General features: G+C 39.0%; 2 protein-coding genes across 4 annotated transcripts; one reads left to right on the forward strand and one right to left on the reverse strand.

Annotated features, from left to right (window-relative positions):
* Positions 1-13639: 13639 nt before the first annotated feature.
* LOC109432638 (uncharacterized) lies at positions 13640-40626 on the reverse strand. 2 transcript variants are annotated; one of them, XM_062849937.1, is made up of 6 exons: positions 40431-40626; positions 40142-40357; positions 39392-40076; positions 37879-39255; positions 13782-15652; positions 13640-13701 (listed from the first exon to the last, which is right to left on the reverse strand). In XM_062849937.1, the coding sequence occupies exons 2-5, from the start codon at positions 40190-40192 to the stop codon at positions 13800-13802; spliced, it is 3966 nt and encodes a 1321-aa protein (XP_062705921.1). In that variant the 5' UTR covers positions 40193-40357; positions 40431-40626; the 3' UTR covers positions 13640-13701; positions 13782-13799. The 2 variants fall into 2 exon arrangements, with proteins under 2 accessions (XP_062705921.1, XP_062705922.1); XM_062849938.1 differs by having other exon boundaries at positions 40427-40626.
* A 9611-nt stretch (positions 40627-50237) lies between these two features.
* Positions 50238-53633, forward strand: LOC109432628 (cyclin-H). 2 transcript variants are annotated; one of them, XM_062854889.1, is made up of 7 exons: positions 50238-50314; positions 50405-50629; positions 50699-50895; positions 50961-51162; positions 52858-52962; positions 53022-53257; positions 53320-53633. In XM_062854889.1, the coding sequence occupies exons 2-7, from the start codon at positions 50513-50515 to the stop codon at positions 53462-53464; spliced, it is 1002 nt and encodes a 333-aa protein (XP_062710873.1). In that variant the 5' UTR covers positions 50238-50314; positions 50405-50512; the 3' UTR covers positions 53465-53633. The 2 variants fall into 2 exon arrangements, with proteins under 2 accessions (XP_062710873.1, XP_019564538.2); XM_019708993.3 differs by lacking the exon at positions 50238-50314 and having other exon boundaries at positions 50403-50629.
* Positions 53634-72089: the final 18456 nt, after the last annotated feature.

Here is a 72089-nt window from a genome sequence, read left to right on the forward strand (position 1 = left end):
TGGTTGCTGGAGAAAATTCATTAAAAAGTTTCTGACAAAACTATAGGCATTTTTGGCTATATTAGAGAAAACTCTTAAATTGTATAGGGAAATTCATATACAAAGATATTTTCAAGAATGTCTCATTGGAACTTTCCAGGCATTTCTTGAAGTAATCTTTTAAGAATTTCTCCAGAATATCCTCAAAATCACATTCATTTTAAAAACTCTTTCAAAATTTAATATCAAGTACTTCCTTTTAAAAATATTCAGGTATCTTTTAAAAATTCGTCTTATTCGGGTTCGTATTCAAGTTTTCATAAGGATTTTTCTTCAATATATCTGTAATCTGCATGGATTTTTCCAGTTCCCTTCAAAATTCTCCAGGATTTTTAGAATTTTTTTTTCTAAAATCCGCTAGCCTTTGGCATATTTCTTTTGGGATTTTGTCTGACAGGTTCGTATACAGATACATTTCCAAGAACGCCTTTTGCATTGCTACAGCGACTGCGTTAGAAATTCTTCAAAAAATATTTAAAGAATGAACCAAAGTTCTGATGAAACGTGTTAAAATTTACTGGCACTTAACTTACAATAATCAAGATGAGTCGCGTTGATTTATGAATTAAAAGATCTGTTTTGCCCAGCACTCAATTATACCTGGTTTATATTGTTCAACTGTGGGCCCATATAGCCAAGGCGGTAAACGCACGGGTATTCAGCATGACCATGCTGAGGGTGACGGGTTCGATTCCCGGTCGGTCCAGGATCTTTTCGTAAAGGAAATTTCCTTGACTTCCTTGGGCATAGAGTATCTTCGTGCCTGCCACACGATATACACATGCAAAATGGTCATTGGCAGAGGAAGCTCTCAGTTAATAACTGTGGAAGTGCTCATAGAACACTAAGCTGAGAAGCAGGCTTTGTCCCAGTGAGGACGTTACGCCAAGAAGAAGAAGAAGAATATTGTTCAACTGAAACGAGCATCTGACTTGAAAACTCTTCAAAGATATTCATCTTGATATTCATTCCAAATATTTGTGCTTAGACTTGGCAAACGACTTAAAACGCCCACTTGACTGCTCTTGAATGCATCTCAGTTGAAGCAAGTATTTACAATATTGTTCAATTTGTGCTATAGGGCTCTGCACGAAATTCTCCCCCTTTCTTTCGCTCTTATTGAGATTTTGTAAACAACAAGGCCAGGAAATGTCAAAATCCCATACTAAATCAAAACAGTGCATTGCCCTATACGCAAGCAAATTGAATTGAATTCATCTCATTTGACAGATAACTTGAATTCAACTCACATAAATCGCGGGTTTAGACGAGGCAAGTGAGATGATTTCGTTTGACATGAATGAAAAAGTTCAACATTAGGGTGGCCCACACTTGTATGAAAAACAAAAATTTCGAAAAATGCCAAGTCTTACCTCCTCAATCAGTTGGTTTTGGACTCCCAGAAGCTACGTTCAAAATTTGAGCAAAATCGGTTGAGCCTAAGGGGGCGCTCAAAACGCTTGAAGTTTGTATGGAAAAACTTGGCCAAATGTATGCAGAAATTTTAAGTTTTCGAATTTTGCCGCTAGGTGGCGCTGTAAGCGTTCAATAATCAAACCCTTTGGTATTATTGTAGGTGACTATATGCCAGAGAACTTTGTCGAAGACCGCGAAGTGATCCGACGGCTTTGAAAAAAGTTATACCCTAGGCAAAGTGAGGCAAAGTATTGAGATTTTATTATTGATATTATTCCTTTACATGTATTGGAAAAATAACAATAAAGTTTATCCTCACTTTTCCTAGGGTATAACTTTTTTCACAGACGTTGGATCACTTTGCGGTCTTCGACAAAGTTGTTTGGCATGTAGTCACCTACAATAATACCAAAGGGTTTGATTATTGAACGCTTACAGCGCCACCGAGCGGTAAAATTCGAAAACTTAAAATTTCTGCATACATTTGGCCAAGTTTTCCCATACAAACTTCAAGCGTTTTGAGCGCCCCCTTAGGCTCAACCGATTTTGCTCAAATTTTGAACGTAGCTTCTGGGAGTCCAAAACAACTGATTGAGGAGGTAAGACTTGGCATTTTTCGAAATTTTTGTTTTTCATATAAGTGTGGGCCACCTTATTCAACATGTTCAACTTTCGTTCAATTCAAGTGACTTGCTCAAGTGAGATGAATGGTGGTGTTTACACGTTCAATTCGCATTCAATTGGGCATTTTCCATTGGCTTGAATCAAGTCACTTGCACCGTCTAAACCAGGCATTAGTCCATAGTGGTTTCGCAGCTTGGTGTCACGAACACTAATGCAAATCTACTGGTTGAAAATATGTCCATTTGATTTTGCTGGGAACAGATGATCTTTGTTTATTATTTTCAACTCAGGTAGTGTTCGTGTAATGCAGCGTGTACGTACACGCAACACCACTAAAAGCAGAAACCACTATTCCAGTTGAGAGTGCCCTTTTACAAAAAAAAAATAGTGTAGAATTAGCTTTAAGTTAAAATACACATATATAAAAACAAAAAAAAAAAAAAACAAAAGAGTAGAATAAAAAACGTAAAATTACAACTGAAAATTTTTGGTTCTACATTCCATAGAATTTTGGGGTTCCTTCAGAATGAAGGCGGGGATTTTCCCCAGGATTTCCGGTTAAATTTCTTGGTCAGTTGCACAAGACAGACTAAATCAAATAGACCAAATGTTTGAGTAATTTTTAAGGCTCAATTGAAAATGGCAAATGTTCCAGAACTAAAAAAGCACTTTTTCCTAAAATGATCCACAAATGGAAGAAAATAAGAATGCCCGATTGTTAATTTAGTCAATTATGACAATCGGACACGCTGGTTTGGGTCGCTTTTTCGTCATTCTGGAGAAAAGTGCTTTTTCAGTTTGGATAATATGTGATTCTCATTTGAGCCTTAAATGTACTAGCTGTACCCGGCAAACTTTGTCTTGCCTACTGCGTTTTTTGACGTCTTAGGTCCCCATTCAAAATGAGTTGCGATGGGGATCTCGATCGCGTTGCATCGTTCGAAGGAGAAAGTGAAAAAAAAACGCATGTTTAAGGCAGTTGCGATGGGATCTCGATCGGGTGGCATTGTTCGTAGGAAAAGTGAAAAAAAGCCGCCTTTTTGGGGCAGTTGTGATGGGGATCTCGATCTCGTTGCGTTGTTCGAAGGAAAAAAAGTAAAAAAATGACGCGTGTTTGGGGCAGTTGCGAAGGGGATCTCGATCGGGTGGCATTGTTCGGCGGAAAAAACGAAAAGTGACGCGTATTAGGGGCAGGTGTAGGGTGGGGCGGGGCAAGATGGGTCAGTGTCATTTTCGATCGCATTACTAATGTTTTGATTATGTTAATAATTTTGTTAGATGACCAGCATTAATATACAAAAGTTTGGGGCATTGATGGAAGAATTATTCACTCTCATTGGAAATAAAAAATAAAATGGTTTTTAGCCATTTTTCTTATGCGATACATTCCATATAATCTCCATATAAAAGGCCGCGGGGCAAGATGGGTCACCTTCAATTTTGAACGTATTTTTGAATCATTCAGAAGTTATTTATTTTTTATTACAAGACTATCTCATAATTGACTTCAATCAAGCGGAATGAACGCTCAAAATTATACCATAAAATTATGATAATTTTTTAGTAAAAACATCGATTTTCAAGTCGCCTTAGGACCACTCAAATCGTGAAGTTTTTTATATTCCAAATAAATTTATAAAATGTTTACTAGTAGCTCTTGTTTACTCAGTATGGATATGGAGCATATATGAATGCGGAACAAATCTTATATTTTGAAGTTTTTCGTTGAGAAAATGTGAATTACTTAAAAGGTGACCCATCTTGCCCCGCACTTTTTTCACGGCGCAAAATCGATCACTTTTTAAAACTGCTTGTTTATTATATTATGTATATTTTGTATTTAATGAACTTTTTATCGACTTTTAGCATACCGTCAAACGGGGTGACTTGCAACGGCGGGGTGACTTGCAACACTTGATGTCTTCTGTCTATGTTTATCAACAAAACATAAAAATCGGACGTTTACATACCAAAACTCAGTTGAACTATGAAGTGCACATACTATCTGAGTAGTAGCCACGATTTTTACTTTTATGAAAATAGTTCCAACAAAATATTAATAAATTTAACATTAGTCTGAAAAAGTAACGAAAATATGAGCCTCGAATCGTTACCTGCAAAAGAATGAAAACAATATTTCCCAAAAATAATATTCTATATGCGGATTCTATACATAATGAGCTATATGAATTTCCATTTTACTTTATAAAAATATTACAAAATCTTTGTTATATTCATATGTTTTGAAATATTGTACCTAGACGGGGTGACTTGCAACACTCATTTTCTTAACAATTCAAAGTCCAGAAAAACGAAATATTGTTGTTTAACTAACAATTCATCAGCAAAAGTCTGAAGGATCATCATATGAACTGAAAAATACATTAAAACTTATGTTAAATTAACAATTAGTAACTTGGTGTTTTTGAGCCCAATATTTCCATATAAAAATTCACAATTCAATTTCCTATGTAAAAACAAATGTAAAAATAAGTATGTCAGCCCAAACAAACCCACAAAAGTAGCAAGAATACTTATCAAATATGCTTGAAACTAAAAATTAATATCTGCGTGTTTGAAAAGGGATTTACATTGAGTGTTGCAAGTCACCCCGCACGACGTCTTGTATCAAAAACGACCTTTTTTGGCTTTTTCAAGATGAAAAAATAAATCAATCTATAACTTGTTCACTCTATTTTATAGAGGGGTCGGCTATTGAAACTATTACAAATAGTTTGAATTTTAAAATTAGGTTTAATCAACATTTTTTGTTAGTTGAAGCTGAAAAGTGTTGCAAGTCACCCCGTTTGACGGTAGCCTAACTAGTGTATTACAGAATAGCGGACGAAAAAAAACAATACGATTTGTATTTACAAAGTTATGGTGATCCATCCTTAGGTGACCCATCTTGCCCCGCCCCACCCTACATTGTCCTTCCTCGTAGTCAACCTTTAGGCGTTATTCGCGGCGTGAAGAATTTTAATCCCAAAATAATCACAAAAGTACATAACTTGTTAGAATTTGGATGACATATTTGAAATCAGAGACCCCAAATTTAAGTAAGGGTATTTTCAACACAAACGAACATTGAACACTGATATGATCAATGTTACCCCAAATCAACAAAATGAAAAATTAGATTGAAAAGTCTATTTAAACGTGATTTAAAGTTTCACAATACTTTTTTCAAATAGCTTAACACATACTCAGAGGGTCAGTACTTGTTTCAAAAATATAAAACATGTAACGTTTGCTTTAACAAGAGAATTATTCAAGATTGATCGAAAATTTTGATCAATGTTACCCCGGATTACGGTACCTTAAGTATACTTGCATGAATTCAAGAATACTGTACGAATTATAACTAAAAAGTTGCCACGAATTTTGCAAAAATTTGAATTATTCAATCTTACGATTTTTCATTATGGATTTCTGTCAGAATTCCTAGCCAGGAATAGAAGTTGTAGAAAATTTCCTATAAATGTTGCCGACTTCCGCTATCAATGCAATACAATAACTATTCTAGTCTAAGTGTCGAAGAATTCAGTCTGAACCTTTTCCAAGCATTTATAGGTTGTCTACTAGGTACCTCGAAAAACTTGGAAAACCTCAAATATTTACCAATTTTCCGGTTTATTCGGTTTTAATGGAAGCATCCTCGAAAAGTTAACAATACTTGCAGTTAACGAGGACATAGTAAACTGTTCTGACTGTAATTCTAGCACATGGTAGAGGTCCTTTTTAAAGGTGGGTGTTGTCCAAATCATCATTTTCGTCTTGTAAACCTTGTGGCTGGCAGGGTCGGTTATGTCCTTTTAAATATGTGTGTTGTCCTTAGAAAATTCGTGTCAGAGTCCTGTTCGAGCGTTGGTTTCATTGAAAAGTCCAGCTTCTTTGAGGAAGTTTAGTGAAGTCCTTTCGTAAATTGCGTCGTTTTGTAGAACTGTTGAAGAAATCAGTCACCTTCATTCCTGTTTACGAAAGAAGATTTGATCGTGTTTCCTAATCATTTATGCTAGTTACTGGAAATTGAAACATGTGATATGTGATGTCAATCGGAAGTCCAACCCTCACAGTCTCCCTCTTGAAAGGCATGAACGCCTCTTCCACGTCTCGACGGTCGATCCCGATGATGTCGATATCGCCTGTGAAGCCCAGGAGCCTATGTAACCGCATGACAATGATTCCGCTCCTTTGTACCCCAGCTTTCCTTATCGTTCCAGTGCTATGTTGAACAATATGTTTGAAAGAGCACCGTCCTACTTCAGTCCGTATTAGGTTACGAACGATGAAATTTCATCCGCAACTCGTACACTTGGTTCGATCCGTCCAGCGTCGCTCGCACGAATCAGTCCAATCAGCTATGCCGGAAAACCATGTTCGATCATAATCTGCAATAACTCTTTTCTTTTCACTTAATCACACGTGGAGCGGACCTGGTGTGATGGTTAGAATACTTGACTATCACGCCGAGGACCTGGGATCGAATCCCACTCTCTACAAACTCACAAAATGTGAGTTCTTCCTTCGGAAGGGAAGTAAGGCGTGGGTCCCGAGATGAACTAGCCAAGGGCTAAAAATCTCGTTAATACAGATTAAAAAAAAACTTAATCACACGCCGCCTTGAAATCAATACACAACAGATGATGTCTGTTACATACACTTTGAACCATTCAACGCAAAACCACTGATCCAAAATCCATTTCTTCAGCAAGGTATAAAGGCTTCTTCAAACTTAAAACAACGAAACGCTCAATGTTTTGACTGCATTGATATCTGCATTTTATTGTGATTCAACTTCGATTCTCTTGTTTCCTAGTTTTTTTTACGCTTCACTAGATTCAACAACATCCATATTGTTTTGTGTTTTAGAGATAACCTAGCTTAGAGCTTGCCGAGTGTTGACTGATCAACTCTTTTGATGTTTTTTTCCGCATGCAACTTGCTCAATAGTGCTGCCTTCTAGTTTTCGTTTCCACTTTTTTCGGGTTGGAAAAACTTAGGATAAAATTATTAATGACCATTTTGATGAATACCAGAGATTGAAAAGTTTGAATAAGTAATAGCCTAAAAATGTTCTTTGACTCTTGGAGTGTGGTTCCGCTCCTAGCAAATATAGTGGAATGACGATATCACCAGTGTTTTTATCAATTTCTCCTTCACAATTTGAATTTTGTTTTGATTTGTTTCATTAAAGAATGTTCTGTATTGCTTCGTATAAATAACACACACCGATGTCAAGTTTAAGAAAAGGTAGATGACGCAAATAGGGAAGCGTGAATGGTGTCTGTGAAATCTTCGGATTCCTACCTATATTATATTTTTGCGGTGTTTGCAAAGCGAAGCAAAAGGTTGAAAATGTACTTGTTCCAAATGTGTATTACTGCTTTTATTATATGACTTTGAGTGCATTTGATGTTCTCTTTTCAATGTATGGTTCATATGTTTATTATTCCATACTGGAGCTCTGCAATAACTTGTAATACTCCTCACATCCTATTTGTGCTGATTACTGTCATTTATTGTGTTCGGTTAGCTGACTGTCGCTTAGCTCTACGATAGTGCTCTATGATGGCATAGTGAATTCATGAGACAGGCATAATTTAGTTCTTCCTTCTATCATGGAAGAAAGATTTGGAAGTTTTGATGATCCCGGAAAACTTCCAAAGTTAGCATTTTTCTTGGCGTAACTGAAAAACTATGGTTTTGAAATTAATAATCAAAAAAGCCCTACCTTTCGTGTTCAAATCAGTATTTTAAAGCTGAGGGGTAAATATTTTTCTCAAGGAAACACGCTCACATTTGCGCTCTCATGCTACTTTGGTTTCTATATAGGCTACTGGTGCTGGGAACACAGACATCAATTGCCAACTGGAAAATAATCGGAAACGCATTCTTTGACTTATTGGTTCAGTGTCTATCTATTTCCTATAAAATTGGGGAGTGCTAAATGTAAATATATATATTTGGTATAGTAGTTAGCATCGCGTATCCTAAAATAGGCAATCGTAATGTTGACTTTAACTGTTATCCTGTTTATATTCATGTATTGGAAACTACTTATTGACTTTGCAGCTTGGTATTAAGTTTGACCGTTTACTTATTAGTTTTTCGTGTTTGGAATGCGTTCTATGTTTTCATTTGCATGTCTCAAGCCGATGTTAAACGCTAATAGAAAAGTCTGAAATAGAGTTAACTGTTTGTTCATTTTAACTAAAAATAAAACGTTTGGCAATTTGTTTATTCTAAAAGTAGCTTGTTTCAAATCAGTCTGTTGAACGATATCACAACTCAAATGAGGTAAAAGTATCTTTGGAAAAGTATACAGGGGATGGCCAAAATGTTTGGGATAGGCAACTTTTTTTTCTCTCACAGAAAAGTTCAACATGGTATAACTTTTCATAGAGCGCATCAAAAAATCTCAAATTTTGACTGTTTGTCAACCTATTATATGTGCATCATTGGTACAAATTTAAGCTTGATTGATTAATATTTCGCAAAGTTAGAACCGTTCTGGTAAAACACCTTTTTTTAGACAACTCATTTTTGAGCTGTCATATCTCGGAAATCAGTAAACCGAATTGAATGAAATTTTGAACGTACACTAACAATATGTAAATGCTTCACAAACTATTAAAACATAGGTACTTTTTAAACGTTGAAAAAAGTTATCATGGATTGACACTTTTTAAACTTTTCTCGAAAAAATGTATTTTTTTTACATCAGTGTCAATAAATTTTAGTGTTGATATCCAAAGATTTTCCACTTCTCCCTCCCCCTGGATATTCAATCTTGACGCGATGGGAGGGCTTAACCCATTAGCATTTTAGCGCCAGTTTATTCTCCACTGCTTGGACTTTGAGCTAGATATATCTGGTTTACGAGTTGATCGCAAGTGAAGGAATCGGCCGTAAGTGCTAATGGGAACCAAAGGAGTATCCGTAGTACATTTATCACAAGTTATAATTCAGCTTTCATAGACCTAATCTTCGCATTCTTTAAATTTTCTCAAATTTAACTATAATTGTTGAATTTAACGTAACGCAAGAGTGGGTAGGGGAGGTCTCTGCGTTACACTCATCATTCATCACTTGAATTCGAAAGTACACAGGACAGGGGACGCTAGGATAAGTTTACATACAGCCTTACAGATTAGGTAACGTTAACAATTAAATCTATTACCTTTAGAATTTTTTTTGAAAGGTTCCTAGCGGCACGTCGAAGCACGTAGAAACCTCTCCCATCACTGTGCGCACAATCGTCTCGCATTTGTGCGGACAACGACAGTTCACTAGGCCTTTGGATAGGATAGAGAACGTAATCCTTCAGAAGCAGTTCACCAGCCGTGCACGGAGCATGTCGTCCAGTAAGACACTGTTGCGTACTGACTCAGAAGGTTACGGTAGAAGGTGTGAAAGTTTCGGTTTTGTCATATGGTCGATTTTGATCTGTTAGATGGTCGATGTGTTTGTTATGTCCATTTTGGTTGATCCTCATTTTAGTACTGTTTTTATTATCTTTGAATTCGTCCACATCCCTAGCACTATCAGCATCGGTACAAATAAGTCCAAATTAAAGGAAACCTTCCATACACTCAGTCGAAAAATGTAAAAATATCTAATTTGTCATAAATAGTCTACGTTAGTCAAAGTCGAAGTAGTCAGCAAGGATGGGAAAAAATCAATAATTTATTGCGTATCCCTCACTCACATCCACGCACAATCTGATGCGAGTGTGCTTCTCCCCCAGCCAAGCAAAATCTTTCCACTTTCATTGCCCATTCTTTCTAATCGCCGAGCACCGAGCGACGCAAGCAACGACGGCCGAATGAATCGCTACCGAATCTGAGTGCCGAAGGCGAACGAACCAAGATTGAACGAGTGTTTGCGTACTGAGCAAGGTACTGAGTCGGGTGCGAGAGCATTCATATTGAAACGTTCACTTAGTGTTCAGTGGAAGCATTCAGTACAGGGAATTGAATCAGTGAGTGCGTTTTGATTCAATGAGCTGAATGCCACTCGGTAGTTGAGAGAGCGAACGTTCTTGTCGTATACACCGATGCTAGCTGATTCATTTCGCCCTCTATTTCCCTGATAAAAAAAGATCATAGAGATATAACAGAATGTATAGTTACAACACGCTGAAATGAATGGTAGTTACCATGATTTCAATTGTTTAAAACGATAGAGTAACAACAGACCCTATGGTTTTCCACCATAGCATGTATTGTAAATGTCACTTTTACAATAGAAAATGGGGGTTGTTATGTATCTTTACCATAAAAAAATCCAAATTTTCTGGAGCAAATTCAAGTCAACTACCATTCAATTTATGGTGTTTTTATTATTGAAATCTCTAGTGCCATTCATTTTATTGTGCACATATTGTAGTTCCAATACATAATTTTCAGCAGGAAAATACGTACACAATATGATTTGTTGTTGAACAATCAACTTTATCATTATTCAATGGAAGTTTATGGCGATTTTATTGTATATTTTTATCAGGGTTGTTTCTCTCCTGATTCGCTTCGGTGGCGTCGGTGAGGAGCCGTTCCTGTTGCGTTCGTTCCTACACGCTAACGCCGCTCAGCACTAAAGTGCATAATTTCCAGACTACACCAAAAGTGTGTAAACCTTGCACATTTACAAAATCAGCTCCAGTGTCCGCAAAATCGTTAAATTCGCAAAAAAAATTGTACGCAAATCTAGCTAGGTTTACTAGTGACCTTGGAAAACAAAAAAAAATCAACATTTCGCAACTAGACGAGTGTACGAGCTGTTTTTTGAGAATGTGTAACTGTCACACATTTTTGTGTGGTCTGGAAATTATGCACTTATGAGTAGGGCTTACACATTTTAGTGCTGAGCAGTTTTAGCGTGTAGTGCGCCGTGCTCTCACTCAGCATTGGGTTGTTGGCGTTCTTTTTGCTATTTTGCATCGCCGGCATTCGGGTGAGCGAATGAGTTTTCCCATGCTTGGTAGTCAGTTTTTGTCGATTTCGTCTTGATCACACGTTAGCTTCGAATCTATAAGCAAGCACTATTAAGGCGAAACTGGATCCATTTCCTCACTTTTTGGTTTTTGATTTTTTATAAAATAGCGAAGCAATATTTTCAAATTCGGTTTTCGTGCACATGTAGAGTATGGATCAAGGTATCTCCTGAATTTTTTCCTGGTGGAAAATGTTTTTCGTTTTTGCAGAAACCATTTTTAAACAAAATAACACAAAAAAATGGTTTCTGCAAAAATGGAAAACAATTTCCACCACAAAAAAATTCAGAAGATACCTTGATCCATACTCTACATGTGCACGAAAACCGATTTTGAAAACATTGCTTCGTTATTTTATAAAAAATCAAAAACCAAAAAAATGAGGAAATGCTTCCAGTTTCGCCTTAAATGCTGCACGTCCCACTATTAGTTTCTTAGTTATTTTAAATTGATATAGCAAGAAAACATTATTAAGCATTGGGCATTCGAAACATATTAGGGTTTACTCACAAAACTATCAGATATAAAAATAATTATAGAGAAAATTAAATCACGAAAGCACATCAAATGTTGAGAACTATGTATTAACAAATTGAATACACGAGTTACTACTAATTATTGCATATTTGAACTAAATTTGTATTTGTATAGTGTATTTGTTAAAATTAACCGAATAGTGGGAAGCCCAGGAAACAGTTCAAGATCTGCTGACTCAAAAAGGATTCCAAGACTCGTCACAAAACACAAAAAAAAATCATTATGGTTCACAACGCCTCTCGAAACCTTCCCAGACTCAATCGACCGGAACTGATTTCTGGGTATAGAAACTACTAGGCCCCAGCAGGTCCCTCCTGTATAGCGAGCATTTCTGATAAATCAGCCATACTCCATCTGTAGCAGCCGGTTCGCAATGAACCGTTGGAGGCGCATTAAAGTGTTAAAGGTGATATTTTCATTACAAGAATTAAAATCGACATCCTTCACTTTAATACCGTCGAACCCTGTGATCGTGACCAGGGATTACCTTTAGAAAATTCTGGACTCTAATCAGTCAAAACTGCTGAAGCAGGAATTTTGTTACATGTTTCTTTAGGACTTAGGACGGTTGACAATCTAAAGGGTTACGGTGGATGTAATAATACTCCGGACTTAGATGATCACAGATATGCAGAAGACGACTAGACGAAATTAAGAACACAATTTGACACATTATAGACTATATTTCGACGTATAGGGTTTGACTGATTTCATTACAACATTGAATGGAAGCTCAAAAAGTGTTACCTAACACTAATATGAGAGTTATTTGGGGATGATGCTGGTGCTGTCAATGACCAACATCGGTTATTGACACTATTGGTAATCAGCTTGAAATAATTTTCAGAATGTATCGTAAAAAACTTAGGTTATTATTTGATTTATTGTTTAGAGATGCTGTCAGAAAACTAGTTGCCCATATCGGCTAAAAACGCTAGCTCTGGCAGCTGTCTCCGAATAATTTTCAAAAATATCAAACCTGTAAACATTAGCTATGACAAATTTTTTGCTCTTCTTTGTAATATTTCTCAGGAATAGTACCTTGAAGGCGTTAACATTTACAGCTTTTTTTCTCTCTGAATGTTGTCCAGTGATCTCGGATATTTTCGATTATTGAAATATTATTCAATTATCATATCACCTTTGGAGCTTCCATTCGGTCAAAACACTAGTGCGATGTGAATAGTTAAAACACAGTAATTTTAAAAACTACTACGACCCAATACTAATTACTACACACTTTGCTCAAGTTGACGACATCGTCTAGTCCATCATGGGTATTGGTACTAGTAGGGGGAATGTTGGGAAAGGGTCCAGGCTTTGCTATCAGCTGTCATGCAGCTCCACCTGGTCACTCTACAAAAAAAAAAAAAAAAAGATATCCAAAGATTTTCCACTTCTGTTCTCAAATTATCTCTAATCAGATATATTAGAGCCTATTTAGATTGAAGGAAGAACACATTTAATAATTTTTGTGTGGTATTGTAAATTTTACTTATTTTCCTCAATATGGGTAAAAATTGCAACCCGATATAACTTAATTCGCCGTGAGAAAATATTACATTTTAAAACGTCGTATTAAGTATCAATATATTGTTGATAAACGTTAAAAAATTCATTCAATTCGGTTCACTGGTTTCCGAGATATGAAAGTTCAAAAAATAGTTGTCTAGAAAAATAGTGTTTACGCGAACGGTTCTAACTTCGCGAAAAATTAATCAATCGAGCCCAAATTTGTACCAATGATGCACACATAATAGGTTGACAAACAGTCAAAATTTGAGATTTTTTGATGCGCTCTATGAAAAGTTACAGCATGTTGAATTTTTTTGTGGGAGAAAAAAAGTTGCCTATCCCAAACATTTTGGCCATCCCCTGTAGTTAAAAAAAAACAAAATAAATTAGTGATTATTGACTTAGAATGAGCTAAGTGAAAATAAAAGTCGGCTTTATGGTGGACACATTTGCATGTCCTTGAATAGAGTACGGTTCGGAGTGTTGTCTTCATTAGACTGCTTTTCTCTAGCGTTTCATCACAGTGGTATCCTAGCCTTGCTTTTCTGGTGGTTTCAACGCAGACGTGAGCTAATCTAAAAACAAATATTAAGTTAAAGTGGGATTCAGTAATGTTTTTAGCAGATTTCTATCTAACTACTCTTATTGCACCTACCTGTATCTTCACCGTGGTCTACGTTATGAAGGTCAACCCACTCGTGGTATTCCTCCTGGGCTGTACAGTTCCGCTGATTACGCTCCTCGTGGCGCCACCCTCCAAATTTCCATACATACTACTGCTCATACTCGCACTTCCGCCGTTGATCCGTTGCTGTTGTTGCTGCATGTACAACCTTCGATACTCGGCATACATCTGGCGCGCCTGATTCAACACCCGAACGACGTTGTGCTTGCGGACCATTTTGTCGAAATGCATTGCCATCTCGTTGTAGTCCATGCCGGTTTTCATGATGTAGTCCCGATGCTGCAGCAGTATCGTCAGACAGAGGAACATCAGGAACGGATTCCCACCTCCGAACTCATGCGGTGGCGGAAGCACTCCGGCTACTTTGATTGAATCGGTTATTTCCGGTGCGGCCATGTTAGTTGGAATGTCAGCCGTTGGCTGCTGGATAGCTAGGTCCACCTTGGAAGCTTCTGATGCTTCCTCAAAGGAATGGCACGAGCCAGTGATGTTCGTTGTTGGCGGAATGTCAAGAGTTCCCTCGAAAGGGGAGGCCGCTGCGATTTGAGTAGGGATTCTTACCGGCTCAGGGCAATTCGCTTCGTAGAAAGGATTGTTCGGGTGAAATCGGAACCCAATTGTAGGGGGTTTATCCGGCGAATCGTCCGAATCGGAGTCCGGTAGTACCATCGAATTTCTGTTTGAGTTATTATTGGATCGATCACCTGTCCTCCGGATTAGGCGGATCGGAGTGACTGATTTTTTACCGGCTGCCGTTTCGACAATAATTTCACCGTCGTATTCCAGTTCCGGATGTTCATCCGGCGTGGTAGCACTTCGCTCTACCATGGTCGTTAAAGGCTGCCGGCACAGGGATAAATCTCCCCCACCGACAGAGGACAACGGACTGTCGACCTGATGCAGCGGATTCTCCCACACAAATATGTCCGCATTGGCACTGGAGGTACTGACTCGCTTGCTATCGATATCAACGTCACTTGTAACATGTCGTTTTTTCTCACGATACCGAACGACGTCTGTGCTAGGGATTTCTTTCAGGTCGCATATTTCGTCAACGGACTGAATCTCCAAAGCGGCGTCACCGGAACCATTGTGATTCAGTTTCCGGTAACTGATAGGCTCTGTTTGCGCGAATGCTTTGATCGAATCGACACTCTCCGGCGGGGTTTCCAGATCGATGCAACCGCCCAGAGTGTAGAATCTCTGCTGACTGTGGAAATCCGTCCCGAATACGTGTCGGTCCAGATTCTCCAGTTCCAGTCTCAACTCTCGGGTCATTGACGTCGTCATCGGAAAATATTCTTGCGAATCATCCGGACTGCTTCCATCTTGAGGTTGTCCTTGTTGGAAGTGCAACTGATCATTCTCTTCCTCCTCATCTTCTCCTTTGCTGATATCGTTCTCCTGCAGTGGCTGATGCACCGGCGACACCGAAACGGAACTGTCATCCACAATGAAACTGCTGTTGTCACTGGACCGGGACACTGCCGTGAAAGAATCCGCCACCCCGATGCTCGAGGAATCAGAATCATCAAACGAAGACTTGGTCAGCTTGATCAGCGGTTTGGGCTTCAGTTCGTCGTACTCGATTGTCTCCGTAGAATCGTCATCCGCGATTATCGACGAGCCGGTCGTCATTGTGATCGTACTCCCGGTGGAATCCAGCGACGATGTAATACGTTTATTGTTCAGTCTGTCGCTGATGCGGCTACGGTTCATAGTTGCGAAACTGAGGAACTCATTGAAGTTTTTCACAAGCTTGGGCTTGCGATCGTCGCCGGGTTGGCCCGTGCTGTTGGCGGACATCTCGGCGTCAGATTTGTCAAGCGAAGCGAATATTCCTGCGAAAGAAGAGCATCGTGAGGAAGGATCAGATCTACAAGTTTGAGCAAGACACATTTGGCATATGTCAAAGTTTCGTATGATACTGTATGCCCATTTAAGTGGCCTTTACCCTGAACGCCGTTTTAAAAGTTTGAACCCTGATATTCAATGTAGCGATCTCATCAAACTTCATGGCAGATAGGTATGTATAAGATAAATGTCATGACTGAGACGTTGAACACTATGAAACAAAATGATATGCGGAAACTTTTCTAAACTGACAAATGACCATGATGATGATAAAAGTGTACCCACCATCAGCGCAAGGGTTAACTATGACTGCGGAATCATTCCGGAAGCGAATTATCTACCAGGAGAGTTAAAATCTCTGAATACCTTCGGACGTCAACAAAAAGATGCTATCCCATGACAAAAGTTTGGCTACTCCACGAACTTAAGTCCGGTCATCAGTTCAGTAACCTCATATAGGCTACACGCACACCATTCTGACTTAACTACAGCTGGCCATCCACTATGTATTCCAGTTACAACTTTAGTGATGCCCTGATACATCCTCCCAGTACCATATAGTTATGTTATATTTATCAGTTGTATAACTGTTGGTATAACATACAATGATGCAATACAATTTAAAACCACTCTGTTTTCCAATTGTGATTTCATTGATGTCCTGATGTACCATTCCTACCAAGTTGTGCTCTGTATGATGTAAAAATGGAATATCAATATTTATATGACAAAATATATCTTTAAAGTTTTGGGGGGGGGCATGGTACGTTGGTTCTACCTCCGGTCTGGTCACGATCTTTAAGATTATCGTGATAGTCAGCGTTTGTTGAATAATAAAGTGGGATTAAGCGCGAAGTATAATTTGAAAGAACAAACATACAGATCAGGTCCCTCCCGGATGACTCTAAATGTCCCAACCTAATGTGGGGTAATTCGGGCCGTCGCTGGCCCGAAGGAGATTTTTGGACGAGGCTGGACCCATCTCCAAATCTGGGTTTGATTCTTCTTCTTCTTTATGGCTCTACGTCCCCACTGGGACTTGGCCTGCCTCGCTTCAACTTAGTGTTCTTTGAGCACTTCCACAGTTATTAATTGAAGGGCTTCCTTTGCCTGCCATTGCATGAATTTGTATATTGTGAGGCAAGTACAATGATACACTATGCACAGGGAGTCGAGAAAGTTTTCCCGACCGGAACAGGAATCGAACCCGCCGTCTCCGGATTGGCGATCCATAGCCTTAACCACTATGCTAACAGGAGACCTGGATCTGGGTTTGATAATTTCATTTAATTTAATATAAAGCGCATTGGTTTTTGGGAATGTTTTTGTGTTCCGTGATGCTAGTGAGGAATGTCAACATATTGTGACAAATTCAGTGAGTACAAAATCATGCAGATTGGAAAAGTATTGTTTTTCAAACTATATTTTTATTTTACCAGTGATTGTTATAAATATAATACTAAACTACGCGGCCGCCTATTTATGGAGTTAGGTGGGCTTTTATCTCTTCTACCATTTTAGAACTGAGTTAGTTATGAAGAAATAGCTAACTGCAGACGTCACACATTGGGCAAAATCAAGCCCAAAGGTGGAAAAAATTAATAACTTTCTTAATACGAAACACTATGTGACCATCAATGGCTTATTCGAAAGCAAATTTTCTCAAGAATTGGTTGGTGGATGATTCATGTACGGGCAACTTCTCTTAAGCGAGTTATAGAGCCCGTTTTACCCCAGTTCCCCCTAAAATTTGTGAATTTCTGTTATTTTACGGCACTTGTTATGATTTTAATGATTATTTCGCTGGGATACCATCGCCCCACTCCCATTGAGTAACGTTACATACAAAAAATTATTAAAATGTTGGAATTTTAGGGTGTTGTGGGGTCAATTAGGCAATGGTATATTTTCAAGGTAGAAACTCATTTTTTATTTTTATTTATGATTTTTTACGTGACAATAACTAAATAAATGATCGAATACACATGGTTTATTTCTGAAGAAACCATTTTTGGCGAGTTTGATCTTGAATTATTGGTTATATTTAAGTTTTCCCGCATACAAATATGAGTAGTTCCCATCCTTATACCACCGATTCCAAACATTTCCAAACGATGAGCCATTGCTTATATACTCCAAAAATATCCTAAATGTTGTTTGCGCATAGCCCCATAGACGGGAGGTGACGGCAGCATATAGTTTTAGAGCTTAGTTTACCCAAACTCCCCTATAAACATATTTTTTATTGTTTTTAAATTAAAACAACTTTAACTTGAAACTTCTATGCATGATATGAGTTAATATTGATGAAGAGCTAACCAGTAATATCTCTGCATCCTATGAAATTTGGAAATTAAGGGTACAATGGGGTTAAATGAAAAAAAAAAACATTCAAAAAGCTTGAATGACCATATAAGTTGACAAATAGCTGGTTTGGCAGATAATTTCTATACGAATGATTCGTGTACTTACGACATTGCTTCAGCGGGGTGTGAAGCCTGTTTCACCCCAATTTCCCTGAAAGTATAATCAAATTGTTCCATTGCAGTTAATATAATATATCATTCATATTATAACATTCTGATTCCAATGAGTATACATGAAAGATATAATAAATATGACGTTTGAGGGATAATAGGGCAAAATATGCTGCTGCTTATTTCTCGGAATTTTGGTATTGAAGATGAAGAAATTTATAATCAATACGTCAAATAATATTTAAAATCCATGTCGCACACTTCCATTATTCACCATTCCAAGCATTTCATGATGAAGGGCTATAGCGTGAATTTGAGAATATCCAAACTGCTGCTTGCCAATAGACTTTATGGGGCTTGTAGTAACACATTGTAGTAAAAAGTCTCCTAAATGTATTAGTTGTACGTACTGTGCAAAATCGGACACCCTGTCCAAAAAGTCTTGCATCCTACATTACATACACTCAATTCTTTCTTTGCACGGGTTGTTTTTCGACATAACTCAATCAATTTTTAATCAATCCACATTAAAATTGACGGTCAGTACCATCCGTATACGAAAAATTAAGTCAATTTGTTGATACACACATCAATTCTGAGGAAATGATGTCGTTCATTTGACAGTGATTATGTCAAGGGAATTTCAATAATATCAAACCCCGGACCGACAAAAAATCGAACCCAACACTCTCAGCATGGTTTTGCTGAATACTCGCGCGTTTAGTTTTTCGGCTATATGGGTTCTACCTGTGCATCAATCAGTCATTAATAAACTCGTATGGATATTATCTTTCAAACAAGTTATTTGTCAACTTATATGGTCATTCAAGCTTTTTGATTGTTTTTTTTATTTAACCCCATTGTACCCTAAATTTCCAAATTTCATAGGATGCAGAGATATTACTGGTTAGCTCTTCATCATTATTACCTCATGTCATGCATAGAAGTTTCAAGTTAAAGTTGTTTTAATTTAAAAACAATAAAAATAAGTTTATAGGGGAGTTTGCGTAAACTAAGCTCTAAAATTATATGCTGCCGTCATCTCCCGTCTATGGGGCTATGCGCAAACAACATTTAGGATATTTCTGGAGTATATAAGCAATGGCTCATCGTTTGGAAATGTTTGGAATCGGTGGTTTAAGGATGGGAACTACTCATATTTGTATGCGGGAAAACCTAAATATAACCAATAATTTATCGTTCATTTATTTAGTTAGGGCACTTTTAAGGAAAAAAAGTTTTTCTAACAAAAACTTTTTCATGTCCAAATTATTATTTTTTCAGTGTCTTTTTTTAAAAACAAACTAAACCAGTGAAGGTTATCTAGTAATCTCAAAATGCAATGAAACTTATTGTGTCATATGCGACAATGCAATGCACCCATATTCACGCAGCAGCACTCTAGAAGTACGAAACAATATACAATTAGAACACGCATTTCATACGTGCTGCTGTAATTTCTACCCAAACGTTTCTACCCCATGTTCTTACCTAATATTAGGTAAGGCTATTTATTAGATTCGAACTACCTAATCGAAAAAAAAAAAAAAACAAATCAAGAGTTGTACCTAAAGCAAATATGAACAAAACAAGAAAATGAATCGGTATCATTCAACGTGTTACTTCTCTTTGGTTATTAAAGGCAGTTCTGAAAAGTAATGGATCAATCGTATAAATCAAAATTCAACAAATTCAAGTGCAGTGCAAAAATAAACAATCCAAAGTGCAACCGTCATAATCTACGGGGCATGTCATTAAGATTGATAGATAAAATTCATTCCATGGGATATACACATGAAATCGACGAATCGATGAGTATTTGTGAGTCATGTCGTGGATTGATAAGTCACAACAGAAGCCCGAATACGAAAAAACGCCGATCGGATGGAAACGACGAAACTATGCAACCATCATTTAGTGGGCAGCAACATCATGATGTTCCAGAACCAGAACCGTCAACGAGTGGTCAACAAATCGAACATGAGCTGGGTAAGTAAGCCTTCAACGTGTTAGCTTCTTTTATATAACTCATTTTGCAGCTCGTTGCAAAACTACATTTTTCAGTATTCTTCGTATTTATCCAACCCGGCAAGCCTCGTTGGATAAATGTACTACTTGTGCGAAAAAAAATCATTTTTGCAACTCGTTGCATAAATAACTATCATTAACTTTCCACTGCATTCATTATTATATTGTTAACCTTAACTTTTATCTTACAGATATGGTACCATCTATTCCATCATTGGAGTCAATTCCGTCAACTACAGGGTCCCCATAATATTGAGAAGTTTAATACCATTGCTGAAACATTGAGTTTATCGCCAATCTCATCTAGAAACATGAGAAGTATGGAATATCGCATAAACAAATCATTGCAGATTACGAAAGCAGTTCGAAAAAATATCTTCGGAATAGATTCAACGGATGTTGGCAAAGTGGAGGCGTATGACGAGATAATTATGCAGTTAAAGGATAAGTTCAATCACCCTACAACTGACAGAAGCGAACAGATTAAAATAGTATCTGTACTTCCTAAGTCTTGGTCGGTAAATAAAATCACAAGAGAGTTTAACGCACCAATGTATATGGCGAGGCAGGTGAAGGATCTTGTTTATGAACAGGGTATTCTTTGTACAGTCGGAACCCGCTCGTTGAGCCACAACCTCCACCCAACCAACGAATTCGATTCGCTAGTTGGGTGAAGTGACAGCAGCACAAGGGGCGTGCGCATTGTTTTTTCAAATCATGTTTAGGTTGGAAGTAAAAAATAAAATTTTTCAATTTGTTTTACATTTAGAGCAAAACTGATACGTTTTGCAAGATACATATATGGCCAATGCGAAAAATAATTATTTTCACCCATTTTTAGTCGGTGAAGTGAAAATATAGATGTTTTTGAAACCACCCGGACCAAAGTACAAGCACAAAACGCTTTCATTGATCGACAAAATAAAGATTGCCAATGTTTTGCATTTGTTCGAAGTAATTGTACATATTGTTTTTTTGTTAAGAAATATAAAATAGAAATTCTTTTCGATTATCAGTAAAGTTTAAGGACAAGGTATTTGGAGTACATTGCTCAAAATTTCTAGAGCACCGTTTTTTAGAACCGTTAGACGGATTTGGATTAAAATGCATCACGCTGTTGACAATCACTGAACAATTAGCGTGATGCATTTTCATCCAAATCCGTTCAACGGTTCTAAAAAACGGTGCTCTAGAAATTTTGAGCTATGTACTCCAAATACCTTGTCCTTAAGAAACCAAAAACTCATTAGCTCGCCCCTCGAAATTACAGATTGGTTGTCATTTTCATTTTGACATTGAATTATGACATCCAGGTACTTTTTAGTTGGCTGACAGCTCAACTAACGGAGCCCCAACTAAAAAGTCACCCAACTATTAAACCCCCAACCATCGGGTCATGACTGTACCACCGAAAAAAGAAGGGGGCATGGTATTGATGACGATACAAAACAAATAGTAAGAGAATTTTTTGATGATAATGATATCAGCAGGCCAATGCCAGGAACAAATGATTTTGTTTCTGAGGTTCGAAATGGAAAAAAACAACAAGTTCAAAAACGACTTTTGATGATGTCGCTCAAAGAGGCTTATATGATTTTTGTAGATATGTACAAAACTGTGAATATTGGTTTCACAGTATTTACACAGTTGCGACCAAAGCATTGTATTTTACTTGATTCTACTGGTATACATAATGTATGCATATGTACTATTCATGAAAATGTAAATTTAATGTTCAACAGTATAAGAATTGTGTCACAAGATGAAATAATACAAAAAATGCTTTGCGATATTTCCACCAGAACAGATAATTGCTTTTTCCGTGCTTGTGAAAAGTGTGCTTGTAATGAACACATTGAAGAGGAACTTACATTGATATTAGAATCAAATGACAAAGAAGAGATTATATTTCAGCAGTGGTTGAATACTGATCGCTGTAATTTAGAAACGATTATTAAACCTGTTGATGAATTTGTTCCGTATCTTGTTGATAAAATTGATAAACTTATTATTGGCGGGGAGAGGAACAGGGAATTCTGTCAGACACCGGGTTGTGAGCAGCACATCCAAGACGCAGCCAGGTTTGCGTTTTGTGCAGCTTTAAACTGCAAATAGTTATTTATTAATGTAAATATAAACCAAAAAAATCATTTTCTTACACATTCAGTGTTTCTACACAATATCGCGGTTTTCTCCTCTCGCACAACAAGTTCAAGAACGTTACATATTATTTGTATGCTCTGAAATACTAAATAGTTCACATATGAATTATTAGGAGATTCAATAGTATTTTATAATCGCATAACTCACTATCATCTTATTCTAAGTAGAATATCAAATTCAATACATTTAAGTAGAGTAACAAATTTAATAGGCTTTAAGACACAATAGAGAATTAAGTTGCCATAGCTACTTCATACTCCCACTACATTTCGTCTACAATTAACCGCTGACAATCGTATGCAGGTGACAGCTCCCGTCATTGCTCAATCTTCTCTACCGCACGCCGTGCAGGCAGTGCTGCCAGCGGCAACATACTCCCCCCGTAACACTGGCCACCAGTTTCAATACTGGAGGTTCCAGTTTTACTAAACGGTTTTGTCGCTGCAGTTAACGATTTGCTGCTGTTCCTCTGAATGAAGTTCAGAAGGATTGTGACTATCTTGTCTATCACTAACGCCGTAACTACTTACAAATTGATTACGCTGGTTGCCTGGCCAACATGCCGTACGATCCAGTATGACATTATTCACCAAGTTTCTAACAACACGTCTAGTTCAAACCCAAATTCGCTATGTTCGTGCAACTCCGTTCACTTGTACTGCGGCGATAGCAAGTTTTACCACAATTAAATCTGTCATGATCGAGAAAATCACTTTGAACAACCTAGATTCCTTTTTCGTCGAGAGTGTAGGTTGTTCGGTCACGGCTTCCTTGAGTGCTTCGCTGATTGCCGTTACCTTTGCCGCGGGCGGCTGTAGTTGACGCGCCTCAATGGTGTAAATCCAAACTGTTACACTAGCAAAATCGCCGTCGTTAATCGCGGAGTCTCTCGATTCATCCACAACAATTTTCTTCTCCGAGTTCTTCTGGCTGATATTCCTCTCCAGCTGTCGCCACAGGATGTTACAGCCAACACTTTCGTTCCGATTTGCACAATCGCGTTTGAGGTCACGAGACACTGCTGTTTGCCCTTCCATGATCACATCTTTGCTTGATACTGGATTCTCCTCGTCAGAACAATTGGCCACCGGGGTTCCTAACTCCGGCCGGATACGTTTCGGACTATTAACGTTTTCCTTCGCATAAGGCACATCAGACTGAGTCGTAGCGCTCTGTTTGCACGATAGACACGGTGCGAGCCTTTGATGATCGTCATTGTGTGTGAACTGAAGGGTCATGATGTGACGCTTTTCACGTCGATCGAGGACTATTCGAAGTTGACGGATACTTGATGCGCACAATGATCGTAATGAGAAGGTACAAGCTCTAGTAGATTGGACTCCGAAACGATTCAGCTGCTGGCTAGGTGCTAGCATTGCAAAACCTTCATACACGAATGGTTTGACGACTAGCGATTCTATCTCGTCTTCTTTGTTGGTTGTCTTCTCGAAGGCCTGCAATGTTTCGTTAGATTCTCCAAGCGCCGTTACCATCCATGTCCCATCATCCTTGTTCTTCTTGTCGGCTTCTTCCGGGTTCTTGACCTGCTTCGTTGCCACCTTAACTTTTCTCATCATCATTTTTCCCATCTGTTGTATTTTGTTCTTCGTCGGGGTTCTATCAGTGCACTGGAGGTAGTGTACACCATCAACTGCTGCACGGTGTGCTTTGCAATCACGTAGCCTGCTCAGGGTATTTTCTCTTATCCTCGTTCGTACCAACTGTGTTTGCTTCCAGTGGTGCGTAGGAAACCACTCAAAGCCCATCGACAACTCTAACAAAGTGTACTGTAGCATTGCCGGAGCAGTTAACGTCCCATATCGTAACGGCAACATTCTTTCGCTGTAGATGGTGCCATTCATAATTACGTATAGCTGCCCGAATGAATAGAGGTCGCTGTACTGATTTTTCGGACACCGTTGTAGTTTGTTGTGTTCCATAATTGAATAGCAAGATGCAGCTGTTGTGCTGACGAACGCGCATATGAATATGAGCCAAACCGTGGGTTCCTCAGGCACTATTAAAAAAGTTGCAGCAGAACACAAATATTGCCGAATCACATATTCACCTCCACTTCTCATGGGTGCCCTTGGAGCGTGCCGTGATCCATTCTCACCAAATAGAGAGTGAGACAAAACGTTGCTGTATAGTTCGTTTTGCCTACCGAGTCCATTTCCATATCTATTCACTGGTCTCTCAGTGGAGGCGCCGACCATCGAAATAGGTATTGTTGTAGATAGGATGGGATATACGTAGGAGATGGAGTCACCAATAATATCGTTCATAGGATCTTCCGAGTCTTTGCACAAGCTTGGGCTTGTTTTGGAAATCGCGCTAGTTGGCAGCTGCTGAGTTCCTTTATTAGACTGCAAATGATGAGGCGAAGGTTCTATCCAAGCGAGAATCATTTCGGACATAATTGAGCTATCGTTGGATTCGTGCTTCGTGTGAGAGCCATCGTTTTGCTCGTTTTCCTTGGATACGTTTTGGCCGATGCATTGGTTGTGGTCTTGGTTTCCAACCGATGCATTCTTGAAGGTAGCTTCATTATCATTAGTATCATCCTTCGGGGTGTGCTCAAAACTTATATTCGAGCGTTCCTGCTTTGAGCGCCGGCTCACATGGTAGTGGTGCTTTTCGCGCTTCGTAGATAGTAGTTGCTCAAGCAGTTTATATTTTTCTTCCAGCGCTTTTCGCTGTGAAGCAAGAGCTCGCCTTTCCGTCTCTATTTCGCGCCGCTGTATCGCGCGCTCTTCTTCTGCGCGCTGCAGACGTAGGGCAATGCGAGCGGTCTTACGGCATGGCTTTAAAGCCGGACTCTTCAGCAAACTATTACCATCAATCCGCTGCCGCTCTAAAGCTGTATTGTGGACCATCGTACACGGATTACGTGGTACGTGGTCGTCGTATTTCTCGGGGCGCGTGTAATCCTCGCAGTCTCCCGTTCTTTTAGTATACTGTACGTTGTCATCGTATTGTTCGGGGCGCGTGTAGTTTTCGCCGTCTCCCGTTCTGGAATCGTACGATGTTGACATGGCATTTTTATTGGCACTATCCATCAAATGAATGTTTTAAAGATTGTTGGCGGGGAGAGGAACAGGGAATTCTGTCAGACACCGGGTTGTGAGCAGCACATCCAAGACGCAGCCAGGTTTGCGTTTTGTGCAGCTTTAAACTGCAAATAGTTATTTATTAATGTAAATATAAACCAAAAAAATCATTTTCTTACACATTCAGTGTTTCTACACAATATCGCGGTTTTCTCCTCTCGCACAACAAGTTCAAGAACGTTACATATTATTTGTATGCTCTGAAATACTAAATAGTTCACATATGAATTATTAGGAGATTCAATAGTATTTTATAATCGCATAACTCACTATCATCTTATTCTAAGTAGAATATCAAATTCAATACATTTAAGTAGAGTAACAAATTTAATAGGCTTTAAGACACAATAGAGAATTAAGTTGCCATAGCTACTTCATACTCTCACTACATTTCGTCTACAATTAACCGCTGACAATCGTATGCAGGTGACAGCTCCCGTCATTGCTCAATCTTCTCTACCGCACGCCGTGCAGGCAGTGCTGCCAGCGGCAACACTTATAACACACGACTTTATTCATAAACAACAATCATCATTTCTCAGAAATAAAAAAGATACATTAAATAAAGGATGATGAAATTCTTGCGATTTGTGATTTCTCTGAAAACTATTCATTCATAATTCAAAACGCTGCTCAAGGATATCATTGGAACAACTCGCAAGCAACAATACACCCATTTGAAATTTACTATATGAAAGATATAAACTAAAGATAATAAACTTGTAAATGTTAGCTTCATTATCATATCGGAAGTAATGGCTCACGATACAGTTGCGGTCCAGTTGTTCATCTCAAAAATGATAGATTTTATGAAACAATTAACGAACTTTTCTAAAATTTATTTTATGTCTGATGGGGCAGCATCACAATACAAAAATAAGAAGAACTTTGCTAGTCTATGTAGATTCCAGTCAAAGCATGCATTAAGAGCAGAATGGCATTTTTTTTGCAACGTCCCACGGTAAAGGTCCATGTGATGCTATTGGTGGCACTCTCAAGCGAATGGCAAAGAGAGCAAATCTTGCTCGAGATTATGGAAATACCATAACAACTCCACGAGAGTTATATAACTGGGCAGTTGTACAGACAGATAAAAATATAACTAAATTAAATTTCTGTTACGTATCCACTGAACAGTACATTAAAATGTCAGAAGATCTCGAAAAAATATATATTAAAAACGCCAAAACAATACCAGGCACTCAGAAATTCCATAGTTTTTTGCCTATTCCTGGCGACAAAGTAAAGGAAAACAGGTATTCTAATTCAGAAGATGAACCAAAAATATTTAGTATGATCGGAAAAAAATAGAAAAGAACATGTTTGAAATTGGCTCTAAGACACATATATATATATTTGAAAAATTCATAATTATAAAAAATTGTATATTTAAAAGTGCACTTCTATACATATTGCGATCAAACATTACATTTCCTAAGAAAATACATTTGTAATATTTTGAAGTTTTTTATGTATAGGAAAACCCTTCCAAATGATTGAATAAATAACACAAAATCTCCTAGAAAATTGAGTTTCATTGGATTCTGGGATTGTTATGGCCTTCACTGGTTTTATTGTTGATAACAAAATTGTAATTGTAATTGTAATTGCTCAGTCCACACCCAGGCCGACAACTGTCAGCCCATCTGCTTGTAGGCAGATGTGGACCTACTAAGCCTCCCCCGTTAACATGTCCTACACCGAATTAGCACACCGGGATCTTCCACAGGCAGGCGCTGGCGTTACCAGTCCCAACAAGTGTCAGATACATTAAATAGATGGGGTAGAGGATATAGGAAGATGTGGGAATAGGATGGGAAGAGGTAGAAAATGAAGAGATAGTAGAGATTTCGATTTTGTTGCTGAAACGAGAAAAAGAAAGAATGATAAACATTAGCGATAAGTTCATAGATTATGATTTGATCGATAATTTCTCATCTATTTTGTTTCCATATCGTTGCATCGGTGACCATTTTCATCGCCTTTCTAGTTTTTGTTAGGGCCATCTCGCGTTTTTTCGTCATGTCCTCTTTGCCGGTTGGCAACGTTCGGGATGTAAGTAGAAAAACATGCATTTAATATGATTAGTACGACAGTAATTGTGATTGCTCAGTACTTCCAGCCCATTTGTCCGCAGTACATATCAGGCATCCCGTTTTAACAAGTCCTACACAGAATTAGAAACCTGGATCTCCCACAGACAGTCCTAACTAGTGTCAGATAAGTTCAATTGAGGATAGGAAGCGGCGAAATGAGAAGACAGTAGAGAAGGTTTGGTACATTGGTAGCTGTGTTCATGTGATGTTTGTCTGAAATTGAAAAACTATTTTCCGTAGGTGTTTAACTCTCTACCCCTAATTTAATACCGGAAAAATATCTGATCAGATGCATAGTTTGGCAACTCTATATCCATACATCTTTTATCAAGAAGGAATAATGTTGTTTACTGTTATAAAATAATTCAGTTAAAAGACAGCTAATGTATTCTAATCCAGAATAAACCTACAGAAAATGTCTCAATAAAAAGTTAACTCTAGTTCAACTAACTACACAAACTAAAAAGTGTTATTATATTTTGCCAATGATTTCATCCTAATCTTGACCCTGACATAGTTATGCGCTTAGTGTAAGTGGACGCCGCTTATGATTTTGGTTGGACAATGACCAAAAATAGTGCTGTTTCGACAATAGTCACATACTATGCCCTACGACATTGACGATTCTATTGTCTATGGCTCACCTATTTAGCGCCACCCAGCAGGGACTTGGTCAGGTACCCAATTCAGTATATCCGCTCCACGTAATGTACCGCGCCTCTTTTGATTTGTGATATATTACGCGGAACATTACTCTCTTCATTCGGATAGCGGCTATGTAACCCATTGGATTAAAAACCTCCATCAAACATGAAGCGATTAATCGGAGACTGAAGACTCTATACCAAATTTGGCTCAGAGACAGGTAATCAGTGAAGTCAGTTTTTCTCGTTTGTCAGAGACGATTGATACGTATTAAGACAAACTTTCCACTGCATCTGCCAGCAATAATCGGTGATCGATCAACATTTCGAGTACCTACCCCAATTTACACAAGAATGCCAAGGATCACCGCTCATGCTTTACAATACAGTTGGAAAAACTAGTGCAACACCTGGCCACAATGATGCATAAAGCACTAAAGCGGACCGGAAGTGTCGGTGAGCCAGCCCCACCGGTTTTATTGTTGATAACAAAATACACTGAAAAAAAAAATCATTCGAACAAGAAAAAGTTTTTGTTAGAAAAACTTTTTTTCCTTAAAAGTGCCTATCTTGTGATGTATGGACGGTTGGTAGGGAACATAATTACCTGTCTTGAGACAAAATTTCATCAAAATCAAAAATGGTGTTTTTTTTAAATCAACTTTGAATTTTTAGAAATTATTTTTTTCAGTGTAGGGCTCATTTTGGATTTTTTCAGTATTTTTTTCTTAAAATTTGACTTATTTTGTGATAATCACCCATACAACACTTTTTTGTAGGAGTAGTCATTTTTTGATTAAAAACATTTTTAAAAAATCCATAAAAAAAAGTTTAGCCCTTTTCAAAAGTCAGTCGAGAAAAAAAATTAGAAAAATGAGTATGCAAAGTGGCTTATCTGGGCAAGGTCTACACACCAAGAAAGTTTCGTTGTAATCTGAGAGGGTGCTGCCAACATTTGTTCGAGTTGGCGCGAAATCCGTCATTGATGATCACATATGGTCTTGTATTAAGAAAGTTATTAATTTTTTCCACCTTTGGGCTTGATTTTGCCCAATGTGCGTCATTTCGAAGCAGGAACTTCATCTGTTGGATTCAAGTAACCTACGCCGACCTGCCGTACTTCGAGCAGTCCAGTCTTGGCCAAAAGAATAATCTACATCAAGACAAAATGGTACTACCATCTAGCACACAAGGAAAAATGGAGTCTTAAAATGACACGGACACCGGCAATACAGACTGAGCAAAACTTAACACTATTGTCGAATTCGTTTTTGAACCTGGGTTGGAACTGGATCGGCGGAAAATGTGTAAACAAACAACGTCAAACAAACTTTAGTACAAGCGAAACCGAAGTCGGGTTGGGGTTGAAACTGTGATCTGATCCAGTTCCAACCCAGGTTGGAACTGAATCAAAAACGAAAACGACATATGACGAACACACGGAGCACGCATCAGGGGTTGCAAGAGAGAGAAACCAATCAAACCCTCGCTCCATAACATTGTGCGTGTAAAAGCTTAGCGATCGTAACCACAAACGTTAAACCGAGATTTGTACGGAATATTAAGCTCCATCGTCGATGTCAACAAAAGCCAATAGGGTCATTTGAGAGCAAAAGTGGAGGTGGATCGGTCACACTGGTCACACTCCACGCAAAGGCGACAGCGACAACTGCAAGCGAATGTGAGACTGAAACCCATACCAGGGAGGGAGGACATCGCAGCAGAGGCAAATCCAGAGGTTGCGAAATTTCGATAAGGTCATGACGATGGCAAGCAATCGCCCCCAAACAACGGTTATCCTGTATCTTTCTGGTATGTATTAGTAATCATTTTAATGGACCTCTTTTTCCCACGGCAGCTTCATAGTTACATTGTTTCTCTAATACAAGACAATTTATTAGCATTAAATAAAAGGTGGAGATGATTAAATGAAACGTATTAATAGTAATATTCAAATTCAAATGTTCAAATTGTTAAGAAAGGTAATCTTAGTGCAAATCTATTGATGAACAATTCAACTAATTTAGATATCAATTAATCTGCTTTAAAACCAATTGAATTTAAATTTAGACCAAGAGTAGTAACGTGTGCTCAGACAATCGGAAATCATACAAGTCGAGGGAAGGAAAGGGTCAACCTAAATCAGCCTTCTTTTACAGCCGCAAGAGATCATCCACGATCGAACTAGTTCCCTTAACTCTCATTTCCTCCCTCCATCGGTAGTAATATTAATAATTGCAAGAATTCAAATATCGTGTCCGCCTCATAGTTTCACTTAATTGATTAGTGGATGACCTGTTGTCGAACCGCATCTGCTGTTTCTACACTGAACGGCGGCCTGCGGTGAAAATTACTATTCTGAGGGTCAATTTAAATGCACAACGCCACTAAATTTGTGCAGACTGAGTTTCGTTTTAATTCAACAGAATTATGTTTTCAATTTTACCATGGACTCGATTTTCAATTAAAAAAAGTTTCTGTTGGCAACCGGATTCGAACCAAGAATCTTGACATCACCAGGCTCGCACGCTACCATTCAGCTATCGAACCGGTTGATGTGAGAAGAAACAAAACGCGCACAAGAAGCGTTGGTGAGTCGATGATCATGTTTTGCCATGGTAAATTTAAAAACATTTTTGTGCTTGTCATTACTGCAACGCTCCTTTCAGTGTAGTCTGGCAATTATTAACTACGTCACATTTCACTTTTATAATTAAATTCGTTTTTGACAATAACAAGTTCGCAAACGTTCGGTTTAGCAGAATTAGATGATAAGTACTAGTAAACTGATCTTAAAGCTTACAAAAGCTTCAAACTAATAAAACGAGCTTATGCCGTGACCGGGGCAAGTTGAAACGGGTGGGGTAAGGTGAAACAGCGGGTGTAATTTATGGAAAGCATTACAACCCCCTGAAGACATTTTAATAGGTATTCCAGCAGGCGTTTCTAGAGGAAAAATTCTGGGAAGAATCCATGGAGAAATGCCTTGTGAAGTCCCAAGCAGAATTTCTAGACGAATTTCAGAAGATGTTTCTGGAGCAGTTTTTGGACAACTCCCAGGAGGAATCGCAGCAAGAATCTCTGAAAAAGTCTCAGGATACATTTCTGAAGGAATTCATAAAAAAATCATGGAAACAAATTCCTGGATGATTTATTTGAGAGGTTTTTGCAGGAACCCCAACAAGCCTGGAGGAAGTTTTAAAATGATTTCCTGGAGGAACAGAAATCCTGGAGGGATTCAAGGAGAAATATCTGGAGTCATTGTGGCAAACATTCTCGGAGCGATTTCAAGAGAAATTCTTGCTGAAATCTTCGAAGAAATCCTCTTGGAATTTCTCAAAGAATTCCTCCAGAAATTTATCCTGGAATTCACCCAGTAAATTTGATGTGATTTCTTCTTAGATTTCTCCGATGATTTCTATAGAAACTTCCACAAATTTCTACGTGAACTCCTTCAGGAATTCCAACTAAGATTTCTCCGCGTATTATTGATAGGATGTTTAATCATTTCTGGCTAGAATTCATGCAGTATTTGCTTTTCTACGTTCGTCAACAGGAACTCCTCAGATCTAATCTCCTCAGCTAATCCTCAAATCCTGGGGAATTTCGCCAGAAATTTCTAAAAGAATCCCAGTAGTATTTTGGATGAAATTCTGAAAAATCACTGGACGAATCACAGGAGGAATTTTAGGAGATTTTGGAGTAATCCCTGCAGGCATGTCTGAAGGATTGCCTTGCGAAACTTCTTGAGGAGTCACAAGAAAAAAATCTTAAAGAACTTCAGCAAGCATTCTTAAAGAAACTCCTGAAGGAATCATTGGAGAAATCCCTGAAAGAACTACATCGAGAATTTTTGGAGGAAATCCTTCAGGAAGCACAGCCCTTGAGGCATTTCTGAAGAAATTCATTTAGAAATCCTTTTTGAATTTCTCAGGAATACCTACTGGGATTACTCTAAAAATTTCTGTTTGGATTCCTCCTGAGATTTTTCCAAGGATTTATCCAGGAATTCCTTTTGGGATTCTTCCTGAGATTCCTTAAAAATCCTCTTGTGATTCTTTTACGAATTTTTCTAGCAATCACAAAAAAATCTCTTGAGATATTTCTGGAGGAATTTTGGAAGATATTACTGGAGACCTTCTAGTAGAATATTTAGAAAAAAAAAAACCCAAATGAATGGCAAGAGAATCTCCGGAAGAACCAGAGGAGCAATTTTCGGATGAATCTCTGCAGCAGAAACTTCTACAGAAGTCCTAGAAGTATTTCATGGATACATTCTAGAAGCCGTTCCAACAAGCATTCTGGGAGCAATCTCTGCAGAATTTACTGGAGGAAGACTTCATGATATTTGAAAGTAACCTTTGTGTGGTGTATACCACCCATAATGTGTATGTGTAAGGCAGATACCTAATTGTTTAATAAACATAGCGAGCTGGGCTCGCGCTTTTTCAAGTCGACTACCGACCAAACAACACCTATCTTGTCATCTCCCATCCGAAAGACATAGATTAGAAAACGTTAAAAGAACATATTTCTTAAAATATAAAAGTGGCGACAAGGAAAACTAATTTATTTATCGCGTGTGAAAGTGCTAATTATTTTATAATCGAACCGCATTGGCTTTGCACATTTCTACGCCTGCTGCATATCATTGCGAAACAAAAGGGAGAGAACATGCTACAGATTCATCGTGCTACACAATTGCCGCAGGAGTTGTTGCGAAAGGTTTAAGTGTAAATAACATCAGTGCCCGTCGTTATCGGCATAATTGGAATAAAACGAATGTGATTAGTGGTCACATGATTTTTTGAGATCTGGAATAGATGTTTACTGTTTAATGTGTGAAGATAATTAATTGATGATATTATAAATTCGCAAAATTATTCATGGGTGTTTCGTAGCACAAAGAAGAGGGCGAAGAATGTGAGTAAAGGCTCCGAACAAATACCTAATATGACGCTTCTTTCCAATGGAATGAAACAGAGATGAGGCAACATTTTTAATTTGGTGAACAAATAAAATCGACGACTGTCGACTTTATCAGGAGTTGGTTGGCCTATAGTTGTTGTTGGGTTGGGGACATCTCTTTGCCATGGAAAAAACACCTACTGATAGCAGCTTCGTTGAGCAGCTTCAATGCTGTAAACACACATTTATTTATAATCACAATTTCAAATATTTACATTTAATAACTTACATTTTAGTGCTCAAATTCACAGGCTTACGAGGATTACACTTCCAACCAACTTTTCCTTCTATTTCAATTTCTCACCTTGTCTTGCTCTGTTCAGTGTTGCCAGTTTCACCGAACATTTCATCCACAACATTCTCCCACCCGTGAAACTGGTAATGCACTTAAACACTAAACAAACGCATATGATTGACAAGCAAATGTTCTCCTAATCCTCGCCCTGCATTATGATACAGAACGATCGTATTCTAGTACCCGTCTAATAATCTCATGTGCATAAATATACATAAAGGTCCCACCGGGATCGTGAATGAAAACCAATACCGCAGTCATCGATTTCTTACTCTCGCTGAATTCACAGTGCTCCAATCCGATAAACGTTTCATATCTGTCGCTGCCTAAATGTGGTTTCCTACCTCGTTGTGCGGCACTGCTAATTACATTTTGCCAGTAAGTGGAACAATGCATCAACCCGTACCCGTCCTTTTCATCGTTTTCATCTCCTTTGTCACAAGCTGTTACGACTTTGCGCAAATTGTACACGGCATCAGTCGCATGCTTTGAAATAAATTTCAATTGTGTCGTCGAGATCGGCATATGAGTGGACTTTGCATTTGGCGGAGAAGTAGTGCAGTATGAGAAGGGCAGGCTAGAACCAGTAACCGATTTTGGTTTAATGATTATTTTTTCATTAGCATCGTCACCACTAAACATTCTTTTCACTTCTTCCTTCCGTGCAGCAAACTCCAGCTTGATTGCTTCGGCGGCTTTTCGGAATCTCTCTCTCATTTCCGTTAAACTCCGCTGATAATCCTCTTCTATACGCCGCTTTTCATTTTCACAATGCTCTCGCCATAGCGCATCTTCCTCTTGCAGCAATTCCAATCTACGCGCTACAGACTCCATTGCAACAAACTGTTCAATAGGCGGTTAAAATCATTGAAGTTTGTTGGGTTGGGGACATCTCTTTGCCATGGAAAAAACACCTACTGATAGCAGCTTCGTTGAGCAGCTTCAATGCTGTAAACACACATTTATTTATAATCATTTCAAATAATTTCAAATATTTACATTTAATAACTTACATTTTAGTGCTCAAATTCACAGGCTTACGAGGATTACACTTCCAACCAACTTTTCCTTCTATTTCAATTTCTCACCTTGTCTTGCTCTGTTCAGTGTTGCCAGTTTCACCGAACATTTCATCCACAACATTGAATATTGTGGATGAAATGTTCTGTAAAACTGGCAACACGGATTGACGTTTAAAGAGAACAATTGCAGAGTAGAAAATAGTAATACTGTTGGTAGGAGGTAGCATCTACGAAAAGCGTGAATTCAATACCAAAATGTACGTATTTAATCATTAGAATTTAAGAAATATTTACTTCAATAAATGAAATTCACAGCATTGAAGCTGCTAACATGAAAGCTGCTTTCAATAATTGGTTTGGCGCGCCGAGACTGCATCACCTCCCCAATAATCTTCAATGATTATGGTGCCCGCTGAAGCAAGTGAAGCTAACCATGGATCCAAAGCACAGGCTGGAGCAAATGGGAAAAGAGAGCAAGCAATGGCAGCAGTATTACGAGGATAAGACTCGTCGTATCGATGAAGAATACGAACGCCGGAAAGCTGAGATCGATGCGGAATACAAGGAGACTGCTAGGAAAATTAAGTTGGATTTCCTCGAAAGAATAGAGGCAGTAAAACGGCAATTTAGTCGCGGTGATTCGACGTTTAACAAACCCCCGACACCATCTGCCCGCACTACTGACCAACTAAGCAAAGTAGTTTCCATCCATCGACAAACAGCGTTTCAATCAATCGAGGTATCAGCAGAACTGCACACCGAAAAAAGGCCATCACATCAGAGAATACAATCATCCGTGTCAAAACATGCGTCATCGATCTCAGGTAGTCAAATTGGATTTCATCATTCCGGTTCCCGACTAAATGTATCCAAATTACAAACGACTACGGCAGGCGCACTCGAAAATGAGACAATCGACAACATTTTATTATGCAAGATGGTCAATGAATGCCGACTCCGCCGAACAAAGATAGCTACAGAAAATAGAGCGCATGTGATCTTCGATCCTGGTGGGAGCTGTATCAGCAGAGGCGATTGTTCTTTCTCTCACTTTGTAATCGGCAGTGTAGTAGCGCGTGCGGCGACGGTTGTTTTGCCGTTTCGAGTCAGACTAGTGAGAATCGTGTTTTCATTCCATGCGAAAGCGGCAACAAAACAATCAGCCCTGTTACCAGTTTTACAGGTGGGAGAATATTGTGGATGAAATGTTCTGTAAAACTGGCAACACGGATTGACGTTTAAAGAGAACAATTGCAGAGTAGAAAATAGTAATACTGTTGGTAGGAGGTAGCATCTACGAAAAGCGTGAATTCAATACCAAAATGTACGTATTTAATCATTAGAATTTAAGAAATATTTACTTCAATAAATGAAATTCACAGCATTGAAGCTGCTGCAATGGAAGCTGCTTCCGATAATTGTGTATTCGTGCTAGTGGAAATATCACCCCCCAACAATCTCCAATGATTTTGGATCGGCCGTCAACGACACAGGAAGGCGGCATGGAGGATATAACGCGAAGGCTTGAACAGCTCGAGGAGCGAAGCAAGTTATGGCGGAGACACTGGGACGAGGAAGAGAAACGTATCGAAGAAGAATACGTCCACGGCCTGGCTGAAATTGAAAGGGAATTCAAAGAAGGTATGTTAAAAATACAGCAGCAATTCCACAGCAAAAGGGAAGCATTAAAAAGGCAGTATTGTGATGAAAAAGGATGCAAAAATATTAGGCCTTTGTCGCAATCTGTTTCGAAGCAACATGACAAAACAGACAAATGCCAACAATCACCAATTATACCGACATCAAGGCCAAAAGTTTCTGTAGTACGAAACAAATTTAATACGAGAGCAGTTAAACGCACGCCATCAAGTACCAGCAATCTAACAAAATTCAACTTTCATGGATGTAAGCGCACATACTACCAGAAGATACAAAAATCTGACGGAAGAAAATGGGAACCAATCGTTCGAATAGTGTGTGAGACTCGTGAGAAGTATGGAATCAGTGATATCGAAAGGTTAACAATAGAAGTAGTGTTTGTTGTTTTCGATCCCGGTGGTAGCTGTTTTGTTCACTCTCTTTCATTCACTAGCTTGCCGACTACATGCAGCCGCTACTGGTGCTCATGTATTCGACGAGTAATTCCACGTGAATACGGCAACTGCTTAGTCCGACCCGCTACCAGTTTCACGGGTGGGGGTATGTTGTGGTAGAAATAAAGTCTTTAGTGAAACTGGCAGCACTGGTATATTATAACAGCGCACAGCTGATCAAGCAGCTGATTGTTGTTTGGAGAGGTGAAAGCAGCGCGAGTAGGAATACCAAAATGTAAGATTATTTTATAATAGGTTTAAGAAAATATGAATAATAAATTGAATTTCAGCATTGGAGCTGCTGCAATGGAAGCTGCTTCCGATAATTGTGTATTCGTGCTAGTGGAAATATCACCCCCCAACAGTTGTTGTTTGGCGATATATGGTGCAAAGGCCGTTTGTGGACGCGAGTTACCAGTCTTTGACTTGGTGAGCGTCGAATGCATGATGTCAAGTCAGTGGGATCATCACAGCATCGTAGCAGGTTATATGATTAGCCGGAAACATATATTCAGCAAAGGTCCGGGACTAAGACTCTATTGTTCTTGCGGAGGCAACAAAGCCGGAATTAAATACGAAATGTATTCGAAAACGCCAACTGGCGATCTGAAATTGAAATGTATTGTGAAAGTGTATTGTTTAAGCTTATATTCTGAGTTATGTCGAATGATTTTCGAAATTGTAGTAACTGTGATAAGATTTATGTGGATTAATTATATTATTCAATGTGTTCCGTGTTTTAAAATATTCAATGTGATACTAGTTAAAGTTAAATGTCTACAGAGTTCAATTGAACAGTTCATATTTGTATTGTAAATCAAAAACGTTCTGAAAGGGGAAGAACTGTGGTGTATACCACCCATAATGTGTATGTGTAAGGCAGATACCTAATTGTTTAATAAACATAGCGAGCTGGGCTCGCGCTTTTTCAAGTCGACTACCGACCAAACAACACCTATCTTGTCATCTCCCATCCGAAAGACATAGATTAGAAAACGTTAAAAGAACATATTTCTTAAAATATAAAACTTTGGAAGCGTCACATGGGAAATTTATGATGGAATCTCTCCGGTGAACTCCTCCTGTGTTTCCTAAAAGAGTTTTTCCGAACATTTCAGATTTTTTTTTAAAGTTTGTCTTCAGTTGAGAATACAAATCCACCACCACCTTGAATTCTTTTTAAATTTCGCTTTCTCTCTCTTTTTCCACAAACTAAACGTCATAGACAACCTTACACATATAAAAATCTTGACCCAGACTGACATGCTAAACATGAACCACGCCTAGCATGGTGAACCTAACGTAACCCCATCTTACCTTTCTTACTGGCAGCCAGCTTTTCCTTGAGATCTTTGAAGTGTCCACCACCCGTTGCGCTGAAGTTCTTCCGCTGGCTGTTCAACTGCCGTGCGATCAAATTTCCCGTACCAGCCGAGAATAGGCTTTTGCTTCGGCTGCTAAGTGGCGAACCGTTTCTTGAACTGTTCTCTCCACCAGCGGTGGTCGCTGGTGGTTGCTGTGATTGCACCGGTGGCTGCGATTGTTGATGAGTAGGCTTGGTGTCCTGTTCGGTCTTGTGATTTTGGGGCAGCTTCTGAAGCTCCTTCCGACTGATGTGGGAATCGGCATCGGTTAGTACCTCGGTGTCTGGGGGACTGTCTAGGAACGGATTAGTTCCTAATGGCGCAGAATTTACCGTTGGAAGTACAGGCGGTTGGAATACATTATCATCTTCGTCAACTACTTCGTCATTTCCGCTCTGACTCGGAATGTTGCATTCCAGTAAGTCATCGTCTCCGACGCTTCGGACTACCTTCCGCTGTTTCACCAAGGCAATTTTGGCCTCATCCAAGCTCTGATGCACCTTGTTGATGTTCTTGCTGTTGTACAAAGTCTCGCGAGTGATGTTTTCATCCAGGCTGAGATTCAACCGTTTGGTTGCGTCCAGTTTTCCTGGACCATTCACGATGTTGACCGGATTGGTACAGGAGGAACTTAGCGAAAGGGCCGAACTCTGTCGCCGGAGAGCACATATTTTGGTGTACGGGTTTTCCCTGGGAGTCCTCAATACGACCTGCGTGGGGCTCTTGGGTTGAGGAATGTCCACCGGAGGCGGTTCGTATTCCTTCTCGAACAGAGCTAGTTCCGTTTTTGGAGCCATAGGTGGAAGCGAACTCCACAAGACCTCCAACATTCGCAACGAATCTTCGAAGGCAAACTCCCGTTTCATCTCTAAAAGAAGCCATCGGTAGCAGAACAGCAAATCGTCTGCTTGGTGCATTTTAAGATAGGCGAAGAATTCCGGATCGTAGTACTGAAGCGACTCGGACAGATGGGTAAACTTCAGCGTCATTGCAATCCCATCGAGCATGAAGTTACAGCTCAACCGCGTCATGATGGCACAGAAGCAAATATAGGCCTGCGCTTCGTCGGCCATCGTCACCAGCAACGGGGAAGCAATATCGGACATTCCCTGGCAATAGCTGACAGCCGGATGGTTCAAGGCATACGTCGTCAGTACGTTGAACAGTGAAGCAATGTTCTGGTTGTCGTCGCTTCCGGCGTAGAACGGATGTAACCGATCGGTTCGTAGGACATCTTTGCGGACCATGCTCGTTACGTAAGCTAGTTCGCCGACAATGTTTCCTTGTTGTACCGCCGTGCGCCAAACGTCTCGAAGTCTGTAGTATTCACCTAGAATACAAAGTAATATAGAAATAGTTATGAAGAGTTTTTATACTGTCCATTCGCCCTAATAGTAAATAGCTCCTAGGCTTCACGCAACCCAAAGTCTTTGTCTCCCAAAACCTCATCTTGTCGCATTACTCACCGGACTTTTTCTTCATGTAATCCATCCTTTCCCTTCCGGTCATTCCCTCCGGATACACATTCAGTATGTGCTTCCAGATCACCCTCCGCAGGCTGGGATCGATTCCACCCAGATAAATAACCTTTCGCAGCTGGGCGGGTTCCACAATCTGCCCAACCGAGTCGCAAAACGTTCGAAACTCGGCATCGGCCAATGGAGGCCGTATAGCCTGGGTCATCATCGGATCTTCCGACAAATTCAGCGCCCGTTGCACCAGCGAAAACGTCTTCTCCATCTGGTTCATGATCAACCCCGGAAGCTTGGTCTGCACATACTTGTGCCCGGCTCCAATCGATTGCTGCAACGAGGCCAGCTCCCGCGTAATTCCTCCGGAATTACCTGCCGTTCCATCCCATTCGGAAGTCACCGAGAAGGGCTTGATGTCCACCCTCAGATACAGACACGGTTCGCTCTTGGTGGCTATCGATTGGTTATGTGCCCTCAGGAAGGCCGCTTCCAGGTCCCAGTCCGACAGAACCACCAGATAGTTTTCCTGTCCGGTGGCATCCGGTGCTTTGTAGCTAATTCCAAAATCCGTCCTCAGATCGAACGCTTTGGCCAAAATCGAACACAATACCTCCAGGCTGGTAATCTGTGGGTCCACACTGAACTTCCGGGTGTCCGTTTCCGCATTGTTTTCATATTTCTGAACCGGGAACAAATAAATTAACATCAAGTCAACAGCCCACATCCTACTTTGCATATCCTTACCTTGACTTTCACCCGCACTGCCTCTCGGTTGTAGCTATACATGCCAGACATTCCGAAACCTTCCAAAAAGCTCCGTTTGCTCTAGAAATCGTCGTCCAACGGACTGACCTTGCCAAGCGACCGTTTCAGTCAGTAGTTTTAGTTTTCAATTCTCATACAGCACACATCAGAGAACTTGTTTTTCGTCGCTGTAGAAGCCATAATTTTCCGCATTCACTAGAAGACGGACGACGGCGGACATCGTCTTCTTTATTGATATAAATGGGAAACGTAAACATCAATTACCTACCAGTCCGAACGAATTTTCCACCACTTCTCACGGGTTACAGTTTCTTGCGAATCATTTTCGTTTCGTCTACCACTTGAGCTTCCGGTAATCCAGATCTGGGGGCGAATTTTGGTTGATTTTCACAATTTTTCAGGAGCTTGTCTGCGGCGGAGGAACAAGGAATGTCCTACAAAATTTACAACACTCGCGTTTTTTTTATTCTTATTGGATTCATTTGACAGCTGGCGTAAAGATCAATCAACATAAATGTTTTGAGATGCCAGAGACTAGCGCACTCAGGCTGCCCAGCGAGTTTGATAGCGGGGGGCGACACTATAGAGGCTTGCAGCAAAAACCTAACCTCATCGAATTCTCATACGATTTGTAAATATTCCCCTCATTTTTTTTTTTTAGGACAAGGACGGCTTTATGGACCGACGCCGAAGGAATGAAAGAGAAGGAGATAATGCTGACATCACTGTGCAAGCTCTCGTGGACTTGTCCATGGTTCTCTTTTTCATCGAGTTGATTCTTCTTTTCTTCCAAGGGGAATGACGTCATATACTTTTCTAATCGGAAAAATCGCATTTATCCGTTCCTAACCGTCGCTAACCGCTACTAACTGAGGAGAAGTTGGACGCGGTTAACGACGGTTACCAACGGATAAATGCGAATTTTCCCGCCAGAGCGCAGTTTCGAGTTCGAAAGGAATCGCTCAAGAAACTTCTTGAGTGATTCCTGGCAGAAACTTTCTTCGGTGATTGCCATTTGAACTGTCATTTCTTCGCTACTGCGTACTGCGATCGAGGAAAAACTGGTTTCTTGAGCAATTCAGGCAAGGAATTTCCCATGCATCAAGATAGGCTGAGAAATTCCTTCTGAACTGCAAACAGTGCTTAATAGGGTCCTAAAATTAAAGACGAAATCTCGCTTATATTGAATAATACGATCAAGCATGGTATTCTAATCGGAATTGTACTTTACTCGAACTTGAAAAACAAAGAAATAATGAGAAAATTCGAAATAAGTAAAATGGTAAATAGTTCTACTTTGACATTTGAGGTCAACCTTGTGTGACTGAGCTCGACATTTTTCGCACTGGGATTTCAAAAATGTTCCTATCTGACATACACGGTGAAAAAAAATCACTCAAAGTATGTGTTATAAGCTAGGGACGAGACAGAAGGCTTAAAAAATAAAAATTATATATTTTCAACTACGGTTAATAAAAACGTCAAAAAATGAGTAAATATGTACTCTTGAACCATATATTGTGGTTTAAAACAAGAATCCCGATAGGACTTTAGGAGCCTATTGGGTAGTACGCCCTGATAAAAATTTCCAATAAAATCACCATAAACTACCATTGAATAATGATAAATTTGACTATACAACAACAAATTATATTGTGTACGTGTTTTCCTGCTGAAAATGGTGTATTGGAACCACAGTACGCGTACAATAAAATCAATGGCACTAGAGATTTCATTATTTATATTCTTAAACTCTGTAGTGCAAACTATTGTGTGAAATTTTTACTGGAACAAGGGAAAAAATGAATTTGGGTTATTGCAATGGCATTTTTTCGTTGACAGTCAAATAAACAAATTGAAATAAGACGAAGTCAAAGTTTGCTTTGACCAAAATTTCAGTTCAAGTACAATTTTATAGCATCGGAACAAAGCTATAAATTTAAATATATTTAATCGTATGCATACTCATTAAATATTATTATTGAAGTGATCACCCCCGTGCATTCTGTTGTATCTCTATGATCTTTTTTATCAGGGCGGAGATCGCAAGAAATTTCTTGGCCTATCTCGATGCGTGGAAAATTCAGGCAAGGAATCGCTCAAGAAATAATAAAGCGTTGCTTTATTCCGGATCCTAGTACGGAGCTGAAACGAAACGTCAAATCAAATAAGACTTGCGGTGTTAAATAATGCACTGAACGAAAATTACTTGAGCGATTCCGTTTGAAATGCATAAACCTCCCATATGCGAGGTATGCACTTCAAACGGAATAGGATAAAAGCTGTTTACTTTTCCATTGAATGCTTCCACGCAGACAGACGGTCTAGCTCGAACAAATTTATTCAAATTTTCTATGTAAATTTTCACTAGCGACACCTAGGCAACCGATTGCCACAGTGCAGTCGCGGGCAGTTGACAGTTTGAGAAACCACGTGCTTCCAGCCGCTTACTTACCACCCAATTCACCACCCACCGAAAAATAAAATCAAAACAAACACTGTCAAAATCATTCCTACATTTGCGTCACATTCACAAAGATTTCCCAATGCGAGTGAAGTTCATCCAAAGCAAATCTATGTAAAATAAAAGTAATAATGTGTAAAATATTTTACAAGAGTCCTGCGCTGATTTGTGCAAAAGATTTTAGACATTAAATAAAAGTAATTTACTCTGCACAAATTATGTGGAAACATTATTAGCGTGCAACACGTGCGGTCTTTTCCCGCCATCCGGCTGGAAGACGACCGTGGTGACAGTTGTTGGTCGCAACGCACAAGTGAGGCAGCGACTGAATATGAACGTCGCTAACGCCATCTGTTCGCTGATTGCCACTTGGCAATTTGTGGCGGCCATGTTTTTTACACAAGCTGCTGAGTCAAACTTGAACGTCCCGCATAATCATGAACCATACTTGGGGAACGTTCAAAAATTACGTCCAACATTTGGGGGAGGGGGGGAGGGGTCTAGAAAAGTGTGACAGTACGTGTATTGGGTATAGGGAAATTGCGTGACAGAGGGGGGAGGGGGGGTCTAGAAATCCCAAAAAACGATGGACGTAATTTTTGAATCTTCCCTTGTACTGTGCGCCATACTGTTCACAACTGTTTACTACAGTACCTTAATAGTATCCTAGAACATCCAGAGTAACAATAAACCAACAGTACCATGAATAGATTCAACAGTGTGATAGATGGTTATCGGGCAAATCACAATATGGGGAATAGGCGGTTAAGTTATGTTACCATAAAAATTGGCCCATTTTCTCGAACAAATTTTTCCGATTACAGTTTGCCAAAGGGTCAACATACTATCCATTTTTTTCTCATTTCAATGTTAGACAAACAGTTCTAGAATAATTGATCCTTAAAATCGGAATAAAACCAGCAATGTATGTGTAACTGTTACGTTTGTACTATGACGAAGGAATAAAAAAATACCAGGAAAAATACGCATTTATTCCACTACTGCACAAACGCAGTAGTTTCAAAAGTGTGGAGGTGTGAATAAAATTGCGCGATTCCATCAAATCAATTCGGTGTCTGTTATGGGTATATACCCGTAATATGTCTTCAAGCACGAGTTCAAGCATATATTCTTCATAAATCGAAGAAAAATGCGCTGAAGATACTAGTTTGAATTGATGCAATCCCACATTTTTTATTAACATTTCCGCACTTGATCACTGACTGCGCTGTCCAGTAGTGAATAAATTGCGCCATGAAATTTAAAAAAAACGAAACTAACTTAGATGTAGGGTAATTGATCCGATCATGGAGGAGTTAAGCGCTGGGTTCATGTTTAAACCACAATTGTATCGCCCCAAGCAAACTTTTTACATGGATTGAATTGAAAATAATAAAATCCATCCTTAATCTACGGGAAAATAACGAAATATTGCCACTTTGATGTTGTTATGAGCATTTTATTCGTTTTTATCTGAAAGATCATTGTGTTCCTAATGTTGCGGTATGTGTTCCTAATGTTGCGGTATTTTGTTCCTATTGTTGCGGTATCCCATTGAAATCATATGGGATACCGCAACATTAGGAACACTACCGCAACAATAGGAACACAGCAGCAAACACATTTATGAAAATATTTTTTTAAAATAGGTTTTTGGGCAAATCTTAAGCAAACAAATGGTGCAATCTCATAATTTAAGCACCATACATCTATTAAAAATACCTTTTGGTAACATTTCAGTCGAAAAAGTGCTCAATTGCCATTACCGCAACAATAGGTACTACCGCAACGATGGGAACAATTACCCTATTGTATAGAAAAATCGTGTGATAAATTTTATACAATCATTTGAAATTGTAGTGATAATTCCAATTGTTCCATAGGGAACATCGGCCGATTGCATTTGAAGATAATTTCATAAAAAATGCCAGGTATGTATCCTCAGCGTCCACTGTACATTTACGATTGGTTCCACAATGTTTAGCGGCTTCTTGACATCAAGCGTAAATCCAATCCCGAGTCCAACCCAAAACGCGAAGCTCTTGGTGGAACCTCCACTTGTCCTCCTCGCCGTATTAAAAATGATATGGGTCAGCTCTTCTTGGTCCACCAGCTGCAGGTCCTTCACTGAAATCTAATTGTGGTAGATTAAATAACGAGTAGTAGGCTGGGAGATGCCGGACGGCAGAGTGAAAAGAGCTGTCAATGAATACGGTTGCCACCCACCACAAATGGCTGACGAGGATGGGATCCAAGTCATGAAGAGAATCGGAACTTGAAAACAAGATTTGAGGTATCCTGGACGATTTGATGGATTGATGAGCACGGACCGCAATTAATTTTACCATTCCTCTGTGGGCGAGATCTCCAAGGCGACCAAGCGAGATAAGGCCGGTGCTGTTTTACGACGACAATTGAAATGTTATTCACGATGTGATATGGAGGACAGCCTTACAAACCCCCGGGATGGATGAAGACTCTTGGTGTTGTCAGCATGTTAGATGCTACGATTTGTGCACTGCGAAAGCTTAAAAGGATCAATACGTTTCCGTACGCTATCAACCAGCGATAGGTAAATATGAATAAAATTTAAAGTCCAACATAATGGACACGCGCTGTTCCTGGAGAGGAACGCATATAACAAAATCCTTAACGAGTAACACGCTAGGCAACGTGTTAGCTCGCAGAAGGTAAGAAGTACCAAAGACCTTAACGGACAACATGCTGCCAACATGTTGGTCCGGAGAAGGCAAAGAAATATCAAAGTCCTTAACGAGCAACACGCTGGCAACGTGTTGGCTCGGAGAAGGCAGCTAAAATCAAAGTCCTTAACGGACAACGTGCTGCCAACACGTTGGTTCGGAGAAGGCAATAATAAAGTCCTTAACGAGCAACTCGCTGGCGACGTGTTGGCTCGGAGAAGGCAGAAAGCATCAAAGTCCTTAACGGGCAACACGCTAGTAACCTGTTGGCCCGGAGAAGGCAGATAATAATATTTACAGTTTTCAGCAATCCGAAAAAGAACGAGACTTTAAAAACAGACAACCTTTCAAAGATGTGGTTTTGGAACATTGATTCAGAGATTGCAGAACAGTGCAGTTTAAGTTTGGAGGAGCCTTAATACAAACTACTGAAAACCATTCTTGGACGATTTTTAATGAAAAGCAGAGAGGCGTTGAGGCGTAGGCCGGATTAGGTATGCCCAACCGTATAACATGTTTCATTGCAGATCCCTTTGCCACCTACATCAGAGTCAGCAAAGCAAGTTGTTCAAGTCTATTGGAAAAGAGAAAAACCAAGACAATAACGCTTAGATGTCTAAAGTTTTAGAAGAAGTTTCATTTGTGTGATGATGAGATAAGATCGAGTAACTAACGGAATCCTGTCGATGGAGTTGCAGGAGTTTCCGTTCAATGTTTGCGAAGAAATTCATGTATGGAGAACTACATACTTGAAAACAAAGCCTTTTTTGATTTGCAACAAAAGGAGATGTGGTAGATTAAATAACGAGTAGTAGGCTGGGAGATGCCGGACGGCAGAGTGAAAAGAGCTGTCAATGAATACGGTTGCCACCCACCACACTAATCATCTTAAGTTATTCAACATGTTTTTTTTACCATCTGTGGTAAGTACCTGTACTGATTCATCGATCGCCTTCTTCATTTTCCTTGTTGCCGATTCCTCCACCGAACGTTCCTCCAATCACAGAATCTTGTATGCCATCTTGCAAGGAACACTATCCGGCAAAGATTAAGTTTGTCCGGCACGATACCATCGTCCTGGATTACCGGTGGAATCGAAACGTGCTCCCAATATTGATCCAAGTCCGAACCCGGGAGTGGAGTTCCTCTATAAAGCAATTCTAGTGATGATCGTTTTTCCGAGAGTGCGCGTGTTAGCCTTCTGGTCGGTGAAAATTTGCGCCTAAACCTTGACCAGCATTCGGATCGAGATTCGGATTTCCTCGTTGTCTTCCACATACTTATCGTCGTGAACTTGCACTACGAATCTTTCCTTGGATGTTGCATTCACGGTTGTGGTGCACTTCGGTCAATCGGATGCTCTTTTTCCAATTACACCTCGGTGGCATCCAGCAGATCTTCAGAACAGATTTTGCTACAGCCGCCAGCAGTAAACAAATGTATAGAATTAGTAAATACCAAATATAAATGACTCGAATCTACTTAATAAATTCCTGCTGCTGGTGGGGGCTGCAACTTTCGCCGATTTATTCTAATCAATCGCCAGCAGCAAATAAGCTCGCGGGGTGTGAAAACAAAACGTTTTTTTTTCATGTTGACAGAGCGGCACGACGGTGGCGATGGGATAGGTCCAGGCCCCTGGCATCAATGAAATATATCGTAGCCAACATCTAACTGCATTATACTCATATTCGTGTAAATGTAAACGAGCGTGTAATCAACAAACGCAGCTTTTGTTTGATGTTGTGAGTCACACACGAAATCACATTCACAATGCGTGTTTGTTGGGTTGCTTTATTCAACTAATCGCATGCTCCTCTTACCGTACATTAATAAGGCATTTTATGAGACGTTTCAAATCAGCTGTTTTTTGAATGTTTACCAGTTTTGAAGTCCAACCGGTGGGCCCATTTATTTACATTTTCGCTAGCATAACATGTGATACAGGCCCAGCCAATAAACGAGGTTCATTTATCTGCAAACATGCGTCAATCCGCCCACTTTAATTAATATCCGTAGACCGTGGGGACGTTTTTTTCATCTGCTAGTGACATCATGCAGCTCGGGGGATTGATACATGCCACATTAGAAACCGAAACATTTCTGCCAGCAAAAATATGATTGGCGCTCACCACATGTTATGCTACTTTTCGCGAAAACAAAAACATCAAATGTAAAGAATAACAACGAGCGGCCCACCGGTAGAACGTCTCGTAAAATAGCTTATATTAAAGCGAGTTTGAAGTGTTCTGTGATCATAACAGGTGGAAAAAATGATTCCAAAAACTGATCAACAAACCAAAATAAACGTTAAACAAAAAATTGTTGTTGTTTTCGCATTTGACAGTGGGCGCTATTTATTAGCGCCCAGGACATCCTGTCTACCATGATTCCAATGCATTGATATAGGCCGTGTCAGGGGCCTGGATAGGTCGGTATAAAAATTTAATGACACAAATACTGGTTTGTGTAACAATTTACCAAACGGTTAAATAAAGATTAAATGGTGTGAAACATACATGTATAAGTGTGTTGCGTTAATAGAGGCTTGAACAGTGTGACAAAAGGTGCTGTCATAGTAAACTAATTTTTCATGAGTTTTCATTCCCATATAATTTGACAATGTATGAACACTATGATATATTGTTACTGATTGGTATGGATTGCTAATACTGTTCTTAACAGTTTGAAGCATCAGGCTTTACATTGTTCAACATAAAAGCAACTGTATGTGATATGTTAACCTCAACAGTTAGACGACATTTACTGTTTAGAAAGTAAGACAAACTGTTTTTTTCAGGCCCCTGGCATCAATGAAATATATCGTAGCCAACATCTAACTGCATTATACTCATATTCGTGTAAATGTAAACGAGCGTGTAATCAACAAACGCAGCTTTTGTTTGATGTTGTGAGTCACACACGAAATCACATTCACAATGCGTGTTTGTTGGGTTGCTTTATTCAACTAATCGCATGCTCCTCTTACCGTACATTAATATTAAAGCGAGTTTGAAGTGTTCTGTGATCATAACAGGTGGAAAAAATGATTCCAAAAACTGATCAACAAACCAAAATAAACGTTAAACAAAAAATTGTTGTTGTTTTCGCATTTGACAGTGGGCGCTATTTATTAGCGCCCAGGACATCCTGTCTACCATGATTCCAATGCATTGATATAGGCCGTGTCAGGGGCCTGGTTTTTTTCTATGCGGGGTCTGTCTGCGGCTTCCAGTTGGCGCCAGCAGCGAAAAGTGCAGACAAGAACCTTTATAGCATTTAGTTTCCAACACTGACCGCTCGGCGGCGACACCTTCATTTGTATTCAATCCATCGTCTGTGCTACTCTCGGTTGTCAACATTCTCAAATTCTCACCTCAAGCTCACGGAAGAATGGTAGTCAAGAACTGTCATATCGTATGGGAAAATCGCGAAAACCGGTAATTGTTGGAAAACGGGAAAGTTTTGAATGGTTTAGATTGGAAACATTTTGTGTTTACTTCATGTTCCGGAACAGCTTATTCACCGAGAAAATTCGATTTTACTACCACACAAAAAAGAGCCATCTGTTATATTTTAAGTTTGGAATGTCGATCTATTGCTCAAGTAATTTTTGTTCAATGCATTATTTTTCCGTGACAAGAATGGTCAAGAACAAGGATGGAAATCTAGTTGTTATGTTGAGCGAGATCATAGCAACAACGATAACATTTTGTCGTTAAGTATCCTAACAAACTACGGTCCGAGAAATATGATTCGCGCGGCATGTGCGAGCGCGATGCGATCGTTATCATGAAGTCGAAATGATAAATTCGTAATTTCATTCACTTTTTGAGCATTCTTGCTGCTTTAACTTCCAGATATGCTTATAAATGCATTATTTCTAATCATGAATGCGGTTTACGGATGCATAAGTATGGCATAAATTCTGATGAATCAAATTTATCACGAGTTGTAACATGATCCGATAACGGGTCATCACGCGATAAAGCGTGCATCAGATGCTTTGATTGTCTCTGTGATACGAGCACGGTGTGAGGCGTCGGGATCATGCTAACAAGGCTATCTTGGATTATTCGTATCCTGTATCATTTATCGCTTGAAGTGATTTTCTTCCATCCTTGGTCAAGAAATTTATCACAGCAAGCCCCATTTGATTTGACATTTCGTATCAGCTTCGTACTAGGATCCGGAATAAAGCGACGCTTTATTATTTCTTGAGCGATTCCTTGCCTGAATTTTCAATGCATCGAAATAGGCCACGAAATTTCTTGTGATCAGCGTACTACCACTAACCATAAAAATGAACATGACCGAGTTTTCTTCATCGACTCTCTGTTCTGCAAATTAAAGTGACAAGATGCAAATTCAATCGAACTTTTTTACAGTCAGACGCTAGATTGCATCGCAACCTAGCGATTTATGACCAAAAAGTGCAACCATACTTGCATCTTGTCACTTTAATTTGAAGAAGAGAGTCGATGAAGAGAACTCACTCTTGTTACTTTCGCCCTTTTATTTAAATTCAATTTATTGAATTCTAGATTGAGTTTAAATAAGGGCGAAAGTAACATGAGAGAGTTCTCTTCATCGACTCTCTCTTCTGAAAATTAAAGTGACAAGATGCAAATTCAATCGAACTTTTTTACACTTAGACGCTAGATTGCATCGCAATCTTTCGTTTAAGCGTAAAAAAGTTTAATGAAACTTGCATCTTGTCACTTTAATTTGAAGAAGAGAGAGTCGATGAAGAGAACTCGCTTCTGTTACTTTCGCCCTTTTAAACTCAATCTAGAATTAGTCAATGGCGTTATGTAATTTGTGAACGGCGCCCTACGTGCGAACAAACGTTTTAAAGGCCAACTGATTCTCCGTGTGGGAAGCAAAACCGCTGGGCACACGGGAAATGTCATAACAAACTTTTGAATGCGGTTTTTTGCATCGTTCGTTTTGCAGAAAAATTCAGCATTCCGGACGTTCGTTTTCGGTTTTTGTAATTGTAATTGTAATTGAATTTATTAATCATACGTGAACCATCTTGTACATTTATCGGGTCAAGGAAACTACATCGTTTTTGGTTTTTGGAAGTTCCGCAAAATAAAACCAAAATTTATCAGTTTTTATTAAATTTTTCCATGCAATTTGCAACGAAGTGAATGAAAACCAGTTCACACAAACAGCGAAATGTATCCTCAAAGTTCGCAGCGAAAGTATTGGACGTTCAAAAGTGAACAGGAACTGGCGGAACTTCGGATGAAACAGAACTACAACTTTATCGCCCGCCATGGTAGCGGAATGTCCGTGAGTATCTTTTATTGATTGGGAATTAGACTTGGGCCAATTGTGTTCACGTATTCTCGTTCATTTCAGGGTGAGCAAAAAGCCGCGTTTTTCCTATCGGCGGACGAGGAGCGGCTTCTGCTCAAACAGTACGAACTGCAGCTGAAAGAATTCTGCAAACGGTTCGAGCCCCCCATGCCAAAATACGTCGTCGGAACGGCTTTCCACTATTTCAAACGGTTCTACCTGAACAATTCCTCGATGGACTATCACCCCAAAGAAATTCTGTGAGTATTGACCCTGATCCAATGGTATAATATGCATATTTAAATATTGAACCTCGTTTAAATAGAGCGACGTGCGTTTATCTGTCCTGCAAAGTGGAGGAATTCAACGTTTCCATCGGGCAGTTTGTGGCCAACATCAAGGGGGACCGTAACAAAGCGATGGACATCATCCTGTCGAATGAGTTGCTGTTGATGCAGGAGCTAAACTATTACCTCACCGTTCACAATCCGTTCCGACCGATCGAAGGTTTCCTGATTGATATTAAGGTATGTAGTAAAAGTAATAATAATAATTATTCGTTCTAACGTTACGTCGTATACCATAAACAGATTTTTATTCTCAGCTTAGTGTTCTATGAGCATTTCCTCAGTTATTAACTGGGAGCTTTCTAAACAGTTTCTATTTTTGTATTCATATATTGTGTACCGAATCCCGCATGTTCACCGCGCCAGCTTTTAGGGTTAGTGGCCGTCCATACCGTTGTCTTTAACCCTTCTTGTGCATTAGGGCCATTTTCGACCCAAATCGTATACTACGTTAGCGAGCAGTTCCCAAAGTGATACTTTAGGAAGGTTAAATAGGATGTCTACTAGAGTGGGTCATCTTTTATATGGAAAAGTGAAAAATTCAATGGTATCCCATCAGATCAAAGCTTTTTTGTTACCATTTGAGGACCCAAATAAGTGTGCAAAATTTGGGCACGATCGGTTATGTCTACGTTTTGCGCATCGCGTTTGAAGTGTGTATGGGGTTTTACATGGAAAACACACTTTTTTTGCATTTCTCTCATAACAAGCTCGATTTTTTTTAAAACCGTGGAACCGATAAAGTGAAAATATAGCCTAGGATGTCCTGAAAAACTTTGTCGAAGGCCGCAAAGTGATCTGATGCTTATGAAAAAAGTTATAGCGTTGGCATTGCTTGGCGAAACATCATGATTTTGTTGCTATAGTTATTCCTTTACATGTTAAAACATAAACACATGCATGCGGTTCGTTGGTTATAACCTGAAACGAGACCAGTCAATACGTAGCTTGATATGGGGTCAAAACGGACCAGCTGCTAATTGGTTGATTTCATGCTATTAGAAAAAAGCAAAAACCATCCGACCGTTCCCGACCGCTTGTAGGCAGTGTTGTCAAAAGCGATTGAAAATACGGTCCACATACATTTCCATTATGATAAAAGTGCATTATAACAATGAAAGAGAATTAATTTTCCCATTCGTAATAATTGATTAAATGTATTGAGAATTTAACAAAAAAAATCAACATTCAAGAACTGTTATTATGGAGATTGTTTCAACTGCTCGGGAGGGTGCTTTACCTATTCAATCCTACTCAAAATGAAGGCTTGGAGCGCGGTTTATTTTTATTTGTATTTTTGTCTCAGGTTATAACTATTTTCACAAGCATCGGATCGCTTTGCGGTCTCCAACAAAGTTCTTCAGAACATCCTAGGCTATCAATTTACAGTGTCTGTTAAAAAGTTTCAGACAAACTTTTTCAACTTATGGCTAAAATGCAAAAAAGTATGTTTTCCCATACAAAATCCCATACAAATTTCAATTGAAATGCGCAAAGTGTAGACGCAACCGATCGTGCTCCAATTTTGCACAGATACTCAGGACTCGAAACGGAACCAAAAAAGCTTTGATCTGAGAAAACGCTTCCGATGACCCACACTAATGTCTACTAGTGTACAAAGTCAAAAATCCGATTTTTTTTGTCAATTTCTCGTTATTTGCTTGGGCTAGTCAAGCCAAGTGGAAATTACAACGTTTGAATGCCCTTACATTCATGTACACAACAGAAGCACGTGTTTTACTTCTGTCGAATGTGACTGTTATGCAGTCATGGGCAGTGTATACATACATACATACATATACATATATGTGTTAAAAAATGGCTAGAAAATAAACAATTTTTATAAAATGTATACACCATAAAATTGCTTTTTAGACCCGTTGCAATATGAACAACCCCGACAGGCTTCGACCAGGCATAGAAGACTTCATAGATAAGACATTCCTCACCGATGCGCCCTTGATGTATGCCCCATCTCAGGTAGGTTTAATCTTAATCAAGATTCTAGAAGTTAAATTTACAGCCTTTACCCCGCACAGATCGCTTTGGCAGCGGTTCTCCACGCAGCCAGCAAAGAACAGGAAAACCTCGATAGCTACGTAACCGAATCGCTCTTCGGAGTAGCGAAAGATAAGCTGCCAGTGCTAATAGAAGCCGTTCGAAGGGTCCGGTCGATGGTCCGTACCATTGAGCTGCCACCAAAGGATAGGGTACGGGCGCTCGAGAAGAAGCTGGAAAAATGCCGGAATCAGGAGAACAATCCCGACAGTCAAATGTAAGTGTTGGTGCTCGCTTGATCAACAGTGACATTCCTAACGAATATTCCTTCCCCTTCAGCTATAAGCAAAGGATGAAGAAAATGTACGAAGATGAGGACGACGCCGAGCTGATGAGTACCTCGTACCACATGAATGCTACCGATACCAGTTTAGAGGTTTCCCAGCTAAACAGTAGCAATCCAGTGAATATGTCGATAGAATGAGTGGGCAGAGCGAAGGACAAATGCAGTAGCTATTACAACTTTGCATTTTATCCAATTGTACGTTAAAATTGTATCTAGGATATCTTAGTTCGCGTAGCGCCATCTGTTTCCGTACAATGTGTTGTAATTATGACAGTTATTATTAATAAAGTTCTTCTAATAAAAATTTGTACGATCTTCGTAACTTTTTTTTCCGAAACTTCTAGATATTTTCCTCGTTTATCTCACGGTCGATTGGTGATGGCAGTAACTCCTCCTCTCTGGAGCCACCAAATGTTGGCGTCAGCACAATCTTCCAATTGGCAGCACGATTGGCGTGGTGTTTATCTTGCGGTGGGACTGAACCAAATACTTACTGAATCCAGCAGCACTCCACAGCTATCGCGATGATGAATCGACGATGATCAGGATGACGAAACCCATAATCGTTTCATGATACTATATTACATTCCGTGTATGCCAACCAACAAGCTAGACCGAACGCGTTATTTTCGAACATCGATACTACTCACTCAGGGTAGGAGGTTCAAAAAGGAGAATAGTGAAAATCGAACGTCAAAATCGTGTGTGATATCATTTAGGCCTTTCTAGACTCATACCAACGTTCTCGCATTCGGAACCAGAGTGAGAAAAAGTTTGATATATTCAAACATTAAATGTCGTTTAAATTGATTTGGATTCGTTTTACAAGCGAACGTGATTTCGGCGCTTGACTCGCGAGAGCGAGATTTTACATGAAAATCTCGCGCGTGAGAAAATGATTCAGAATCGCGGACGAGTTTGCTCACGCAGGAGCTGTTCATGAGTGAGACTTGAGTGTAATTTTACCAACACTGATCGGGAGGTATCCAATGTGGAGTCCAAAAGAAAAACTTACTGTCGTCTTTATTGATCTTCCTCTTTTATAGCCAAAAATTACATATGATCTTTCCAGAAAGGATGATGAAATAGCGGCTCTCGTTACGATCTACACATCTGATACATTTGGTACATGAATATATGAGCCGCAAGAATCCTAGAAAATAAAGGTCTTCCGCGGGTACATAGTTTTACGTGTTTGCACAGGAGAAATATTTCTTTTCCGAGGAGAAAATTGAAACAAAGTTCCTGAATTCGTCTGGCGTAATTTTCAAGATCAAGTTTGATAAATTGTGTGCTATCGTTTACAAAAAAATCCTTAAATTGAAGGCGCTCTCAAAAATCCAATTCAGCGCCAAACTACAGATTTCGGTTTCTAGAATGATACACTCAGTGAAGTATACTATCGAAATTCATCAAAATACCTTATGAAATTCAGCCATTACTTGGTTGGACACCTCAACTACTTTACCGACTTACTACGTACTGGTAGGGATAGTCTAAATATAGTCTCTTCCTCAAATTTTGTACATTTTGCTGTGCTGAAAATGTCATTTCGACATCTCATTTCAGAAGCTGAACCTAAAAATATGGTACAGTAGACGTTCGCTCGGTGCAAACGCTTTAACTGCAATGCTTTTTAACTGCAAGTCCACTAAGTGCAATAATTTTGCAGTTATCGCACCGCTATCTGTCAAAATCAAAACGTCGACAGAGCTGCGATGATTTTCGGATGCACTTTAGCTGGATTCAGATGTTTTTGAGTGCATTTTGGCTGCGTCCAACAACAATTGACAACTTATTGACGTCTGTCAGTCGTTGCACTTAGCGGATTTCATTCGGTAACTGAAACGTAAACATGTTGCACTTATCGAACGTCTACTGTATATGAAAAACTTGTGCGGTTTGATCAGTTATACAAGAAAGTTACGAAAAACCGCTCTATTTCTAATATTCAACGTAAATGTCATCGACTACCTTCGAAAAACGCCAATTGATATTCGTCATCATTCCTGCAAATTCAAATCTCGCGCTTAGTATTATACGGGCGTATCTACAATGATTGTTTTCTCTTCATCGATTTTCTCTTTGGTTAAAAGCTTGGCCGGCAAATAATTTTCGGTTGTTTTTGTTGTTGTAGATGCTAGCCCTAGTCGTCCTTTATCCAAATACACCGAGTGATCATCCGAATACTGAACATATGTCCTGTAATAATCCGAAGAGAAAATCGATGAAGAGAAATCGATCATTGTAGATACGCCCGTATGGTACTAAGCGTGAGAATTGTTTTGGAACCAGGAATGCGCGGTTTTAATATGAAAATGAACTTCACTGTGCACATTTTCAGTGCGGAATGCCATTCCTGTTTGGAACAACAACATACAGGGGATAGACAAAATTTTAACTTTCCAAAAAATGTTCAACTAGCTGTAACTTTTCGAAAAATGCATCAAATATTCTCAAATTTTCACTGTAAGTAGATCAACTACCCAAGTAACCACGAAGCCGTTTATAAGTGCATCAAAATTGCTATATATGTATATTTAAAATTGTGAATATAATGCTGCATTACTTAAAAAACACATCATTGAAGCAATATTAAAGTCGAAAAGGGCATCGCAGCTCTGTTGACGTTTTGATTTTGACAGATAGCGGTGCGATAACTGCAAAATTATTGCACTTAGTGGACTTGCAGTTAAAAAGCGTTTGCACCGAGCGAACGTCTACTGTACCATTATTTTTGTCGCCGGGTCGGGAGTCGAACCAGAATTGTTGAATACCGCTAGATGAGTTCCATACGCGTTGGCACCTTGGACCGTTTCTGCTGCAGTGATAACAACAGATATTTCATTTACTAAAAGGAGACTGTTCTTCTGTCTCAATCATTGCAGCAGAGGGCAAAACGACTATGTCATATGTAATAGAATCCCTGTAATCACATTCTGATAATCACTGATAAATACATAATGCATTTTAGAATATATTTAATCAATATAAGAAAATTAAAACACTCTTCGCACACTGCTCACATGCTGATTGTGGTTTCCATCATTATTGGCATGTGATAGCAGCCAAAAGAAAAGAGAAAAGTTAATCTTTAAGAAGGTTTTTTTTTCTGAAAAAAAAAGTCGTCGATCGGTGAAACGGGGATAAAGTTGATCGGGAGTCGAACCAGAGATGTTGATGACCGCTGGAGCAATGTTGTTTACTCTTCTTGATTACATTTGTTTACCATTAGAGTCAAGCTTTTATAATTGTATTGTTAGAGTAACCTTGGCTAGTTTGTACATTGCATTGATTCACTTTTTGCAGTGCTGAATTATTGAATTATCGTATATCAGCTTTTAATTCATCCCAATGTGAAGAAAAATGTAATGCATCATTACATTGGTAATGCCAATCTAAAGGATTATTGCATGACAAGTGTGGAATAACTGCATTTCGCATTGCAAAGGTTGATATCCAGTCTAATTCGTGCAATGATATAATGCTTGTGGTTACTTGGGTAGTGGTGTATCAGTGTTCAAAATTTGGAAAAAGATCGGGCTATTCTGCACGAAGTTATAAAAAGACTAAAAAAAGGTATAACTAGCCGATAGCTAACTTTGAGCTGTTATATCTCCGGATTCAATGAACCGAATGCAATGAAATTTTGAATATTTATGACTTTTTTAATAAGCTATGAAAAACTTTGACGTTACTTAAAGTTAATAACATGGAAGAAAATTATAACTATTAGATTATTTTTCTAATAAAACACCAAATTATTCAAAACCTCATCATCGTTCAAAAATTCATGAACTAATTATAGTTCATATAAATTTTCTCTAATTGACTTGAATATAAATATGTTTTGAAGGAAAATAACAAAATAGCCGGAAAAAAATATTGAAAAAAATAATAGGATGCATATTAAAAATTGACCAATTTACTAAAAAAAACGCCTTAACTTTTACGTGCTTTTACTCTTGTTATAATTTCAAGTTAAGTCAAACGCTTTTAAGAGCTTATTATACAAGTCATAAATGGTCAAAATTTCATTGTATTCGGTTCTTTAAATCCGAAGATATAACAGCTTAAATAATTTTTTTGAATGAGTATAATCAGTTTCGTACCTTTTAATTCCGCCTTATTTTGCTTATCCTTTGACAGATACGCGTATTTCGACTACCACTTGTAATCTCAAAGAATAAGCAAAATAGGGCGGAATTAAAAGGTACGAAACTGATTACACTCATTCGAAGAGGTTATTCTGCATAGACCATAGAGAGTTCAAAAAGTCGATATAAAGCTCAAAGTTGGCTATCGGATAATTCTACATTTTTCTAGAATTATTATAACTTCATGCAGAATAGCCCGATTTTTTCTAAACTTTGACCACTGATACTTAACTAGTTGCTCAACTTACAGTGAACATTTGAGAATATTTGATGCACTTTTTGAAAAGTTACAGCCAGTTGAACATTTTTAGAAAAGTGATTACTTTGCCTGCCCCGATCATTATATCCCCTGTATATCTACAACTTTTGTGAGTTACTAGAGGAATCCCTGAAGAAATTGCTGATTGAATAACAAGAAGCTTTTTCATGGAATCTTTTGAAGAATTTTTGGAAGAATCGCTTCCCTTTTAAAAATAAAATCAAAAGAATTCCTGAAGGTAGGGAGAATTAATTCCTGGAGAAACTGATAGCAAAACTTCTGAAAAAATCTTTTGAGAAATACCTGCAAGAATCTCTGAAGCGATTCTCGCGAAAATCTCTGGGAGAATTACCGCATTAATGTCTAGAGGAGAATTTAAGGAGGAATCTCTGGAGGAGTTCCGGTAGAGAATCTGAAGAAATTCCTGTATTCACACTTCATATCTGAAAGAATCTCTGAATGAATTCCTGCTAGAATCTTTTTTCAATATTTGCAGGATTCTATATGGGGTTTTGTATATTGCTAATAATGATTGCATACACTTTTCCCTTGAAGCAATTCCAGAAGGCATCCCAGAGGGAATTTCTGGAGGAATACCTGGAGCAATCCATAAAGAAATCCCAAGAATAATGTTTTGAAAAATTTCTTGAAGAATTTATGGAGTAATCTGGAACATTTGTTTGACGAAAATATTGGTTTAGCAATGCTAAATTAGTATACTTACCATAACTTCTCATACATTTTCTATTAAAAGGGGCTGTGATAGAACGCTTTTTACTTTTTACAAAAAAAAATGGTATAGGTACGTCGTAAAATATCACATAATAAGGCAAATAAAACAGGAATATATCATTAATGTTTTATGTATTTTTTTATTTTTATCACAGAAGCGCCATACTACTATACCTTTTACTATACCGCAACACGTAAACTGTGATCTCCAGTTTGTAAATATATGTAGTTTTCTCTTGGTCGATTCATGGTTGGGCTCTTCCATCCGGTTCCTGTTGTCGATGGGTGCTAATCATCATTGGGTGTTCAAAAAAGAAAAAAAAAACTGAGGGAACGATCGATGAAAGCATGTTGTGAAAGTTAGATAAGCTGTGGTTTGAAAAACTTAAAATATTTTCAGATACCATATAGGATTGAGAAAGGGGACCACGGGTGGCACTGGAATCGGTGGATAATGGAAAAAAGTCACTAAAAATAAAAAGTCCTTTAAGCATTGAACTGTTCTTCATTCTTTGACAAAATGTCACCTTTCCGTTTTTATTTATTTTTTATTTTTTGAAAAAAATGCTGTATCAATGTTTGAATTGAAATAATAATAATAATGTTCAAAGTAGATATGTAACGAGCCAGTCATAAAAGAGCTCGAACCTTTTGATTTCAATAAGCGAAGCAAAGCTTTTAGAAAATGGAGTTCGAGAATGCAGAAAACAAAATTAGGGAAAAGCGTAGTATTAACTATAATTAAACCTGTTTCGTTAATGCTATTAAGGAGAAACAAACATCAGAGCGCTGACAGAAAAATGGCTGTTACAATGGTCGACTTTTACCCCTACAAACGATCTCAAAAACACTTGTCTCAATCAGTTGCACCTGATCTGGGTTATCTGATAATCATTTCAAGTGATCAAAACCAAAATAAATAAATTCATTAGAAATTATTGCTTCATGAGTCAGCTTTTGCATCTTTTGCATCGTTTGTATCAAAGTTCAAAACGTCTTGGTTGAAAACTTTTCTATCTGAAGTATCAGCCAATAAAAATGCACCCAAGTTAGCACCCAAGCTGTTTTCTCATACAAGCTATTCAACTCGAGGTTGCCATGTCTCAGTCATCCTCTACCGGTTGATCTAGCATTTCTGTGGCGAAGTACAAAACACTACTGACGCAGCCTCTCTGTAACTATTGTATCAATAGTTATCACCAAACTTTTTCAATTGCTGTTGAAAATTGAAATATTTTGTAGTCAATCTGAAGTTTATTATTTTATATGGGAATACGGCTTTGGTGCATTTTTATTGTTCGATACTGTATATCTGGTATGTTGGATGTTGAAATTAACAAAAATCGGTTACTAGCAAACGTATACAAATGGAAGTAGGGTAATTCGCTAATTGTTGAACACCACCCAAATGTTGAACAGTTTCTGAAAATTTGATTATAAATGTTACTTAAGTAATTTTTGCTCAACGTGAACGTATGATGTAGATGCGTATACGTGTGTGTTACGATATTGATCCAATTAAGTTACAAAATTATACATATTTTAGGTCAAAAATATTGATTGCAAATTTTGTACCGCTGATGACACGAAAACTGCAAAATTCTTAAGATTAATTTTAAGAAATCGCTGTTACGAAATAAGCTTTGCTGGCAAATCGACCACAAATATCAAATTCACACCATAGTTACAAGAACTGGAAGGATGTCCTTGACAGTTTAAAATTGTTTAAAACCACATTTTCATAGTAATTTCATTTGTAAAAAATATTTTTCTTATCACACCATCATTATGCATCCATGATCCAATTGTTGAACACTGGCATAACCTACGATGCTAGATTTTTTTTTCCACATCTAACCGTGCATTTCATGGGGTCTCAAGGGCGTTCCAGGAATGTTCTAGGGGTGTACCAGTGGGCTTCAGAAAGATTCCAGTGGTTTTCAATTGGTTTCAAGGGCGTTCCAGAGGTGTTCAAGAGGAATTCAGAGTGTTAAGGCGTTCCAGGAGGCTCAGGAGCAACCCATGGGTTTTCAAGGGATTTCAGGGTCGCCCCATGAGTGTTCTTGGGGGTTGAGTGGGTTCCATGGGTTTCTAGGAGAGTTTCAGGGGCTTTTAAAGGCGTACTTTTCTTCTATCGTTTTCGCTTCTAATCAAATCTTCTCTGCCATTTTTGCACCTAGTCATGTTCAAAATGGTTTCAGTCCACTAGAGCTCTCTTCAAATGTGTGATTACTTAACATTTAAATGAATTGTCACTAGCTCGGACTAGCTGGGCACAAAACACGAAAAACCTGGAAAAAAATCCGCCAGAGTGAAAAAATATCGGATGTCGGGTCAAAGTCGGGTCAAATTTTATCAAATGTTGGCCCACTGTTGGACTCACATCGGATAACTGTTGGGTCTATGTTGGGTTTGGTGGCCAAAATAAAAACAGGTGAATGATAGGTTGATGTCGGGTTATACGTCATCAATTACGAACAAAGCTTCAACCGTTCAACAATTGGCGAGAACCGTCCAACATTAGGATGAGCTAGCTTAAGGAAGTGTTCAACATTTGGGTTACAGACTTCCCATACAAATGTTCTATTTTCTCTTAGAAAATGGAATTTAAGGGAATACAAATTCAATGGGCAGTATAAGGGATAAGTAGATCTAGACGTTCACTGGATATTTTTCAACTTAAGTGGAATTATGCACGGAAAAACAAATGAAAACCAAAATTCCGGTACTAACCGTTCAACAATTGGCGAATTACCCTATATAGCGTAGATACGAGAGAAATGCCTAAATAGCAGCTACCGAAGTAACCACGCAATCAAACCGTAAAGCATGCATAACTATTGTGTACATGAAGTTAGCATCCTCAAGTAACATTTTGATGAGTAATTGGTCTTGTAGAGGTTTGGGAACCGTTGTAAAACCAAATACCTCTTATTTATTGGTTTTATGATGCCTCTTGTGGTTCTCATTATGGTTGCATTGGAGCTTAATTCCTTTATGGGCTTTAATTGGGACCCTTGGTTACTTTGATTCAACTTCAATTGTACACACCGGGTAATGCTTATATACACCTTAAGTGTGCATGTATTACGGCTTCAACAGCGGAGTTACTAGGGTAAAATAGACCTCGCGTTCACTTCTCAATATTAGCTGAAATATTGATGCTCGTTTTGTTTTTTTGTTGCAAGGATTCCATCACAACATTGAACCTGGGATGTCCCAGCATACAACAATGAAATGCTATTATTTGTCTGTTTAACCATTACAATACTGAAGAAAAACATTGCGCACAAAATCATAAACATGGTTCCAATGCGAATATTATGGGAAACAATAAAACAGAAACTAAAAAACATTGCATACATTGAGAGGCATTCTTTTCCATAGATATGACAAACGGTTAAGTTAATAGATCAGGAATGAACTTGACTTGGGTTGACTGTAGTAAAAAAAAAAAACACCTGCAGTAAACCTACGTCAAGTTCAATCAATGACAAAAGGTCTGAAGTACAAGAAAAAAAAAACAAAAGATCAAAAATAGGGAGGTTGGAGTTTGTAATCCAAAAAAGAAAGGAAGTCGAATTCCTATTTTCCTATTAAAGCAGGGATTTTCAGACCTTTTACTTCGCGGTGCACTTTTAAGAAATAAATCGTCGCGCGGTGCACTCTTTCAAAATTTCTATTTTTTTTGTTTGTTACAAAACTCTAGTGTATTTTTCGATGCCACTTTCTGGTACATACACTAGACATGTCGTTGAAAAGACTTTCTTTCAACGATCATGGACTATGAATTGTGTTTCTTTATTACTTTATTTCTTTATTTTCTTGTATTTCTTTATTACTTTTTTGCTGGTGTTTTTTTTCTAAATTCTAGTCCAGGTCTTTGAGAATCTTGGCAAAATCCTCAGCAGTTCCCTGGTGAAATTCTTTTAAAAAAAATAACATTTTTGGAGGACTCCTGGTGAGAAACCCGGCAAAATTCTGTTTCTGTACATAACAGATTTGTTACATAGCTCCTAAGACCATTATTCATAATTCCTGGAGATATTTATAAGAACTGGTAAGATTATTCTCAGAATTCATGCCAAACTTATAAGAATATTTGATAAACATTTCCTTTGAAAATAATGAACATGTTCTCTGAGATTAACTTGTAAATTGATACAGACATCCCATCTCGAAGATAGGTTCCTTATTTGAACCTTAAAAACTATGGTTGATTTCCGACGCGACCATTGAAGATTTTCCTCGTGGTTTTTGGTATATCCAAAGATCTCTGGAACTGTGATTTTTTCTATGGTCTTATCAGAAACTTTCCTACAGTTCCACCGTGAGATCGTTTTGTTCTGAATTAATTTGAAAATTTCTAAAGTCTATAAAAAATAGTATCTTTCACTGAAGGTCTAGTGAACAAGCAACAATTTCTAGTTAAAAAAAAACTTTTGTGAGATACTTAATACTACGATAGAACCCAAATCATTTTATTTTGGTTTTATGATGGTTAAATCAGGCCTCCTCTATTCTGTGTAACTAACAGATATATTTTAAGTGATTTAATTACAAAACACTCACTAAACATTATTGTGATGGTAACATATTTGGAAGACACGCGGTGCACTTAGCAAAGCTTTGCGGTGCACCAAGTGCACCGCGGTGCACGATCTGAAAACCGCTGTATTAAAGGATTAATTTGCCCAAAACAATTATTTTTGTCCTTCAGTTTTTCAACCTTTCGTCTTCAAACCTGATTTATTTATGAGGTTTTATGATGAGCATGCTATGATGCTACTTTCACGTCAGAGCATGCTAAATCGCTAATTTAGCAAACGAAGTGTTTTCACTTCACTTTCACTCAAACTGAGACAATTGTACTCAGAACACTGAATCTCATTTGAAACATCGATCACCATTCAATTTTGGTTCATAATTATTTGATTATCCACGATTTGAGAAGTACGCTACAAATGTAACTTCTAATTTGTTACAGACCAACCGTTTCGAGATTATGTCATTATCCGTTCAAGTTGCGACGAACAATGTTTGCTGTGCCTTTGTCGTTTGGTTTGTGTCTCTTTTATCTGGCGATTGTTTTTTATTGATTAAAAAAAAAAGTTATTTGTAAATAGCATACGAAAGAGCATCTTTTTCTGGGCTACTTTGATTTTTTCACAAATTTTTAGAACGTTATTTTGATACCTCATATCAATTTTATAGAGATATTTTAATATGAACCTTTGACAGCTGGGCAACTGCTTGACAGCTCCGCCCAGTACAAAATCCGACGAAGGGTGATTCAACAAATCGCTCCCATAACAACTTCAAGTGCTGGTAGATGGCCGACACTTCTCGGACGTCATAGATGTTAGAACTTTTTTTAAAAAGACAATTACACCGTCTTCGACCTTTCGGTCACTACAGACTGAACATTACAACATTAGACAACGGACAACACATATAACACCCAATGGCCCAGTGGAGAATTTTCCGTTTGACGAAAAGTTTTCCCCGACTGGAGCGGGAATCGAACCCACACTCCGAGGCTTACGAGACACCTAAACGACTCACGCCGCTAACCGCTCGGCCACGAAGGGGTCCTAACCTAACATCGACTCAGATCACTACCTCGTAGTGTAGTTGTAGTGAGATTCGAGCTCGGTCATGGAACGTGTCGGACTCTAAGGACCGGCAAACGACGCGTTTCAACGTCCCGTGTTTTTTTTCCAGTAGACAGTACGGTAGCTCACTAGAAGCTGGACGAGCGGATAAGTGAGATCAACCAGAGAGATAAGCTCTACACCATGTGGGAGTCTTTCCATGGAGCGATCAATTTGGCAGCGTGGGAGGTGATAGGCCCTGCTCAAATAGGACCTGCTTCAAAGAGGAGTGCCAGAGGGTAACGAATGAGAAAAATGTTGCCAGAAGCCGGATGTTGGAGTCAGGAATCCGCCAGAGTAGAGAGCGATATAGGAAAGCACGAGCAGCCGAAAAACGAATCCACCGCAGAAGAAAGTATGGAGCAGAATGATATGCGGAGGTTTCACGAAACTGACAATAGCGTGAGGAGAAAAACATGCGTGAGGAGGAAAAATGCTGACAGAAAAACAATGGTGGCGTGGAGAAAGCACTTCGAGGAATCGTTGAACGGTGGGAATGGAAGAGCGACACTCAGAATTCGACGACGTCGGGCAGGCTGTGGAACCTTCAGTGCCAGACAAATAAGGGCATCAACGTCCAACGAGCGGTTTTTCGTGAAGGCCGATCACCGACGGATCAGATGTTCATGTTTCAACAGATTTTCGATAAATTTCAGGAGTACAGCTTGCAGACCCATCATCTGTTTATTGATTTCAAGGCAACGTACGATTCAGTGAAGAGAAACGAGTTATGGCAGATTATGATCGGACATGGTATCCAGCGAAGCTGATTAGACTGATCGTACGACGTTTGGCGGACCGAAATCAAGTGTACGAGTTGCAGATAAAATCGTTCGTAAGTGACTGACTAACTGACTGAAGCAGGGCGATGCCATTTCGAACTTACTGTTCAACATAACACTGTTAGGAGCAGTAAGGTGATATGGTGTGCAAAGGAGCGGAACCATTATCACGCGGTCGCATATGCTCCTGAACTTCGCGGATGATATCAAAATCATAGGGATCGACCGTCGGACCGTGGCCGTGGAATAGACGTTCATACCTTTTAAAAAGGAGACTGCGAGGATTGGACTCGGACGGGTCTCCAGTTAGGCTAGTGGTTAAGGCTATGGATCACCAATCCGGAGACGGCGGGTTCGATTCTCGTTCCAGTCGGGAAAATTTTCTCGACTCCCTGGGCATAGTGTATCATTGTACTTGCCTCACAATACACAAATTTATGCAATGGCAGGCAAAGAATGCCCTTCAATTAATAACTGTGGAAGTGCTCAACACTAAGTTGAAGCGAGGCAGGCCAAGTCCCAGTGGGGACGTAGAGTCATAAAAAGAAGAAGAAAAAGAAGATTGACACAAAAATCAAGTAGTGAAGTGCGATAATTATGTTATCCACGAGGTAAAAATACAGGTTACGGCTGCAAATCGGACATTTCCTGTCTGCAAAACCAGCTGAAGTCCCATAGGCTGAAAACGAAGACAACAATCGCGTTGTACAAAACTTTGATTCTTCCGATCGCATAATTATATGGTCATGAATAGGAGACGTTGACAGAAGCTGATCAGAGAGCCTTTGAAGTCTTCGAACGTTGAGTGAACAACAAAAGGTGTTCGACATCTTGCGGCGTCGCATGAGCTACGAATTGTACCAAGTAAAAGAAATGGATATAATCGGAGAAGTTTTTCAACTTCGCAGTCATCAAACGCAATCAAACTACTAAATATCGCTCTATACCCGACGTCGGATATAGAGCTATATTTACTCGTTTAATTGCGTTTGGTGACTGCGAAGCCGAAAAACTTCCCCGTTTACAAAGTATTTCAGTCAATGCGCTCTACGAAATCGAGATAAATATTAGTGAAGCGAATAAAACACGGCAGCTGGACACGTAGCACGCATGCCGAATGAACGATAAGCTAAAACAATATTCAACAGAGGACCTGAAAAGGGCCACCGGCTTCGTGGTAGGCTGTGTTGGCTTTTTGCAGTTGAAGAGGATCTAAGGACCGAGTCTAGTGCAGTGGAGGCGAATGCTTCATTTGGCGTAGACTCACCGCCATGGGTTGGAGTGCAAATTATCAGTATGAGATATCAGATTATGGTATCTCTAAAGAAGCCAATTGCCTTAACAGCAACCGGATCGTTCAGTGGCTTTCTTGTAGACCTTTACAGGCGATCTGAAAGCTTCTGATTCAACCGAACGACGACGGGGTTCCTCTTATGATCCTCACAGACCGCAGCAAAAATGCTTATTGGAAAGCTTTCTGATTGAAGCACGATGTAGGATTAACGGCAATCACTTGAAATTCCAACGGATGAGTACTCGAGTAGACATAAAAAAAACTAGATAATATCATATTTTGATGTGGAGATCAAAGAGCGATTTTGGCACGGTAATGGCTGGGTATTTTGCATAATTCAAATCGCATTAAGATCTATTAGCCTCTGCCCAGCAACTCCTATTCCTACATCTGCATGACACCGGCCGGACTGCGAGCAATCGGGGTACTAACCCCGGTAGGAATTGTGGTCGTAGGCTGACAGGTAAAGGGGGTTTACTTCTGCAAACCTGGGCGTCTGTTCTCCAGGAGTAGCGGCTCACAACAGCGTCTGACCCCCTGTTAGAGGCGGCTGAACTACGTCCGAGTGCCATAGGAAAGGACTCTAAGCTCAACAGTGCACTATGGTCCTCCGGAAAGTAGAGGATTGGTGTCCAGCCTAACGAGTCGGCCGTTAAAATAATGCAACGGAAAAACAGCAACAGAATAATACGAACCGAGACCAACGGCAATGACCCCAGCGAACAAAAAGGACTTGCGATTGGAAATTCGGTACATGGAACTGCTGATCTCTCAACTACATTCGAAGCACCCGCATACTGGCCGATCTACTGAAGGCTCATGGATTCGGCATCGCAGCGCTGCAAGAGGTGTGTTGGACAGGATCCATGGTGCGAGCAATCAAACCTAGAATCATAAATACCATCTACCAGAGTTTCAGCAACACACGTGAGCTGGGAACAGCTTTTATCGTGATGGGCGATATGCGAAGGCGCATGATCGCTTGGCGGCCGACTTGGACCGACGAAAGAATGTGCAAGTTGGAGATCAAGGGCAGATTTTTCAACTTCAGCATAATAAACGTGTAAGTACAACCCCAACTCTGCCAGCACTGATGATGATGGACAAGAGCGCATTCTACGCGCAGCTCGAACGCTAGTACAACCGCTGCCCAAGCCATGACGTTAAGATTATCTTAGAAGATCTACATAAACACTCAGGTAGGACAGGAGTAGGCATTCAGAGCAACGATTGGAAAGTTCAGCGCACACTAGGTGACGAACGAGGACAGCCTACGAATTGTCAATTTCGCCGCCTCGAAAAACATGGTCATTCGAAGAACATTCTTCCAACACAATCTTCTTTTACACCTTAGTCGCGTTCGGTAATTTTTACCGAAATCTCAACTGCTGAGCGTTCGGTAATGGTTTTTTACCGAAATTCTGTAAACATTACCAAATTTCGGTAAAATGTTATCGTTTATCTGTCAAATTTTAACGAAGTTCGGTAAACGTCACCGAATTTTTCCGGTAAAAAACATAACGGTTGAGATTTCGGTAAAATTTTACCGAAGTCGGTGATTTTATCTAAGTGTGATTCAGATCACCACAGCAGACGGAATCGTCCACTTCCCGACAGAGAAATTTTGGAGGAGAAGAATGCAGCGCGAGTGGTAATGCTGCAGCATGGAACCCGGCATAACGTGGAACGATACAAATAGAAGAAGAAACGGCGGACCCACCTTTTTAGGGAGAAAAAAAAAACTTCACCTGGAAGAACTGGAATGCTTTTGAGATCTTTTCGGGGTATTAGGCTGCTGTGTGCAGCATAGTTGTCCCATGTTAATAGGGATTCTCATAAAACATGGTACAACTATGCTGCACACGGCAGTAGTCTTTTCGTAAAATCAACACCGAAAAGATTCCAAGAATACATCAGCACCAGTCCTGATTAAAGCAATAATTAAGTGTGATTAAAGCAAGTGAAGTGGAGTGCGAGGCAATGGTACTGCTGTGCCGATTTCAAAATCACAAAAGTTCTACCAAAAGATCAACGCAACCCGCTAACTGAAATATGTAGGGATAAGGATGGAAGCCTCTTGACGAACGAACGTAAAGCGATCCAAAGATGGAAGTAGCACTTCAATGACCACCTATATGGCGTGGAGAGCGTAGACACGGGAGACCATGGCAACAGAGGAAACGTCAGTGCCGCAGAGGCCGGAAATAATCCAAATTTTTCAGTTGAACTCATCAAGATGGGCCCAGAAAAGTCTGCCACCTGTCTGTAGTTGAATCTAGGAAATCGAAGAGCTACCGAAGGAGTGGAAGGAAAAGGCAAACTGCTCCATTCATTCATAAGAAAGGCGACCATTTGGACAACAAGTAAACCCAACGCATTACTTGTTCATTGACCTGAAGGCGGCATACAACTGTTCCAAGCAACGATTGACGATATGCAAAACGGCGAAAGTTGTTCGGGTGGCTCATCATGTGGCTCACTTCTACTAAAATCAGCCTGATTAAGCTGAAATTCTCAGACTGTGTTTCTTATCCAAAGACACACTATTGGAAGGTGTACCGTAGAATATGACAATTTTGATTTCCTACCATTTATGTTTGAGTTTGTTTAATATGTTACTTAATAATTTGTTAATGTCCAATGTCTCTCTCGTTTGTCGGGTGAAGATCACTACGTCCAGATTTTAGAACTATTGTGATATACCCTTTTGCTGTGAGGTACGCAAGTTATCTCAGTAACATGTTTGTCACTGAGATACCTTGGTATCGACTGAACTCAAGACCATCTATTATTGATGCATAGAGATCCTGAGTTACAGTATGTGACTCCCCCATTCTGGCGAGAATAGCTTCATAAAGCCAACCACGTCCTTGGGAGATAAGATCCATATGTCAGCAGGCCCTAAAAAGGGCTTGCTGAGAACATTGAATCTACGTTAGGTGAGTACACTGCAGTAGCAGAGCATGTGTTCTGATGTTTCTCTCTCCTCGTCACAGAAGCGGTAATTTAAGGTTTGGATTGCTCCGATCTTTTGTAGATGGTATCTGCAGGGGCAGTGTCCAGTTATTAGACCGGTGTAGATGTTGAGATCCCTTTTGTTGAGACCTAATAGCTGTTGGGTTTTCTTGGGGTTAATCGTTACGAGCCTTTTGGATTGGCTCGTATGGGTAAGTGCATTCCAGTTTGATGTGATTTGACTGTCCATATATGTCCAATGTTATGAGTACAATGAGACGAGTTATCCTTCACTTAAGATAATAACCAATTTCATTGGCGGATCCAGCTTTTTCTTTTTTCTTGCTTACTCTCCTAAACATAAACGAGAAAGAGCGGGATAAAAAAGGGGGCAAGCTGCCTCCTCTTCTATCTTTCTATTCCTCTAGTATGTTTAGGAGAATGAGCAAGAATAGAAATGCTGGCTTCGCCAATGACCATTTTGAAGCACAAAAAAATTATTGAGCCATGGTTTGACTGCAACAAGTAAAGGGCCTTTTTACTCCTTATAAATTTTTAATATATTAACATAAGAAACTACATCCAAATTCCAAATACACGTGGACATTCGGTATGCATTCATTCATTCACGCACAACACTGGTTTACTATCAGCTGAATAAAACTCAAAAACCGTTAAACAAGAAAATTTCTTTTGAAATAACATAAAATCATCGGATACGGTTTACTCATTATTTTATAGCAATGTGATTTGAGACGCTGTTTGCTTTCCTAAGCCATTTACCGCTTTTTTTTTTTGTTCATTCCCGATCGGATAACAATGCTAAAAGTTTCTTGCTGTTTATATTCAAAAATTGGGTATTCCTAGTTGGGAGTTGATAACATTCGTTTTCAAAATTTCCTTTCCGTTAGCTACAAATCCTGCGCTCCAGGGGTTCTCTGTCCAAAAATACCCCCAGTTGTTTTTGTTTCTTTGCTTATTAATTCGACTTTATCAATGTATGATACTTACTAAACTTGCTTAATTTTGGAAGTCGCCGTAGCTTGCAATAAGATTTAAATTTTTGTCATTCGACTTCTGCGCGTATTTAATTCTCTTACACATTCAACGTTCAAAAGTATAACCGTAATAAAACATTATTTTATTAGAAAATAAACTCTATTCCTCTCCTGTCTTTCAACGTCAATTATCCTTCAGCTCGGTAAGGATCTCGGTGCCTCCACCATCCTAGATCTAGAGTATGTTTCGCACACTTATCATTCGCAGAAACCACGTGTTCCATATATGTGATGCACAGCACACCTTAACTTTAACGGAAAAACAAACTAATGAAAATAAAAATGATACAGTGAAATGGAACGAAAGGTTGTTGTGGTGTGTGCGAGTAGTTACAACACTTGTTCAACTACCTCCTACACTATAGGAATGGGAACAAAGGAAATCACCCTGAAGCCAACTGCTGGCAAAACGCTCAGCCTGCTGCTGGTTTTCATAGTTCTCGGTTTTTCCACAGCTGGCTTCGATTTATTGGTTCGACGCCTCCTTTGTTCCCATTTGGTTTTATCTCTAGATTGGTATACAATACACGTTCTGCACATTTGGTATCTATAAAGTGAAAAATTGAACATCGATTCGCTTGCAATATTATTTTACAGAATGTGTTCCAATAATAATGAATTGTTTATAACTTAAAATGTGAACGAATAAAGCTTTGTAGATTTACTAGATTTCTTTTTCTTTGACAAGTTTTAATTTATAATCTAAATACTTTGCTGATAACGCCGCTATTGCGTGTTGTTTTTTACAGTGTTCACGATCATTTTGAAACATTGCCTAATTGAGATGAACGTGTTCTCGATTTATAATCGAATTAACTTAGTTTAGTTTCTTTTATCTAACTATAGATTTCTATGCTTCAATTTTTCTTTTCTTTTTTTGACATTGATTTTATTTTCTCAAGCTGTGTATATGATGAAAAATGTCATGGCCGTGGCAGCATATGTGAAAAAGCGATCGTACAGGATTGTTGGAAGATAAGGTGAGCCACGGGGTGTACCGCCCAGAGGGTTGTTTGAAGATTTCGATGGTAAACGATTTTATGACTATTTGATGGCCCTAGACGTATTTTTTTTTTAAATTTTCTATCCGTAAGTAAAAAAAAGCGAGTCTTAATGATTGAATCCAGTATTTTGGTCTGTCAATGATTTATCAAAATCTGATTTTAATACATTCCCAAGTAACCATTAGCACGATAGTTCGCCTTTTTCGGCTTATAGAACTACGGTACGGCCAATATAGAATATATGAGCCCCTTAATAGCCATATAACGGCACGCAAGGCGTAATAAGTTTTTTTGTGGTTACTTGGGTTGTTTACAATGGATATAAATTAAAAAAAAAAACATCATGCATTGTATCAAACCTGATTTTTGAAGGTGTAACGTCTCAGAATACTGACATGATCGTGTTCTGAAAACATTGATCATAAAAAAGGTTTGTAGATCAATGCTAATGCTTTTCCTTTCGCTATTTTTTTTTTTTTTTGAAAAATTACCTGCTACTCCGTGGATTTTACTCCATTTTTTTGTGGAATTGAATTTTATGAAGTTATACCTTAAAGATCAGAAATTTTGAGAAAAAATCATGATTTAAATGTTTTTTTTTTGTGAATTCAAATTTAAATTCAAAACCATCTGAAAGGTATGCTCTGTCAAACGCATTGTGTAACGTATGTACAGAGTGACTGGTAATTAGTGTTGCACTCAGAAGAAGATGAAAGTGGATATCATTTGCTGTTTAAATTTGTATCGCGAGATACGTCTAGTAATTATTTCTTATCGAGATATTCAACAATTAATTATTCTACAGATACAACGTGTCTTGTTTTTCTCTGGTGACTGGGTTTGTGAAAATAGTAGCTCATCTTCACTG

Source organism: Aedes albopictus, chromosome 2 (genome assembly GCF_035046485.1).
Source record: "Aedes albopictus strain Foshan chromosome 2, AalbF5, whole genome shotgun sequence".
Taxonomy (NCBI): domain Eukaryota; kingdom Metazoa; phylum Arthropoda; class Insecta; order Diptera; family Culicidae; genus Aedes; species Aedes albopictus.

What these genes read in the sequence shown, in the direction of transcription:
- LOC109432628 (XM_062854889.1), top strand. Translation starts at nt 50,513, where the DNA reads ATGTATCCTCAAAGTTCGCAGCGAAAGTATTGGACGTTCAAAAGTGAA. An exon ending in TATCACCCCAAAGAAATTCT is followed by an intron (nt 50,896 to 50,960) that starts GTGAGTATTGAC and finishes TCGTTTAAATAG; the next exon opens with AGCGACGTGCGTTTATCTGT. An exon ending in GTTTCCTGATTGATATTAAG is followed by an intron (nt 51,163 to 52,857) that starts GTATGTAGTAAA and finishes ATTGCTTTTTAG; the next exon opens with ACCCGTTGCAATATGAACAA.
- LOC109432638 (XM_062849937.1), bottom strand. Translation starts at nt 40,192, where the DNA reads ATGTCTGGCATGTATAGCTACAACCGAGAGGCAGTGCGGGTGAAAGTC. An exon ending in CAGTGCGGGTGAAAGTCAAG is followed by an intron (nt 40,077 to 40,141) that starts GTAAGGATATGC and finishes TTCCCGGTTCAG; the next exon opens with AAATATGAAAACAATGCGGA. An exon ending in GCTGGCTGCCAGTAAGAAAG is followed by an intron (nt 15,653 to 37,878) that starts GTAAGATGGGGT and finishes CTTCTTTCGCAG; the next exon opens with GAATATTCGCTTCGCTTGAC.